The sequence below is a fragment of the Pristis pectinata genome, chromosome 1, assembly GCF_009764475.1.
Source record: "Pristis pectinata isolate sPriPec2 chromosome 1, sPriPec2.1.pri, whole genome shotgun sequence".
Classification (NCBI taxonomy): Eukaryota; Metazoa; Chordata; class Chondrichthyes; order Rhinopristiformes; family Pristidae; genus Pristis; species Pristis pectinata.
The window spans coordinates 106216839-106288927 of record NC_067405.1 but is presented as its reverse complement, the minus strand read 5'-3'; the positions used below and the strand labels follow the sequence as shown (position 1 = coordinate 106288927).

Genomic DNA, 72089 nt, shown 5'->3' with positions numbered 1-72089 from the left:
TATCACTCTCTAGAGGGTCAAATATTTTGTTGAGCCATGGATCCCCAAAGAAGAGGCATAATTGTGGCCTAAATGGAGCTGTTCTGACTAGGCTTGAAACTCACAACCTGTACTGAGGCTACCTTCCAGAAAAAGCACTGGAGTGGGCAGTCTTTGTAGATGTGTCATAAACCTGTTTAGTTTGGAATAACAGGCCTGAGTTTGAAATTTGAAAGGAGCTTTCCCTGCCTTTATGCATTACGCCTAATATGGACAGTGATCAGTAGAGTGACCAAGGCACCTCAGTCTGGTTGTTTAACAATGGACTGCCACAGGCACAATGGCCACACTACTACTTTTCATTGCACTAAATCTGTAACTGGGAATGACTTCACTTTAGTTATGTTAGCAACCATCGTTAATGATATTAAATCCAATCTGATCAGGGAATTATGGATAATGGTGGAATATTACTGGAATTCACAAGCCAGAAAAGAATAGGCACTTTTTATAATGATGATAGAAACGGCAACAAAATGTGAGAAGTGACCCCATTTTGACGAAATGCTAAGAAATCATTGAGTGCTGGTAGCTGAGGCACCTTTCTATTTCTCTTCACCAAGGAGACGTAAGTGTTTCGTTCTGTCAGGAGTCATGAGGCAGATGCATCTAGAATGTCCAGAGTGAGGGCAATGCAAATTTACCGCAAGTAGCCTCTGCAGCAAATTCCCTCACACTATTCGGAGGAACTGCATGTTGATTGCCTAAACCCTGGCCTGATTTCTTTGCTGAAGGGGGCTATCTTATGAAGAAAGATTAAGCGGCTTGTTTCTCTCCGGAGTAAAAAAAATGATAGGGTTGATGCGAAGAGGAATTTTATGTTTTTGTGGAATCTATAACAAGAGGCAAAGCCTCGGGATAAAGGGCTGCCATTTAAGATTATGATGAGGAAGAATTTCTTCTCTCAAAGAGTTGCAAATTAAAAACTTTAAAACTTTGTTTATACAGCACGATAACCGGCCCTTCCGGCCCAACAAGACCACGCTGCCCAATTACACCCATGTTAACCTACTAACCCATACGTCTTTGGAATGTGGGAGGAAACTGAAGCACCCAGAGGAAACCCACAGTCATGGGGAGAACGTACAAACTCCTTGCAGGCAGCGGTGGGAATTGAACCCTGATCGCTAGCGCTGTAATATTGTTATGCTAAACGCTACGCTACCATGCCGCCCTTGAAGATATGCCCTTGCAAATCTTTGGAATTCTGCACCCCATAGAGTTAAGTACATTCACGAGTGAGGTGGAAAGTTTTTTTTAAGACTTTGAGAGAATTAACGTTTACAGAGAGCAGACAGGAAAGTGTTGAAGTAAACATCAGCTCAGCCATGAACTTACCAAATGACTACTTGAGAGGCTGTACAGCCCACTCCTCCCCTATTTCTTATGTTTTTATGATTTACTGCTGATGAATCAATTTAAAGTCAGAGGTGGATACTCATTGCATGGACGTGAATAGAAAAAATCAAAGTCAGTGTTAACTCTAAATTGTCACAGCCAGCAATTAATAAATGGCTTAGTGTGAATACTTAATACATCTATAAGGATAGCTCTATCATTGAGAACTCCTGCCCACTTATAGATCTGTTCATTTTGAACAAATAGGGAGGCGAAAGGTCATAATACCTCCAGTCCTATGTGAAATGGTCTACTGCAATGTATTTTCCTTTCTTGTTTGTCTCCTCAAGACTTTGCAATGTGATAATGAGGAAAGCCTCCAAAATCTGTCTGTGATATTGCACTGGCAGGATTGCCTGCAATAATGAATAAGTATTTCCAGAGACCTTGATGCCTATAATTTCTGAATTGTTTGCAATGCATTTGTATGATATTCATGTCACTAGTTCCATCTTGCTGCAACAGCTATCCTAAAATCTCTCAGTAGCTCAAAGTCCTTCAATTCAGTGGTCCGTCAGATGAGTGCATCAATTGTATGGCTAATCAGCTGAAAAGTATTTAAGCAGAGGCTGTCATTGAAACAAGACAAAAACAATTCTCATGTGGATCATTACTGCCACTTACATTGAGGCTATGAAAACTGCAAGATACATGAAATACTGCAGGTGCCTTAACGGATTTGCATAAATATGTGTAATTGAAATCTGTAAGTATCCTTAATTGAATCAAATGCTTACCAAGAATGAATCCTCTTTATTTGCTGATGAGCCACTTGAACCACAGTTGTGATTGATGACTAGAAACATAGTCATCATTAAGTATGATAAACTGATCAGTCTCCTGAGGCACCCAAAACTTTGAGGATAATGAAGTTCCGCATGGATCCCTCCATTCTTGCATCTTGCTCATTGGGGGCATGGTAAGGCTATGTTCCTCATTCGAAAATTGCTTAACTCATATCCAGCTGTGTATGATCTTTCTGAACTTTTCTCTGGAGGGACAATTGAAGATGTTCTGTAGTGTTTGTATGTGAGGTCCATTGGAGTTGAAGAAAAGAATGGCTATGTTATATGGTCTCTTGACATGATCCGGAATGGCTATTTTCGTGTGCATGTCACTTGGCTCCACACTCGAAAATCAACATTCCTAGGTGTGTGGATCCATGGAAAAAGATTTGAGGGGAATCTGCAGGCAAGTCCCAAGAGGCATTGTGTAGGAAGCAACATGTGCAGCACTTTAAGCCATGCTGCAGCACTGCAGCATTACAGATATAAGCTTAAGTTGTCACTGACCAAAAAACTGCTCTAACTTGAAATATCATGACACAATTCCACTTGGCAATGCCTGAAGTGATTCAATCAGAAAATCCATGCTATTGTTTTCCAGTACAAGAAACATTGAAGAAGGCAGAACTATATGAAAATAAATTCCAGGCAGAAATCTTCAAATTCAGAATTCCCCAGGTAAGAATGTTTTTCATATAATTTATTTTGCATTTGCTTTAATACAGCTGTTGGAGAGGAGAAAAGGATAAATCAGAAAATGATAACATTTACATTACCTCAAATGTGGGTAAACTAAACCTGCAACCTTAAGAACTTAAATGATTTAACAGACCTCATGGGATGTGTGTTTCCAGTCAATTTTTCAAGGTTTGCCTATTGCAAAGCATCTGGTCTAGATTGAGTCTGTTGTATGGAGCATGCTTGTGGTAGGAGTAAAAAACACTTCAGAGTGGGCTAGAAATTTTCACATCTGAAAAGGTGGTTTAAAACAGTGCTATGGTCAGTGCCCCTCCTCCTGCCCCCCCCCCTTCAGTTTTGTGTAAGCCCCTGTGACTGCAGGAGGGGTGTAGAATGTATTGGGAAAGATTGTCAGAATCAGGGACAGGGAGCTTCAAGAAGTTCAGGATCGATAAATAGTGAAATGAAAGAAGATCAGGGGCTAGCAGTTGAATTAAGAGAGGATTAGAGCTGAAACAAGATCAGGCTGATAGAAGATTGTGGGTAGATATGTCAGGTAATGGGAGGGTTTGAGGAATTGATCAATGAGGTAATAGAAGAGGGTAGGTGTGGTTTGGTTCAGCTAGAGGAGTATATGAGGGCAATCAGGAACTTGAAAGTACTGGCAACAAAGTGGTGTAGGAGCGACATTTAAAGGAGAACATATGTGGCGGGTGGACACCCCAGATTCTCCAGAAACATAGTGGGTAATACTGGGTCCCTTTAATCAAAACCAATCATCAACTCTATGGCTAAGTTCTGCTTTGATGTCCAATGTATGGACTCTATATTCAAAACGCAGTTTTGTTCAGTTAACATCAAAACGCGTGTTGCAGCTTGTTTGGTATCACTGCGCATGCCTATTGGCCTTTGTACTTATATGTGCCATAAGCAATAATATAGATCTGTGATGCCTTAATAAATGTGTGGTGCACAAAAACTATTGCATTCGAGTTACTCAGCAAAATGTCTATTTCAACACAATCTCTATCAACTGTAAAAAAAGAACTCTTGACCAAAGATACATTAGTTTCCCAATAATTTCTAGCAAAAATAAAGTTACATGCAGAAAAGTAACATTATACAAATTATGGAGGCAAACCCATTTTGTATCAGTGCAGACACTAAGGAAATTCTAGGCCAAGGATGTTTCTAAGATTCAGAAAAATTCAAAAACTATTAAAAATATTCAGACTTTTACAATCCATGAAAAATATTAAAAAGTTATAACAAAAATAGAAAGCATTAAAAGACCTAAGCACATCTGAAATCATGTAAAAAAATATAAAGTAAATTAACTGTAAAAGTGTTAATTAACTGGAACTACCTTGATCCCTTGCTCCATTCCTTTAAATGAATGGACATGGTGTTGCTGTGCCAAGTCTGACACTAATCCACCAAAAACCCGATCCACTTATCATTCAACCCAACCATCAGCACCTGATCCAACTGCCCAGCTCCCTGCACCTGCTTGGCAACTGCTTGTCCCTCCTGCCACCAGTGCCTTTTGCCCTGATCATTCTTTTACCATTGGAGAGCACTCAAAAATACAGTGGCAAATTGCTGCCAGCAAATTTAGTACTTAGCCACTCACACAGACAGGCAACAGTTGCTTTCCTGGTGTTACTTGTGGGAAATGCCAGCAGTTAAACATGGAATTGTCAATGTTTCTCTGGGAAATCCAGACCAATGCACCGGGTACATTTACACTATTACTGCACTCAACACAAATAGCTCTCTCAGGTTGTATAACCTAAGCCCAACAAAAACCCTCAAGGCGTAGTTGCATGGTATTGTTTTTCAAATTCAACAAACCACATATTCTTTTCAGATTGGCCTTTTTAATAGAAGCTTTATGTTCTTCACGTACAATTAAGCATTCCAATGTTGTTTAATTATAATTTGTATCCACTCTTTGTTCTTAAATGCTTTGATTGTTGAACAACTGTAACAATCCTTTCAGTCAACTGTAAGTATAACCTTGAAAACTGTAACATTGAAGATAAAATTGAACATTCCAGTTCAAGGACCTTTTTTTTTCTCAAAATTCTTCTGAAGATAGTCAATCATTCAAAAATGCAGTCACAATTCCAGCTATCTTCCAGTACCTCATCCCTACATGGCCATTCAATTTAGCCCAATAGCAAGCATGAACAGATTAACCAGCTCTGGAGGTTTCCTATCCAAGGATAGTCCTGTGCAAAACTAATATTTGTGCCTTTCCATTCTCCAGCAGGAATCATTATCCAGTAATGCTGAGAGTAAGAACTCCCTCCCTGGACTAAATTTTTCGCTCCAATGCTGCCTTACCTCAGATCATTTAAATATATAACAGTGCTTGAACATGGAATTTTGCTTATTTTTATCATTCAGTATTAAGGTTGATTCTTCATTTATCCAAGGAACTGCTAGGTAGCCACAGCTAAAATCTTTGTGCAACCACAGAATTTTCCTTCTAAAGGAGCAGTCTAATCAAATGCATCATATTGATATTCCTGCAGGATCCTCTCTTTTTTGCCCTCTGTTGAACTTCAATTTATTTTTGTGCACTTGGTTCTTACATTTTCCATTTCTATTTTTTTTTTCTCTGCTTGCTAAGCTGATGTTTCAAAGAAAAACTGGACCAACTTAAGAGTGCTCTCTTGTGCTCCCAATTGAAAATTTTTATAACCTTGGTGTATCAAACTTCCTTCATGGGTACAAAATGCTAACATTAGGATTACATTTTATATAGAACTATTTTCCTTTTAAAAAAATTAAGTTAACTTGGATAACAGAAAAATCTTACAAGTTAAGATTCATAACCTTACGACAACAGATATGTTTTCTTGTGCTTTAATATATCACAAATCTATACTGGTTATCAGAATCATACAATATAAAAGGAAGCCACTTGGCCTATCATGCCTGTGTTGATGTTGGTAGAGTCAGTCTCCAGCTCTTTCTTTTTGTCTTTACAATTTTTCTCCCTACAAATATTTACCTGTTTCCCTTCAAAAGTTATTATTCAATCTTGATTCCACCACCCTTGAAGTACTGCATTCCAGATAACAATAAAGCACTCTATATTAAAAGCACAGTGCTTTTGATTCTTTAATCAATCATCTGAATTTCCAGTCCTATGATTATTGATCTTTCTGGAAACAGTCTCTTCTTATCCTATCAAAAGTATTTATGGTTTTGAACAGTACTACCAAATCTCCTCAGTGCTAAGGAGAACAATCCTAGTTTTTTAGAGCTCTCCATGCAAGCTCCCTATCTCTCGTACTATTGCAGTAAATTTCTTATGCACCCTTTCCAAGGCCCTGACATCAATCCTAAAATATGGTACCCAGAATTGAACATACATTCCAGTTGTGGCCTAACTGGTATTTTCTAAAGGACATCAATTAATGTTAATTTTCCTAAAATTATACTGAATTTGTAGTTATTAAAATATTTACTTTTCCTATTTTATAGTACATGAGAATACTGCTAAGAACAGTAACAATCATGTTAATTAGCAATGAGGCAAGTTGTTATGATATAACAAGTTACAAAACAACTTGCTAGAACTCTTTTGTATAACATGCAAATACCTTAAATTGGAGCATATTGTTTGGCTTACAGAGCTAGAATCAGTTCATTTGACTATTCTGATTAGCTCTTATATCAAAATGTGATCACAATCAATGAGGTCTGAGGAACCAATTGTTACAATTCTATTATTTTTCCATCTGCTTGTCCACTTTTGAGATTCTTGAGACAGATAATGGCCAAGTTTTTGCTGTAATATGGCACCTAACCAAACATATCATTAGGCAAACATACCACCACACATTTCAGATTTAATTTTTTCTGCATAGCAAGTTGTTGGAATATCAGCTGATTTTAAAAGCATTTTGGTATTGGTATTGGTTTATTATTGTCACTTGCATGAGGTACAGTGAAAAACTTGTCTTGCAAACCGATCGTACAGGTCAATTCATTACACAGTGCAGTTACATTGAGTTAGTACAAAGTGCATTGATGCAGTACAGGTAAAAACAGTAACAGTACAGAGTAAAGTGTCACAGCTACAGAGAAAGTGCAATGCAATAAGGTGCAAGGTCACAACAAAGTAGATCGTGAGGTCATAGTCCATCTTATTGTATAAGGGAACCGTTCAATAGTCTTATCGCAGTGGGGTAGAAGCTGTCCTTAAGTTTGGTGGTACGTGCCCTCAGGCACCTGTATCTTCTACCTGATGGAAGAGGAGAGAAGAGACAATGTCCTGGGTGGGTGGGGTCTTCGATTATGCTGGCTGCTACACCAAGACAGCGAGAGGTAAAGACAGAGTCCAAGGAGGGGAGGCTGGTGTCCGTGATGCGCTGGGCTGTGTCCACAACTCTCTGCAGCTTCTTGCGGTCCTGGGCAGAGCAGTTGCCGTACCAAGCCATGATACATCCAGATAAGATGCTTTCTATGGTGCATCGGTAAAAGTTGGTGAGAGTCAAAGGGGACAAACCAAATTTCTTTAGCCTCCTGAGAAAGTAGAGGCACTGGTGAGCTTTCTTGGCCATGTTATCTACGTGATTTGACCAGGACAGGCTGTTGGTGATGTTCACACTCAGGAACTTGAAGCTCTCAACCCTCTTGACCTCAGCACCATTGATGTAGACAGGTGCATGTACACCGCCCCCTTTCCTGAAGTCAATGACCAGCTCTTTTGTTTTGTTGACATTGAGGGAAAGGTTGTTGTCATGACACCATTCCACTAAGCTCTCTATCTCCTTCCTGTACTCTGACTCATCACTGTTTGAGAAATGGCCTACAACGGTGGTATCATCTGCAAACTTGTAGATGGAGTTAGAGCAGAATCTGGCCACACAGTCGTGAGTGTATAGGGAGTAGAGTAGAGGGCTGAGGACGCAGCCTTGTGGGGCACCAGTGTTGAGAATAATCGTGCCGGAGGCATTCCTGCCTATCCTCACTGATTGTGGTCTGTTTGTTAGAAAGTCAAGGATCCAGTTACAGAGGGATTTGTTGAGTCCTAGGTTTCGGAGTTTGGTGACAAGCTTGCTTGGAATTATTGTATTGAAGGCAGAGCTGTAGTCAATAAACAATAGTCTAATGTATGTGTCTTTACTGTCCAGATGCTCCAGAGCTGAGTGTAGGGCCAGGGAGATGGCATTCATTGTAGACCTGTTTCGCCGATAGGCGAATTACAATGGGTCCCGGTTGTCTGGTAGTCTGGAGTTGATGCGTGCCATGACCAACCTCTCAAAGCACTTCAGGATGGGCACTTCATTTGGGGTCTGTGTGAATATTGCAACCAATTTCCCTAAGCAAGCAGATTTAAAGATTACAGGAAAACTCTATAGAGGACCAATAGAACAAGAAATCTAAATTACAGTCTGTGAATTCAATGTTAAATCAAGGAGAGAAAGAGAAATAAAGAGAGGGAAAGAAAGTTTTGATTAAAAGAGCGAAGAAAAATGATTTTTTTTCTGCATTTAACATCCTTAAGTGATGATAATTTCAACTTTTAGTAGTTAATTTTCAAAGGCACTGAGGTTGACTGGCAGTAATTAAGTCTTCTTATTGTTAAAAGGGTAGTTGCACTCAACTACCTGTGGTGTGTTCAGTACATATTTATTTTGCATCAACTGTAACCACACCATTCAATGCATTTTCATGACGCTAATCTCAGAGTAGCAAAACTTGAGCAATAACATCTGGGCATTGCCATTTAACCACATATTTACTGCTCACTTGAAATTGCCATACCAAAAAGCAACATTAGCCTCGCTATTATTTTGACTGCAAAACCATGGCCATTCTTTTGTTTCACTACCACCAATCACTGTCACAAATGGACCCTTCTCATTGAGTTGAGACAGTCGTGTGGAATTGAAAGGTGAGACTAGATAGGCACATGCCGGGGCAATGTCAGTGAGCAGCCTGCAGAAAAGGATGGGCAGTATTGGGGTACAAATTAGAACTTGGGGAAGGGTATGACAATAGTTTTAATATGTGCTCAGTAAACATGCTGAGTTCAGCAGTGAAAATGACAGTTGAAGGAAGGACAAGATGAACTGGTGCTTACAGCCTGTATATGCTTTGTGCCTTTCGATACTAACTAAACTGAGAGCAGGCATCTCAACGGAGTATGCACAAAATGGTGAGTAAAGATGAACTCAAGCAAGTTACTGAATTACAAACTACAAACGTTTCATTGTGTAAGAAAATAAAAGATATTGAAGAAACTTTGAGGGAGTTACAGTAAAACAAAACCTTTCCTTTCCCTGCAGTAGATAAGACCCCATACCTGGCATCAATTCTACAGTTTATAAAACAACTGGTACCACAGTGAGCACGCGTAGCAGGTGCTTCTGCTGTTGGGAGAGGACACCCTGACCCATGAGGTACGGCTCTGCCGGTGGCAATGAGAGGGTTACCTCTGGCCCATTGGAACCATGACTCCCTCCTGATGAAACAGGTAACATTACAAATGTGTCACCACCAGCCAGTGTGCTCACCCATTAGCCCAGCTGTGGGTCAGCTCAAGAAGAAGCGGAGGGTTAATCACTGGCCACTTCTATCTGTGCAGAAAGGAAAGTGGAGCCACAGTTCCCCACACACCCTCTCCCTGTCAGCAGCTCAGACTCTATATTCATTGCCCCGTGACAGTCTCAACTGACCCCTTCGATCTGATACTGCAGAGCAAGTCCTTTTAAATCATACACCCAGAACTAAATGTTAGAATGTAGGGAGAATGAAAAAATGGGATTAATGTAGGATTAGGGTAAATGGGTGTGTGGCAGTCAGTGTGGTCTTCGTGGGCTGAAGGGCCTGTGTCTGTGCTGTATGGCTCTGTGACCTGGTGCACCTTCTGTGGATTTAGCAAAAGAATTGCAAGTGGATGTGTTGGCTGATGAGAAGGCAGGACGCAGAGCGGATGGCTGGTGTGAAGCCCTGTGGATGATCAGCATTGATTTACATCAGGTTTTCCTTGGTATTAAATGGACTCACCAGAAGTCCCCATGATTTTGCTTATGGACTTCATCATCTGTTACACAAACACGGGGAGAGGCTGTGACTGCTGGGTCTTATCACCATCTGCTGTGTTCTTCGCTTTTTCTGTACGGACTTCAGCCATGGATTGGAATTATGCTGGGCATGACCATTTCAAAAGACACTGATTGCACCAGGTTTGTGACTATTATGAAAACACTTGGAAATAGGTTTGTGTGAGCATCGACTCATATCTGGAAGAGCATAGACTCATTAAGGATAGTCATCGTGGCTTTGTGCAGGGGAGGTCATGCCTGACAAATCTGAGGTGATGAGAGTAGAGCAATGTGTGTTATATACATGGACATCATTAAAGCTTTTGATAAGTTCTGTCATGGTAGGCTAATCCAGAAAATTGAGGCATATGGGACCCATGAAGAATTTGTAGAAGATGGAAGGTAGTGGTCAATGGGTGTTATTCTGGTTAGAGGTTCTGCAGGGATCCGTACTGGGACCTCTGCTATTTGTGATATATATAAACAATCTGGATGGGTGGTTTTGTAAGTTTGCAGATGATACAATGATAGTGTTGTGGATAGTGTAGAAGATTGCCAAAGGATACAGTGGGATATAGATCAGTTGCAGATATGGGTGGAGAGCTGGCAATGGAGCTTAATCCAGCCCAGTGTGAGTTGCACTTTGGAAGATCAAATATACAGGGACAGTACACTGTTAATGGCAAGACCCTTAACAATGTTGATGTACAGAGGCATCTCGGGATCCAAGTTCATAGCTTCTAGAAAGTGGCTGCACAGGCTAATAGGGTGGTAAAGAAGGCATATGGCATGCTTGCCTTTATTAGTCATTGAGTTCGAGTCAGGAAGTGACGTTGCAGCTTCATAAAACCCGAGTTAGGCCTCATCTGGAGTATTGCATTCAATTCTGGTTCCACCATTATAGGAAGGATTTGGAGACTCTGGAGAGGGTGCAGAAGAGGTTTACCAGGATGCTGTCTGGATTAGAGGGCAAGTGCTATGAGGAGAGACTGGACAAACTTAAGCTGTTTGCTCTGCAGTGGCGGAGGCTGAGGATAGACCTGATAGAAGTTTATAAGATTATGAGAAACATACATAGAGTAGACAGCTGGTATCTTGTTCCCAGGGTCGAAATGTTTAATACTACAGGGCAGGCATTTAAGGTGACGGGGGAAGTTCAAAGGAGATGTGCAGGATAAGTTTTTTTTTACAGTGTGAAGGGTGCCTGGAATGTGCTGCCAGGAGTGGTAGTAGAGGCAAATACAATAGAGGGGTTTAAGAGGCTCTTAGATGGGCACACACATGTGCAGAGAGTGGGGAGAAATGGACATTGTGTAGGCAGAAGGGATTAGTTTAGTTAGGCACTTAATTAGTTTGGCACAACATTGTGGCCGAAGGGCCTGTTCCTGTGCTGTACAGTTCTATTCCAGTGTACACAGTTTGCTGCCCTATATCTAGTTAGAATGTACGTCCCTGAGTCATAATGGGGGGAAATTAGTTCAGTGTAGCAGTCAGTAAAATGTGACACAAAATGCTGGGAAATCTCACTACTTCATGAAAAGTGCAATGAAAAGGTATTTAACCTGGTTGTAATTTAAATTCAAATGATAAAATGATTTATTTATATAATCCACAGCAGAAACAGTAGACTGTTGTCAAACTGACCACAATTAATTCCCTTACACTCCTTGTTCACAGAAAACAATAAAGTTGCAAATAACTAACATTGAATATTCCTTATTTTTCTCATTAAACTGCTGAAACTAAACTGGTCCAGATATTTAAAACATGAACAGCTCCTTGCTGCTCTTTGTTGCCCTTCCTGAAAATAATTACATTTTGTCCATGAAGTGAGAATATGAGAAGGGATTTGGCTCACTGAGTGTGTCATGTTTATTGCCATGAAGATAATATCTACTTTTCAATATGCCTAAAGAATGCTCCCATATATCTGCCTTCTATAACCCAAACTACCTTAATTTATGATAACTGGGCATGTGTCTCAGTGGATCAACCTTTAAGCCCAAGATATGTGAAATTCTACATGATCATCTCTTTTTGAATCACTAAAATATTCCTCCAAATAATACTATTGGAGCTAATTCCAAACTGTTTTTTTGTGGAGATAAGTGTTGAAATCTACCATAATTGAGAAAAATAGTTCAGATAATGCAAACAAAATCTTCTGGCTGACTGAACTTACTTGGTGGCAGTAAAGAAAAAGAAACAAGATAAATTTTGCAAAGATTATATTAGAAAATAGGGAAAAGTTTAAAATCTTTCAATAATACTTGGGGCATCTGTCCTTTTTGCAGTTAACAGGAGCTGAAAATGCACAAGTGATCCTATTGCATGGCAAATGCTTTTATTGGGCTATGCAGTAATTTTGCAGTACAGAAGTTAATCACTGAAATTGATTGCTGCTTTCATAGCATACAATGGAAAAATTCTACCATGGTTTTTTGTGTGTGTGATGCATTTATGTACTGAGATTATTTAGCATGCAGAAGTGATGCCAATTAGTGAGTAGCACTTATTTAACAATGATATTGCAACATTCAAGTGCCCAACCATGCTCCAGAACATGAATGGGCCTTGAATGCAACAGCAGCTTTCAGAATGAAGAGCTGCTCTTCCATAGCAAGAGGACCTGGCCTGACCCACTAATGTTGGAGGGGTCTGCCATTGAATTTAGCCAAAGTATCCTCACTAATGATTTCAACATCTTTGATATTGCCAACAAGGCTTTCCTTTACTGCCAGGAGAGGGTGAAGGGGCCCAATGATACCAATCCTTGTTCCAGATGTCCACCTTCAACTCAAGATTTTCTGGAAATACAGTACATGGTGGCCAGTCCCATTTACAATACACTATTTGAAAACAATACTACCTCTGTTTGGCTCCACTAGCTTAACTGGTGGTTCCCATTGAAAAGTACCACTTTAAGAAATCCTGCCATGGCTTTAAACTTCACATGCAGTTATAATAGTTATTACATGGAATCATGTAGTAAGTTTGGAATTCATGACACATTGCAGAACATGCACAATTTTCACCAAAGCATCTAATCAAAAGTCATCCCACATATGAAGCCAACATTGTAGACAAGGATAATTGGTGAGATATTTCATCACTGAGAAAGCCAGTATGTTGATTGCCATATTTGTTATACATTAAAATTTATTATGTATAATTATACACTAACATTTCTTATGGGTTAATCATTCCAATGTACAAATCTGGCTTTGATATGCCAACTGCTCCAGTTAATAAAGAATGTATTGTAGACTCCATCTGAAAAACAAAACACTACTATTTTGTTCATAAAATTTATAAACTGTTCTTTAAAACTTTGTTTCTTTTCTTTCTTCTGTATTAACATGATCTGAAAATCAGTATGGATCAGAGAAAATAATTTTCAGTGTTAATAGTATTCATGTTTATTTTGTGATGCTTCTGGTTGGGATAAAATGTCTCAGGACAGGCAGGTGATAATGTCCATAGTTTATCAATAAAGCTAAGAAACAATTTTGTCTCTGAGCTAGCAAGGAAAATAATTAGTCGATGTGTGTGCATACTTGGTGAGGAAATGAACAGATTCAGGAATATTAGCCCAAAGTTAAAATTAATCTTTATTTATATAGGGTATTTCGTAACCTCCCCATGTCCTAAAGCACTCCACAACTAATGTTTTTTTGGGGGTTGTAAACATTGCTGTAATATAATGTGAGAGCCTGCCAACACACATGTTACAGATAGCATATCTATATCTGAATTATATATTTCACTGAAATTGATTGCAGCTTAGTTTTGTAATCAATTTAAATTAGCTCTGCAACAGAATCATGGGAGAATGTGGTTTCTTTGTATTCAGAAAATGGAAAAATCTACATTCCTTGTCTGGGTTTTGATGTTTCAAGTAGTATTGATCAGAGTAAACAATTTTTTGCTTATGGTGTGTGGGTGATGCAGCTAATTGCCCTTGAGAAGATGATGGTGAACTATCTTCCGGTGAAGGTGCGCTCACAGTGCAGCTGGGAAAGAGTACCAGGATTCTGAATCTTGATGATGAAGAAACAGTAATATATTTGCAAGTTAGGATACTGTATGTGATTTGAAGAGGTGTATGTGTTGACGTTCCCATGTGCTTGTTGCTTTGTCCTTCTTGGTGGTAGAGGTCACAGGTTTGGGGATGCTCTTGTTGTACATTTGGTAATTAACGATGGTGTACACAGGAACCCTAGTATGCCAGTTGTGAATGGAGTGTCAATCAATGGACAATTGACTCCCCTCAGTGAAAAATATGCAATTATCACACATGTGGATCACATATGGGGTATCATACAGTAAAACCTGCACTTTTTAAATTGATTATCAATTATCTGAAGGTTCCTTTTGGAGTCAGTTGAAACAACCCTTGTTGGAATCAGAATACTTTGAATTAAAGATTTTCAAAAGGAATGGGCAGCACTGCCTTTAGAGGTGAAGGTCACTATTGACCTGATTGTCTAGGACTCTGCATTACTCCAGGTGGCACAAGATGATAGAAATCATATGCCAATCTGTTGTAGCTCACCTGTCATCAGTAAATTCTGCTCTAATGACTGTGAGAATCTTAATCTCATTGGGATAAAAGCAACTCACTGTATTACCATGTCCAGTACCATCCTGAATTTTCAATGGAGCCCAATATTGCCAATAGTTGAATACTTCAGAAGTATCATTAATTTTGCTGTTCTTCCAGGAATCATTAGCTAGGATTAAGTAGTCAAATGGACTTTAGGGGATTTCCCTCTGAATTGTCAATTGTTTCCACTAATGTCCTCACCTCTACTGTGCCTTGAGGTAAGGAAAGCTCTATCATGCAGTGTTTGGTTTGGCATTGTCTTAGAGCTTGGGAAAAATGGTGCAAGTCAGTGCTTCTTGGAATTGTTTCATGGATCATCTATAAACTGTTTTTACAATGCCTCTTTTGATGCATGAACTGACCCTTTTAAGTCCCAATCTGAAGCTGTGTGGTAAAGAAAACAGCATTTTATTCCATTGTACTTGTTACATCATTCAAACTGGAAAAAATATAATCTGTGGACCTTTATTTGATATGGCTTCTTTGGGAAGTCGACATGTGGCAAAGATGGACCTCAACTCCCCTATTACGTACTTTGCAGAAGTACAAGACCCCACATGCTTTCCTATTAGTTGCTTTGAATAGCTGACAATAAGACATTGTCCTCTCCCTTTTCACAACAATCAATATGGACCACTGGAATTGTCTTGTTGATCACTTCAATTCCTTGGGTAATGGTTTTGGAGTTAGTGTTCTTCAGTCCTTATGTATGGAAACCTACTGGCTATGTCTTCCATTTCTTTGTTAATACTAAGCTAATGGACAACTCCTCCAGCCACTGCTTTCATATTTATTATATCCAAGTACTTTCCATGGAATTCTTTCATAATATTCCTTTGCAATTCCTTCATTCCTTTCTTGGAATGTTCACTGATTTGGTGGTCAATTCATAGTGCTTATGATGAAAAGGTTCTATGAATTCACTGTGACTGATTGTATCCATCCACTTTATGTGTATTCACACAAAAGCTCCAAAACAGGGTACTTTTGTGCAGGTTCTAGTTACTTCCATTTTGGGAAATAATTTTTTATCACCTGTAGAATATAAATTGATTGCTATACTTGTGTGGTTTCTTTGTAGAATAGTCTCAACAAAGTATCCACAGAAGCCTGTTGCTTGGAGACTTATGTATTCACTTCCATGTTAAAAGTGAGACAAAAGTATAGCCCACATCAGTATTCCAGCATTCCTAATGCAGGCATCCTGGGTTTAGCAGACTTTAGTCCAAAATGGCCAACACAAGAGTATAGTCAGTAACTAGTATGAATGGTTCTTTTTAGCAAGAATTGGTGAAATCTAATTGCCAATGGCTCCTTCTTTATATGATTGTAATTTATTTTCCAAATTTTGTCAGTGCAGTTCTCAGGGCAACTGTCCATGACATGGCAAATCACTACCTGACTTGAGACTTAGAAAGATTATAGGCAAGCTTTAGCATTCAGTTGCTGTCATAATACACTAAAAACATCTCACTATTGAGGTTCTTCATTCATAGATAATATTCTTTTTCCTGATCTTTATGTCATCATGATAGTTCAACTTCTTTATTGGCTGATGAAGTGATGTCAACCCACCTTTATCATAGTTAGAAATGACCAGAGCTTAGTAATGCTTTTGGGTTTTCTGACTCTGATGGCCTCAACTTTCTCTTAAACTGGCTGCAGGCTTTTGTCATCTACTCTTAAACCTAGGTTAATTACTTTCTTTCACACAAAAGCTTTTTCTTTCTCCTTGGCCTCCACAAGTAGAATGTCATTCTGACTGCATAAAACCATATCCCTTGCAGCATATCCTCCATTGTTGTTTGGAGTATTTTGTGTGATTCATTCGCCCAGTTTTAAAAACTTTTAAAACTTTATTTATACAGCATGGTAACAGGCCCTTCCGGCCCAATGAGCCTGGGCTGCCCAATCACACCCATATTAACCTACTACCCCATATGTCTTTGGAATGTGGGAGGAAACCAGAGCACCCAGAGGAACCCCACATAGTCACAGGGAGAACGTACAAACTCCTTACAGACAGCAGCAGGAATTGAACCCCGATCACTGGCGCTGTAATAGCATTATGCTGAGACACAAGAAATTCTGCAGATGCTGGAATCTGGAGCGATACACAAAAAGTGCTGGAGGAACTCAGCAGGTCAGGCAGCATCCAAGGATGGAAATAAATAGTTGATGTTTTGGGCCGAGACCCTTCATCAGGACTGGAAAGGAAGAGGGCAGAAGCCAGAATAAGAAGGTGGGGGAAGGGGGAGGAGTACATGCAGGCAGGGGATAGGAGTGTTATGCTAACCGCTACGCTACCTTGCCATTGTGTAAACCTTCCTACTGCTGTTGTTTTACTTTAGGTTGTTTTCCTTCTATTGGGACACCATTTGACTGCCATTGTTTAGGCAATGTGCTTTGTTTAGGTTTGCACATAGAAGCTTTGTGTCCTTCCTTCCTATCATTAAAGCATCCGGCAACTCCGAATCAACTTTTCCTGCCACTCACTCTAACATTCCCACCATCACTCCTGCCATTGACGTGTAAACGATGCTTACGCTAATGTTCTCTGCTTGCTGAAATTCCTTTGCATTTTTAGAGGCCATTTCCATACTCTGGTGTGCATGTTCAAACATTAAATCTTCAGTTTAAGTAACTTGGGATGTGCTCATCTAATAATTGACACTCAAATTTCTTGCATATTGTGCAACTTTTAAACACGTCAAACTCCTGACAGGTCATTCACAGTAATGATACAGTTGCTGTCTCCCCTGACCTCTGGGTATGGCTTCCAAACATAATTTTCCAAAATCTCTGATGGTTCTGGTTTGAAATTATTGTGATTTTTCCATCACCTTGTTAAGTAGGACATTGATCATCCCAGTAAGTTTACCAATTGCCCTATTTCAACTAACAAGATCACTTTCTTGACCTCATGCCTCCTTAACTTTCTTATTCAAAATGTTATTTGCCAGATAAAATGTTTCCCTCCTTTTGATATATGAATTGAAGAGCTCCTGTGTCTTGTCATAATCACCAAGTATAACCCTTCTGTGACTAACCTGCCATTTTGTATTGTACCCCGTTTTCAACAATTGGTAGCTTTGACCCTTTATTCACACACAATTTTGCAAGAGCTTTTATTTTGCCTTTCTTCAAGTCTGCACCTTACATCTATCACATTTAATTGCAAGCTTCTTTGACTCACCCTACCAATACAGTCATGTAATCATTCGACATCCTCGACAAATCTGTTATATTTGATGGTTATGATTCCTCATCATTCCATTCCTCATTGCCAGTGTAAAGCATGTACTCAATGGATTCTTAACCTCTAACAAAGTCCATTGTAGAATGCACAGACTTATACATAAGACATGCTGAGCTCAAAGAATATGTGTTATTTTTCAAAGGGTCTACATAAATTCCTTCTGTTGCAATCCTGGGAGCAGATAGTCACATGACACAATACTTAAAAGTGGTAAAGGCCTTAAAGTAATAAACATTGTATGTGACCACTAGCACATATATTACAGTCACATTATACTTCAAACCAAGTAACTTAGAATCCTTTGTATCAGAACTTGAATCAAGATCAATGCTTGATCAAAACAGTCTCTCACATCAAGATAAAAGATTTTTCTTCAATGAATCACTATTACTTTTTACTTGAATTTACAAACCCTCATATCAATATTTGACTATCTTGGTCATCTTACTTTGATAGGGACAGTCAAAGGCTATTTCTATAGGACAAATAAAGAGCATTCTTTACATGAGTACTCGCCATAATAATGAGAGCAATGGATTGATAGGAGTGGAGGCAGTGTCTGTCCCTCTGACGTTCCTGAGCTTAACTAATCAATATTGTCCAACTTCAACATGCTCCTTGTCATATGGTAGTGGCAATTTAGCACAAGGACAATTCCCTGCTGAACCATAAACATATACCTAATACCCAATTAGAATATACTATACATTATTATGTGCAAATTTTCACCATATGCTGGTCACTCTAAGTGTCCAGATAACAAGTGTGAAAAATCAAGACAAATGATGTACTTACAGTATCTATAATCAGGCCTTGGGTCAAAAAGTTTAATATCTTGACACTCCACAGTGTCAGGACCAACAGGCATTCTAATAATATTGAAGAAAAATAACTAGATGAGTATTTGCCAGAGCCTAAATTCTCATCGGGAATAGTGGGGGCAGGACTGCGCAGGTGCGTGATGTCAACAGGTAAAGTGCGGGCAGTTTAAAAAGCAAACTGCCATATCCAGCGGGCAGCGTCAGAGCGGGTAGCAGAGTGAGAGGGAGCAGAGTGGTTGGGCTTTGGCTCAAGGGGCTTAGGAGTAAAGGGGCGAGGAAAAGTAGGTGACTTGAGTAAGGGAAGGAGTATGAGTGCAGTTTCCTGTACTTGGTGTCAGATGTCAGAGTTCCCGGAGTCTCCCTGCCTCCAGGAAGGCTACATCTGCACCCGGTGTGTTGAGATGCAGCTCCTAAGGGACCGAGTTAGGGAAATGGAGATGCAGCTCAATGACCTTTGTCTGATCAGGGAGAATGAGGAGGTGATAGACAGGAGTTATAGGCAGGTGGTCACACCGGGGCCACAGGAGTCGGGCAAGTGGGTCACAGTCAGGAGGGGGAAGGGGAAGAGTCAGGTACTAGAGAGTACCCCTGTGGCTGTACCCCTTGACAATAAGTACTCCTGCTTGAGTACTGTTGGGGGAGACAGCCTACCTGGGGGAAGCAACAGTGGCAGTGTCTCTGGCACACAGTCTGGCTCAGAAGGGTAGGGAAGGAGAGAGGAGGGCAGTAGTGATAGCGGACTCTATAGTTAGGTGGGCAGACAGGCGATTCTGTGGATGCAGGAAAGAAACTTGGAAGGTAGTTTGCCTCCCAGGTGCCAGGGTCTGGGATGTTTCAGATCGCGTCCAAGATATCCTGCAGAGGGAGGGAGAACAGCCAGAAGTCGTGGTACATATTGGTACCAAAGACATAGGTAGGGAAAGGAATGAGGTCCTGAAAAAAGACTATAGGGAGTTAAGAAGGAAGTTAAGAAGGAGGACCTCAAAAGCAGTAATTTCAGGATTACTGCCTGTGCCAAGTGACAGTGGGTATAGGAATAGAATGAGGTGGAGGTTAAATGTGTGGCTGAGGGATTGGAGTAAGGAGCAGGGATTCAGATTTCTGGATCATTGGGGCCTCTTGGGGCAGGTATGACCTGTTCAAAGAGGACGGGTTGCACTTGAATCCCAGGGGGACCAATATCCTGGCGGGGAGGTTTGCTAAGGCCACTGGGGCGAGTTTAAACTAGAATTGTTTGGGGGGGGGGGTGGGATCCAAACTGGAGAGACTGGGGAAGGGGTGTTTGGCTCTCAAATAGAGAAAGCTAGTAGTAGGTACGAGAGGGAGGATGGGCAGGTGATAGAGAAGGGACGTGCTCAGACCGTTTTGAGATGCGTCTATTTTAACGCAAGGAGTATTGTGAACAAGGCAGATGAGCTTAGAGCTTGGATAAATACTTGGAGCTACGACGTCGTGGCCATTACAGAGACTTGGATGGCTCAGGGACTGGAATGGTTGCTTCAAGTGCCAGGTTTTAGATATTTCAGAAAGGACAGGGAGAGAGGCAAAAGAGGTGGGGGGAGTGGCACTGTTGATCAGGGATAGTGTCACGGCTGCAGAAAAGGTGGACGTCATGGATGGACTGTCTACGGAGTCTCTGTGGGTGGAGGTTAGAAACAGGAAAGGGTCAATAGCTTTACTGGGTGTTTTTTATAGGCCGCCCAATAATAACAGGGATATTGAGGAGCAGATAGGGAAGCAGATCCTAGAAAGGTGTGATAATAACAGAGTTGTTGTGATGGGAGATTTTAATTTTCCAAACATTGATTGGCATCTCCAGACAGTGTGGGGTTTAGTTGGGGTGGAGTTTGTTAAGTGTTCAGGAAGGATTCTTGACACAATATGTAGATAGGCCTGCAAGTGGAGAGGCTGTGCTTGATTGGTATTGGGAAATGAACCTGATCAGGTGTCAGATCTCTGTGGGTGAGCATTTTGGAGATAGTGATCATAATTCTATCTCCGTTACGATAGCACTGGAGAGAGATGGGAGCAGACAGTCTAGAAAGGTGTTTACTTGGAGTAAAGGGAATTATGAGGCTCTCAGGCAGGAAATTGGAAGATTAAATTGGGAACAGATGTTCTCAGGGAAAAGTATGGAGGAAATGTGGCAAATATTCAGGGGATATTTGTGTGGAATTCTGCATAGGCATGTTCCAATGAGACGGGGAGTCATGAGAGGATACAGGAACTGTGGTGTACAAAGGCTGTAATAAATCTAGTCAAAAGGAAAAGAAAAGCTTACAAAAGGTACAGAGCTAGGTAATGTTAGAGATCTGGAAGAGTATAAGGCTAACAGGAAGGAGCTTAAGAAGGAAATTAGGAAAGCCAGAAGGGGACATGAGAAGGCCTTGGCGGGCAGGATTAAGGAAAACCCCAAGGCATTCTACAAGTATGTGAAGAGCAAGAGGATAAGGTGTGAAAGAATAGGGCCTATCAAGTGCAGCAGTGGGAAAGTGTGTATGGACCTGGATGAAATAGCGGAGGTGCTTAATGAATACTTTGCATCAGTATTCACTACGGAAAAGATCTGGGGGATTGTAGTGAGGACTTGAAGCTGGCTGAAAAGCTTGAGCATGTAGACATTAGGAAAGAGGTGCTGAAACTTTTGGAAAGCATCAAGTTGGATAAGTCGCTGGGACCGGATGAGATGTACCCCAAGCTGCTGTGGGAGGTGAGGAAGGAGATTGCGGAGCCTCTGATGATGATCTTTGCATCATCGATGGAGACGGGAGAAGTTCCAGAAGGTTGGAGGGTTGCTGATGTTGTTCCCTTATTCAAGAGAGATAGCCCAGGAAATTATAGACCAGTGAGTCTTACCTCAGTGGTTGTTAAGCTGATGGAGAAGATCCTGAGAGGCAGGATTTATGAACATTTGGAGAGGTATAATATGATTAGGAATAGTCAGCATGGCTTTGTCAAGGGCAGGTCCTGCCCTACAAGCCTGATTGAATTTTTTAAGGATTTGACTGAACAAATCGATGAAGGGAGAGCAGTAGATGTAGTGTATATGGATTTCAGCAAGACATTTGATAAGGTATCCCATGCAAGGCTTATTGAGAAAGTAAGGAGGCATGGGATCCAAGGGGATATTGCAATGTGGATCCAGAACTGGCTGGCCCACAGAAGGCAAAGAGTGGTTGTTGAAGTGTCGTATTCTGCATGGAGGTCGGTGACCAGTGGTGTACCTCGGGGATCTGTTCTGGGACCCTTACTCTTTGCGATTTTTATAAATGACCTGGATGAGGAAGTGGAGGGATGGGTTAGTAAGTTTGCGGATGACACAAAGGTTGGAGGTGTTGTGGATAGTATAGAGGGCTGTCAGAGGTTACAGTGGGACATAGATAGGATGCAAAGTTGGGCTGAGAAGTGGCAGATGCAGCTCAACCCAGATAAGTGTGAAGTGGTTCATTTTGGTAGGTCAAATATGATGGCAGAATATAGTATTAATAGTAGGACTCTTGGCAGTGTGGAGGATCAGAGGGATCTTGGGGTCTGAGTCCATAGGACGCACAAAGCAGCTGCACAGGTTGACTCTGTGGTTAAGAAGGCATATGGTGTATTGTCCTTCATCAATCGTGGAATTGAATTTAGGAGCCGAGAGGTAATGTTGCAGCTATATAGAACCCTGGTCAGACCCCACTTGGAGTACTGTGCTCAGTTCTGGTCGCCTCACTACAGGAAGGATGTGGAAGCCATAGAAAGGGTGCAGAGGAGGTTTACAAGGATGCTGCCTGGAATGAGGAGCATGCCTTATGAAAGCAGGTTGAGGGAACTCGGCCTTTTCTCCTTGGAGTGATGAAGGATGGGGGGGACCTGATAGAGGTATATAAGATGATGAGAGGCATTGATCGGGTGGATAATCAGAGGCTTTTCCCCAGGGCTGAAATGGTGGCCACAAGAGGACATAGGTTTAAGGTGCTGGGGAGTAGGTATAGAGGAGATGTCAGGGGTAAGTTTTTTACTCAGAGTGGTGAGTGCGTGGAATGGGCTGCCGGCAACGGTGGTGGAGGCAGATATGGTAGGGTCTTTTAAGAGACTGTTGGATAGGTACATGGAGCTGATAAAAAGAGGGTTATGGGTAAGCCTAGTAATTTCTAAGGTAGGGACATGTTCAGCACAGCTTTGTGGGCTGAAGGGCCTGAATTGTGCTGTAGGTTTTTCTATGTTTCTATGGAGGAGAAGTGGAACTTGGCAGGCCAAGTGGCCTCCTGTTATGCTACAAATTTCCATAATTTCATGACAAATTGCTGGAATGCTATGACATCCTCAAAACCCCTGCTTATAGTGATATCCAGAACCGTAAAGCAGAAATTTGAGCTTGGATAATAGCAAACTGCACTTGGATGGCATCAGTCATAGGACCTTCTGGCACTGCAAATGGAAGCTGTGTACCCTCTCAACGAATGCTGTACCATGGCTATCCAAGAGTGTTGATATGCTGCTGACCTGCACTTTCTTATCCTCCTAGGTATCTCACACAGGTTTTCTGGCTGGGTGCGTATACCCTTTCATCCTCATCTACATGTACCACCGGGCTCAAGGACAGCTTCTATCCTGCTGTTATGAGACTGTTGAATGGTCCCCTAGTACGATAAGATGGACTCTTGAACTCACAACCCTACCTCGTTATGGCCTTGCACCTTATTGTCTGCCTGCACTGCATTTTCTCTGTAACTGTAACACTTTATTCTGCGTTCTGCCATTGTTTCCCTTGTAACAACACCACAAAAAGTGCTGGAGGAACTCAGCAGGTCAGGCAGCATCCATGGAGAGAAATAAACAGTTGACGTTTTGGGTCAAGACCCTTCATCACCCTGAAGAGTCCCAATAAAGGGTCTCAACCTGAAATGTTGACTGTTTATTTCTCTCCATAGATGCTGCCTGACCTGCTGAGTCCCTCCAGCACTTTGTGTTTGTGTTGCTCCAGATTCCAGCATCTGCAGAATCTCTTGTGTCATTGTTTCCCTTGTACTACCTCAGTGCACTGATGTGATGAAATGATCCATATGGATGGCATGCAAAACAAAGTTTTTCACTGCACCTCGTTACTTGACAATAATAAAGCAATTTACCAATTTTGAGTCTTCTAGAACTAGAACACCATGTGAGCTGGCACACGAGTTACTCTTTCCCCTGGTAATTAACTGTATGCAAATCCTTTCCCCAGTTATCCATGTAGTGAGCTGGTGGATGTGAATGTCAAATCCTCTCTTAATCATCAGCTGGGACTAAGCAAATGGTATTTCTTCTGCACTTACAATGAGGAAGCCACAAGGCCACAATCATGCTGAGGGAAGGGACAGGTGAAAGAATCATGATTCAGCCATTTAGGTATTATAAAGCAGAAGAAGGTGCAGGATGAGGGATAAATGGAAAGCAAGGAGGATTATACTTGTATGCCTTGTCATCTTCAGCTCACTCTTTGCTGGCCACAGGCTGTGTGGTGATTAGGCCCACAATTGGAACTAAACTCTCCTTAACAGGTGAGTGAAAGTACGAGTGATAAAGGAAAGAGAGCTTTAGGTACTTGAAGCTGCTAATCTTTTCCCAGTACCTTGCCAACTACCTGCACTTTGTAAAAAATTTCCTGCAGAAAAACACCTTTGACCACAAGTACATCAGGCAGTGGTCGGCACAGAACATCCTGCAGGCCCTGCGAGAGAAGGGCATAATGGATCCTGCAGGATGGTGTTCTGAGCAGACTGTCTAAATCATGTGGCAGAATGCCAGAACTCACAAACAAACACCGAGACCTCATTGGCTGGCAGTGAGAGGGGACTTCCTCAATAGATACTTCCTATAGAGTTGGAGCCTAACTCTTAATGTACACTGCCCTCGAAGGCTGCAGTACAGATGAGATGATCATCCACCTTCTTGTACACAGTGCATTTGCCAATTAGGTCTGGAAGAAGATACTATGGTCTTTGTCAAGATTTGCCCTAAGCAGCTGTGTAACAAAGAACTTGGTGATCTATGGGCTGTTCCTAGGGATGCAACAACTTATGCTGGAAGTTCGTCAACTCAGTGAAAAATGCACTCAGGCCGGCCCAAAACTTGCTGGTCTTTCAGTATAAGGAGATATCCGTAAATGATATTCCAGGGTGCACGAGTACGTGAGGGATGCACTGGAGCTTGGTACAGTCACCACAAAGGTCTTGTGGGGAAAAGCCATAGTTTAGGGTCCTGTCGCCACTGCACACTGAGCAACTAGGTCTTGTGTAACATGAATGTATTGTTTAAACACGAAGCATAAGTGGCATTAATACATTGTATGAAAATGTATTGATTTGACGACAGAATGAATATCAAGAAAGATATGCACCTGTATATGATTATGAATAAAATATATATTTGATATATAAAAAAACCTTTTCCAGTACTGGGACCAGACCCTTGCGAAATCACTCCTGGCATTCAGTTAACCAGCCTCTTCCTCCCATGGGTGTTTTATCTAGATCCTTGCGACTTCCTGGGCACTTGAGCATACAAGATCTCTCTTCAGATGCCCAAATCTTCTACAAGGATGTCAACATCCACTTCTGTGAAGTCAGATGCCTATTCCTGTGATGATATTGTTGCCTCTGCAGTGTTTCCCAAGCTGACAATGACTTTCATTGGTAGTTAGCTTCAGTAATCATCTTTCCCTTAACAGCTTCAGGCATATTGCGAATTAATGCAGGTTAATTTCTACATATGAGTGGGGGTCCTTAAAATACTTGCAGTGAATGTGTGCTTACAGTGAAAGCATTGGGATTGGCATTGTTTAAGAGCTCAAGTTTACAGAGTGGCACCATAGTGCAGGTAGTAGAGCTGTTGCTCCACACTTCCAGCAACCCGGATTCAATCATGACCTCTGATCTGTGTGGGGCGTTTGCTCATTCTCCCTGTACACATGGATTTCTTCTGGGTGCTCTGATTTCCTCCCACATCCCAAAGATGTGAGGATTAGGAAGTTAATTGATCACTGTAAATTGTCTCTAGTGTGCAGGTGAGTGATGGAATCTTACGGGAATCGATGGGTTGTGGGAAAAATAAAGATTGATGGTCAGTGTGGACTTGATGGACCAAAGGGCTTGTTTCTGTGCTGTGTGACTCCATACTCACCAGTTCTTGTGCAAGGTCAATATCCTCAAGAAAAACCACTCACTAAAGTTAAGAACAAATACATTCAGGTGCCCTTCACAATGCTATAGATTCTTCCTGTAGACTCCAGCTCTACAGGAAGAACCTGTTGAGGAAGGCCCCTCTCATACAATTGAATTTACAGGCCCATATCGTATATGAAGGTTTCAATAATGGTTATGTGGACCAAAGTTCTTAAAGGGAATTGGTTATATTGTACAAAGCACTAGCGAGAAATAATGCATTCCATTATTTTATTCATTCTGCTGATTGTAAAGACAGACAAATATCTAAAATGAAATAAAGATTTTTATTTTGCCTTTAGCTTGATTTATGTGGTTTGTTAGCATCTTGTTTTCCATTGATTTTGGAGAGGCCAGGAATTAATCAACCTACCCTGTTTCCAATGGACATAGCAACAGTGAAAAGGTTCATTGTTTACTTAGGCACACCATGTCCTGGATATTGTATGCGTAAGGTTACATTTCAGTTCACAAGGAATGGAAGCTTGCAGCTGGAAATGGACTTTTACACTAAGTTACAAATACCAACAACTTGCTATGGAAGATCACACAGAATGCATTAAGTTTAAGTGAGTAGATTAAGTGCATTTCAACACTTTAGAAATAAAATTTGACATAATTCGTATTTATGAAAACTTCCACATCATGATAAAGCAATGATCTAATCTTATTATTTCCACTCTTTGAAATACAATGGAACCCCCTAGACTATCAGCCAACAGAAACAACAACAGAGTAAATTTCTGATAATCCAGCCACTCAGGACTTTGGCGGTGCCAGACCGACAAGATTTTCCGGACTATTGGACGTTACTCATATTAATACCCCAATACATTTTTAATGGACCTTTTTAGATGTTGCACAGTATTGTAATAAATGTTCCAGTGAACCCAGAAGGTTTAAAGCATGTGCAGAACTGGGGTCCCATTGAGTTTCAAGGGAGTGTAAAAACATCATCTTTGAGCCAGCTGCCAAACCATTAGGATTTTGGAATAGTTAGATAGTATACATCCATCAGACATTTTGCTGCACATGTATTTTGCCAATGATTAAAGTCAGATTTAAGTATTTTACAATGATTTTTTTCCCCAATGCACAATTGAATATATAAGCCTAAATTTCCTGTTAAAGTTCTAATTGTGCACATGTGGTCCAGTTTGGTTAAAGGCTTGCTAAGTCTTTTTAATTTCTTTTATATACATAAATTGCACTACAACAACTTACCAAGTCCTCTCTATCAGCAGTTCCTGGACTCACAAGTTCTACCATCTAGAAAGATAAAGATAGCAAGAGTGCAGAAACACTAAAGATAATTAGATTCACAGAACTGTTACAGCATGGAAGAAAGTCATTTGGGTCATTGATTCTGTGTCTATTCTATGAAACAGTGATCTAGCTCATTGCACGCCTCTGCCCTCTCTCCACAGTCCTGCAAATATTTTCCATTCAAGTACTTATCCAGTTCCTCTTGAAAGCCTTGAATGAATCTCTCTCCTCTACCACCCCTTGCCACACCACACCCAGCATTCCAAATTTCAGACTCAATGCAATCCAAGTCTAACCCTGATTTTCATTTCCAAAAATGTCCCCATGCCCAAGGTTAAACTGACAGACTTATTTTAGCTGGCTTTATCCTTGAAAAACACTTTTTTATACAAAGATGTAACCTTTGCAATTCTCCAGTCCTCAGGCACCACTCCTTTTTTTTATATAAACGTTTGGCAGATGATGGCCAGTATCACTGCAATTTCTATCCATGTTTCTCTCAGCAACCTAGGATGCATGCTATCTGGACAGGGCAATTTAAGCTCTTTAGATACAGTTAACCTTTCTAGAACCCCCTCTTTATCAATTCATACCTTTTCATAAAATATTTACTTAGTACTTTGCCATTCCCTCTACCTTCTTGAATAGATTGTTTGGTCTTGATCAGCCCCTCTTCTCCTCTTACTGCTTACCTGCCTATAGAAGACTTCTGTTTTCACTTTTTGCGTTTACCATTTTTTCCCCAAAGTCTCTCTTTGCCATTTTTATTTCCTTTTACGCTTCCCCTCAGAACTTTCTATAATCAGACTGGTTGCCTCTGCCATACTGCTGCACGTTCATATCAACCTGACATACTTCCCTTTTTCTGCTTTACTCTCTATCTCTTTGGTCATCCAGGCAGATCTCTATTTATTTGCCTTACCTTTCTTTCTAGTGGGAACAACATAGATCTTGACCTGAACCAGCTCCTTAAAGTCCTGCCATTGTTTGATTACAGTTTTGCCTGCCAGTTTTTGATTCCATTTTATCTGGGTCATATCAGTTCTTACCCGAATGCAATTGATCTTTCTTCAATTGACTATTATTCCCATAAAGTGGTTCTCTTACTACTACAGGCCGCTCCCTGATAACAAATGGCTTCCATTTTTATAGATGCCCATAAGTCAGAAAATACACAAAAATCAATCGATATGGTAACCATATTGTAATGAATGGTATCAAAAGCACACAAGACTGATAAGGAAGAACAATTACAAAAAACTGAGAGAAGAAACTAGTTCTGCCATTTGTTGGAATGAACATATTTATGTACATCAGACTTTTGAGTTTAATAATATTATGGGAGCTTATTCATATGGAGGGATGTCCATAAGTTGGGCATTCTTAACCCGGGATGGCCTATATATAGCTATTCTAAACACTTTGATACCATGATCACTACTCTCCACATTTCCCCACTCACATACATAATGCTCTACTTGGCTCATCTCAATCCACCAAACCAAGTTCAGCGATGCTTTCTTTCCCATTTGGCCTTAAATATACTGGTTAAGAAGATTCTCCTGAACATGCCTCAAAAATATCTCCCCATCTTTGACCTTATGTTATTACTATGCCAGTCTATGTTAGGATTGCTATTGCCTTTGCACATATCTGTACTTTTCCTGCAGATTTGTTCCAATATATCCTTCCTACAACTTGGCAACCTATCAAATACTTCCATTAGTGCAATGTCATTCCTGCTTCTTAACTGAGTAGATTCTGTCCTTGATCACGCCAGGACACTTTCACTATCACTGTAATATTCTCCTTATCAATACTGTCACCACCCTTTCTTTCTACCCTTCCTATGTTTCCTGAGAACCTTGTATTCTGAAACATTTAGTATCAAATCGTTGCCTTTTTAACCAAGTCTCTAATACCATCACAATGTCAAATTTCCAAATGACTAATTGCATATCTGCCTCTCCCATCTTGTTTAATACGGTTTGTATGTTTACATAATGCATAAATGGCCAACCTTGGCCCAGACTAAAAGAGAATACAAGGTCTTAACTAAAACAATATTACTTCTTGCTCCTTTTGACTGTCAATCCGATGTGAATCTTTTTTGCTCTTTTTCACATCTACTGCCTGATGTCCACCCCAGTCAAATTATACACCTCCACAACACTAGTGAGGACATTGGTGCCAGCTCTCTTTATTAAATACAAGCAACTGTTTCCCCCCACCTTCACCAAATTCCCTTCCTTACCAAGGCCCTGTTCTTTGCACTTGGCAGAAACCACATTCAATGTTTTTCACTAAGTCACATGCCATTCTGATTTCAATATCCATCACTATGCCCTCCTCATGCCAAGATCTAAATCCAGGAAATCTCAGCCTAAAAACATTGAGTAGCTTCATCCTAAGGCTATAGTCGTTTAAGATTATGATTGCTCATCACCTTTGCGAGACAATCAGGGATGGACAATAAATATTAGCCTTGCCAGTGACGCCCACATCCCGTACACGAGTTTAAAAAAGTACAACTATTCATTTCCCAAAATAAATTGGTCACATGGCCAAGAGTATAAATAAGAACAGCTTGGTGTAAATCCAGCCCAGTAATGTACTGTCTGATGCGTACACACAAAGCTTTTATTTCCCAATAAGTTTGATAACTTCATGGGCTCGTTTTCTGTAGCGGGATGGCAGAGATCGTTTTAAAGGTTCGAACCCATGAAAAAGCGCGTGCACGTATTGTGAAGAGACGGTTGCCTCAACCGCATAATTTGCTGAACTTTACAACCAGTCCCTGGCAATAGTTGAATATGATGACACGGTTTGAGGAGTGTAAAAAGCAACACCGGCAGCAGCCGCAGCAGCAGCAGCAGGGCGGACGCGTGCAGGCGCGGCTGCGACCCGAGAGCAGCTCGCGGCTCCTCGACCGCCCCGAGCAAGAGCCGGCCGCGTGCACGCGCGCCAGTTTCGAGGAAGAGCAGCCGGCGCAAGGTCGGGATTGCTTGAAGACCAACGCGAATCCGGTCGACTTTGGCGCGTCGGACTCTTTGCTCCCTTGGCTGGACGAGGGAAACGGAACTGCACCATGCAAGCGAGTAAGCGATAGGGAGCAAGCGAGTTTACCCGAGACTTGTTATCATGCTTCAGGAGTGAAAAACATGGAAAACGAACCCGACACCGGGGCTCCCGACGCTGGCACCACGCGCCGGCTGAAGCCGGTCGCTGCGGAACCTCACGGCGGCACGAGTGGGATTCAACAGCTCGTGCAAGGTGACAGCGCGGGCGGGTCGGTTATGGAACCTGACCGCGCGACTGAGCTCCAACGGCTGCTTGTGCGACCTGGCGGCGCGAGCGGGCTGCCGGCGGGACGCCTGGGGGCTCCTGACAGTTCTGGAGGCTGCTGCGCGAAGCCGCTTGGGGAGCTTGACAACTGCGAGGGCGGGAGCGCGCCCCCGGCGGAGTGGGACTGCGCGGAACCACCGCGCAAACGCCCGTGTTCCCAAGCAGTCAATAAACACGCGGACATGTCGTTTGACACGTACAGCACGAACTCTCCACATGCCAACACGGTTCGCAGTATTCCACTGGTGCCAACCCAAATGCCAACACTGCATGGAGATCCTTCTTTGGACCCCGTGAATAAACTTTTCACTGAGAGTTCAAATAGTTTAGAAAGTGACAGACTGAAAAGAAATGCAAATTCCGAGGATGAAGTACCAAAATGCTCTAAGGAAATTTCGAATAAACAAGTAAAATGTGATTCATGGGTGGTATCTGAAACCCTGAATAAACATCGTTGCCCTAAAACAACAACCAATAAGAGAATCAATTTATCCAGGCTGGTGTTAGAGCATATAGTACCTTGTATGAATCAATACGGCTTATGCTTTGTGGATGACTTCTTGGGGCACAAAATTGGTGACAAAATTTTGCAAGAAGTCATTGCTCTTCATCAGAGTGGCAATTTTGAGGATGGAGCGCTTGCAGGTCAGAGTACTAGTTCAGATAAAGAATTAACTGCTTCAACCAATAAAACTATTCGTGGAGACAAAATAATGTGGGTGCAGGGGACTGAACCCGGCTGTGCATCTATAGGACAACTTCTACAGAGAATGGATAAACTTATATTGCATGCCGATGGGAAACTTGGGCACTACAAAATTAGAGGGAGACACAAGGTTAGTAGCTAAAATTATATAATCCAACATGAATACATATTTTCCAAAATTAATATGTTTGGTTTCAATAATGCTATAGTTATAATGTAATAATAGTGAAATTATTTTGTTCTTTTGATTGCATTATTAAGTGCTCTATACAAACTTTTACAGTACACTTCTGCCAATTAAATCCAATAAAATTACCTATTAGTTCCGATAGACAGTCAGAATCTACTGCTAAACCAGAAAGTAGAATGTGATATAAGGAGACCCAAATCATATTCACAAATGGAAACGGTGCCAGTTTCATCAACATGCATAAGGTCCATCGGACATTGACAGGGGTTAATTTGCTTTTAGCTCCTGCAACACTTATGATGTTCATGCGAAGGTTTGCCCCATGTGGATTAAAAAGGGTGGCAATTTGTGTACTCTTTTTACCTCTGCACTTTGATCTGTTAATCCAGGAATAAAACATGGTCATAGATGGGAAGTTGTGTTTTTGGTTAGAGGTCAGTTTCAGGGAGTGTTGTTGGAGAATAAGATGAGAGAGCAAGAGGTTAAGGGAGAAGGAATTCCAGAACCTAGATAGCTGAAGGCAAGCCGCAAATGGTGGGAAGAAGCAAAGATATATGAGAGATTAAGACATGAAGGAACCGTAATTCTCAGAGCAGTATCTGACTTAAGAGGTTACACAATTGTTATAGCACAGAAGAGGATTGTTCAGCTTGTCTGGTCCATGTCGGCTCCCAGCAGAGGAATCCCATTAATCATAACCCCCCTTTTATTTCCCTGTAGATCTGCAACGTATTCTCTCTCATGTGCCTACCAAATGATTTATTTTCCTCTTAGCTGCACTAAAGGGTAATTTACAGTGGCTAATTAACCCAACAAACCACACATCTTTGGGTTGTGGGAAGAAACCAGAGTACCTAGCAGAAATGTACATGCACGCATGTCGAACAAGACACAGATAACACCCGAGGTTGGGATCAAACCCAGGTTACTATAGCCATTGGGCAGCAGTGCCAACAACTGTGCCACAGTGCCATCCAAATGCAGGGTTGGGGAGTGATGTGGGTGCAAGGCAGAAGCGAGATTTGAGCAAAAAGATGAAAGATTTAAATTTGAGGTTTTGCTGAATGGGAAAGGGTAAGTAAGACCATCAATGGAGCTTTCCAATGAGCTGAAGTTTTATGGAAGTTATAAGATGAGAACATGGGACAGTACAGCACGTGAACACGTCCTTTGACCCACAATGTTTGGTGAACACGATGCTAAATAAAGGGGGCCAGGAACTATCAAAGGCAGAGGCAGAGATGGAGATGGTGAGATTAGAGAGGTGGAGATAGGTAATCCTAGTTGATAGGACGAATAGGGGGAAAATACTCAGTTTAGGGTCAAATAGGATGACAAAGTTGTGAACAATGATCCACATTCAGAGTTTTGAAAGAGGTGGTTATAGAGATAGTGGACAGTCTGGATAACATCTTTCCATAATTTCCGTGGATTGGAGGGTAGCAAATATGATCACACTATTTAGGAAGGGAGAGATAAAACAGGAAACTGATGCCTGTGGTAGAGAAAATGCTGGAATCTATAATGAAGGATGCAATAACTGAAACCTTGGAAAGAATAATAGGGTTGAACAAAGTCAGCATGAATTTATGAAAATAAGATCATGTTTGACCAATACGCTGGAGGTCTTAGAGGATATGTCTTAAGGGTGAACCAGTGAAGGTGGTGTATTTGGATTTTCAGAAGGCTTTTGATAAGATCCCACACAGAAGGCTGGTCAACAAGGTTAAAGCACGTGGAAATTGGAGTAATACACTGAAATGAATTGATATAATCAGATAAAAAGCAAAAATCATTCTCACATTGGCAATTTGTGACTAGTGGAGATTGGTGCATGAGCCGCAGCTATTCACTATCTATATATCTATATATCAATGATTTGGCTGAGGAGAGTAAATGTCATATTTTCATTTTGCATATGGTATTGTTGGCATTGAAGAGGAAGTAAAGAGGCTTGGGGTTGGGGGAGTTGTCAACATAGATAAGTGAATGGGTGAGAACATAGCAGATGGAATATAATGCAGAAAAATGCGAAGTCATGTACTTTGATACACAAGGAGAAAAACAGAGTATTTTTTTAGATGATGAGAGATTGGGTATGTTGATGTTCACAGGAACCTTGCACACAAATTACTGAAAGCCAATGCACAAATGAAACAAGCAATTAGTAAGCAAATAGTATGTTTGCCTTTATTATGAGAAGATTTGAATAAAGGAGAAAGGATGTGTGGGGCCTTGCTGAGACTGCACATGGAGTATAATGCACAGTTTTGGTATCCAATTAGTAAGCAAATAGTATGTCTGCCTTTATTATGAGAAAATTTGAATAAAGGAGAAAGGATGTGTGGGGCCTTGCACGTGTGGGGCCTTGCTGAGACTGCATATGGAGTATAATGCGCAGTTTTGGTAGTTGCCATAGAGGAAGTGCAGGAAAGATTGACTAGACTGATTCCAGGGGTGATGTGTTTGCCATATTAGTTGACATTGAGTAGACTAGCCCTGTATTCTCTAGAGTTTAGAAGAGCGAGAGGATAGCTCATTGAAACTTGTAAAATCCTCACAGGGTCAAACAGGGTGGGTGCAGGCAGGATGTTACCCTAGAACCAGTGGTTGTAGAATAAGGAGTGGACAAACTGGGATTGCAATGAAGAAACATTTCTTCACCCAGAGGGTAGTGAATCTTTGGAATTCTCTGCTCTGGAGTGGTGTAGAGGCTCAGTTGTTGAGTCATTTTCAAACAGAGATTGATAGATTTCTGGATATTAAGGGAATCAAGGAATATGCAGGAAAATTGAGCTGAGGTAATAGATCAGTCATGATCTTGATGAATAGCAGAATAGGCTTGAAGGGCCATATGGAGAACTCCTGCTCCTATTCCTTATGTTCATATATGTCTGTCACACCATTTCCACAACTATAGTGCAAATGTAACCTGAATCCAGAAGATACATTGTTTGGAGAAGGAGTCTCATTTCTACTCCAGTCTGGAGTTCTTTTGGGTGCTTTGTACCAGATTTACACCAAACAAGAACTAGAACAACAATTGATACAAGAACTTATCCCAAGCAGCTCCAAAGGTACATAATCAAATAAAGAAATGATGCCCAGCCAAGGGAAGCTGACTAAAATCATGGTCTTTTGGGATGATTTGAAGGAATGTAGAGAAGGGAGGCCTAAACATTGATGAGTTAATGCTGCTGCTAAAATTGGGGTTTAAATGCACAACTAAATAATGTTTGTGTATTATCTCATCACACAAACAAAAATTACAGATTTTGAAAAATGAGAGAGGACACATTTGAAAGTAAGTTCTTAATTTTACAAAAAAAGTACATATAATTATTCATGAAGCAAAATAACCTTTGATTAACTTTTCAGTGATAGCCCCTTGTTTTCCAGTTATCCCATATTTGCTATTTGTTCCCTTACTGGCCAAAAGTCTGTTACTTTTAGTAAGCCATTCCTCTACATAAGAACAACAGAAATGGGAATACGAGTAGGCCATCTGGCCCCATAAACTTGCTCTGTATTTCAACAAGATCATGGCTGATCTATTTAAAAATTAATTTTCCTTGCCCTATCCCAATATCCCCTGACTTGTTTAATATACAGAAAACAATCTCTATATATTGTTATAGTGTAGTCAATGTCTGAACCTTCAAAGTCCTCCACAGTAGACATTCACTGACCTCTGAGTGAAGAAATTGCTCCTCATTTCAGTCCTGAATGGTCTACCTCTAACTTTGAGACTGTGACTCCAGTTCTAAACTCCTTATTCAAAGGAAAGCACCTTCCTCATATCTACCTGGTTGAGCCCTCTAAAAATTTGTATTTCCAATGGGGTCACCTCCTGTTATTCTAAACACTAGAGAATAGAGGCCTGGCCAACTCAATGTCAAGTGACATCCCAGGAACCAGTCTGGCGACTCTATGTCACAAACCATCTATGGCATATATATCCATTTTTAGGTAAGGAGACCAAAATAGTAAACAATACTAGATGTGGTCTCACCAAGCCCTATATAATTGTGTAAGGCATCTTTATTCCTGTACTCTTTTATTGGAGGCCAACATACAATCTGCCTTCCTAATTGCCTGCATTTGCATGTTAGTTTTAAATGACTTCTGTACAAGGCCATGCAAGACATCAACATTTTCCAGTCTCTTGCAATTTAAAAAGTATACAGCATTGTGTTTTACTTCTCTGGTTTTTATTTTAACAAAAACAGTGTCAAAGCACAGAGATGTTGTGAAGGGATGTAGTGCTCTTTTGAAATGGCTGAGGATATGGGGGTGGTGGAGGAAAAAGAGTTTGAGGTATGATTGGAATATTAATTTTATTTATTATTTAAAACTCCATAACTCTTGATAGCCTTTCTAAATCTGGCCTCTTGAATAGGAATAATATTGATTATCAAATTATCCTGTTATTTCATATTATTTAACCCATTATTTAATCTGTTGTTTTTAAAACACTACCTAAGGTAAACAGAATGAATATCTTTTTTTATGCCAGTGTCCCTGTTGTAGAACCATTCGTGCCTAAATTGCTTTCTCATTTGATGTTAGTTGTTCATCCTAAATCCATCTCTGCTTTCACTCACCTAAAACATATCATTATAAATAAAAATGTGTCACACAAGTGTAAAGACAAAGCAGAGTTAGCATGTAAGAACATAAAAACATAAGAAATAGGAGCAGGAGTAGGGTGTCCAGCCCGTCAAGCCTGCTCTGCCATTCATCAGGATCATGGCCCACCTTCCACCTCAGCTCCATTTTCCTGCACCATCCCCATAACCCTTGATTCCCTTTATATCTAGAAATTTATCAGTATATTTTGAAAATGAACTCAACAACTGAGCCCCTGAAGTATACGAGGGGAGAAAATTCTGAAGATTCACCACCGTCTAAGTGAAGAAATTCACTAAGTACATCCTTTCTTAGATAAGGAAACTGAGACGTCAGGTGCAGTCTCAGCAAGGCCCTTTATATTTAATTGCAGTAATTTTACACTGCAGTAACAGTATTACACTGTAACTTTTCCGACACCAGGCACCATACTGCCCTGAGACTCATTCAAAATTTTAATAATTACATTTATATTTAATATTTCCAACACCCATCTAGTCTTCCTCTGGTAAATTCAGATTAATTATTTTGCATTTATGTATTTCTATTTTGATCTTTAGGTCCATTACATTTTATTACCATTTCCTTTCACTTTCCAGCAATCTCTATTTCATCATTTAATTTCTTCTGCTTTCCATCACATCATGAAACTTTTATTTTTTTTCCTTCTCGTTTGATTATCTTCAACGTTTTCAAGTTCTGATGAGCTGTCATCGATTTGAAACGTTATTTGTTGCTCTGTCCATCCACGCTGCCTGACCAGCTGGGTAATTCCAGCAATTTATATTTAATAGTTTTAATGTGATTGTTTGAAATCTAATTATTAATTTAATTAAACGTTGTCGTAATTATTCAGATAGGGATATTGTATCCCTGAAGCACATTTCTGCTTAGAAAACTTAAATGCTGCTTCCTTCACCTTTCAGTGCCAGTTGGAACAGCGATTTTAATAGGGCGAGTTCGTTCAGTAATTCGCTTATTTTGACTGAAGAAATGACAAATACGGGGAATTTTGGGGTCAGAGGGAGACTGAGTGAAGAGGGTATTGTTTGCATCCCCCCCGCCTGATCGCTGTGCATATTTACGAGACATTGCCTACATGCGGCGCTGGGATTCCTCAATGGCGGCGAGGGCTGGGCTTACCCACAAGATGTTCCCGGCACCTCCCACTCGCACACTCGGCACGTCGCCTCCAGTGAGTAATGGCACGTCGTCTACTTGCTTTAGTTTGAAACAGTCCGGCGCGCGGCTGCCTTTAATGCTGGTGGATAGGTCTGCACTTTAAGTGCACGTTGTTTGAGCGCTTTTGCGACTGTCTACCTGTGAGTAAGAAGTAGTTTATGAATTAATTTATCAGGCGGAATCCCGCTGGTCGAAAGGTTCTTCAAACTGGTGGCACATTCGATAGCAAGATGTTTTCAGACCTTGAGAAACTAGCGAGAGAGTGCGTTGTTCCTCGTTTAAATGAACATGGTTATTACTACATTGACAATTTTTTGGGAAGTGTAATCGGCAATTGTATCTTTGAAGAAGTTCGAAATTTGCATTTTGTTGGAGAGTTACGGGATGGACAGTTGGCTGGCCGGAGAACTGGTTACTCCAAAAGGCACTTGCGGGGTGATCAGATTGCTTGGATCAGAGGCATTAAAGACAATTGCAGTGCAATAGACTTCCTTCTTTCATCACTTGATAAACTTATAATGCTTTGTGGAGGAAAGTTGGGTCATTATAACATAAAAGACAGATCCCAGGTAAGTTATCGTCGTCATTTGGTATTAGGTATTTTCCACTCTATTCGAATTTGCTTCTCCTAGTTTGATTAAATTAATAGGTATAGGTGATATTATTGAATTAGGACAAATGTTTCACGTACTATCAGCAGATTCTTTGGCTCCAGCTTCAGAAGTTGAAGTGTTGTGCCATCTCAGACTTTAAAAGATATTTTATGTAGATAACAGAGTACTATCATTACTGTTTCTCTAAAACAGTTAGTGTCCTTGTTTATTAAAACAGTTTACTTTGAAGATAAAGATCTTTATTAGTCACATGTATTTCACTGTGTGTTTGGATGTACATCTTTTTGCGTAGAGGGTTCTAGGGGCAGCCCTCAAGTGTCGCCATGCTTCTGGTGCCAACATAGCATGCCCCCAACTTCCTAACCTGTACGTCTTTGGAACGTGGGAGGAAATCGGAGCACCCGGAGGAAACCCACACAGACACTGGGAGAATGTACAAACTCCTTACAGTGGCCGGATTTGAGCCCGGGTCGCTGGCGCTGTAAAGCGTTACGCTAACTGCTACACTTGTTGTGGGTCTTGGTTGAAAGAATGAATGTTCCATTTATATCACAGGATTACTTACTAAGTGTTATTTTGCAAACAATTTAGTTAACGTGCATTGCTTCTAAGGCACAAAGTATCTTTAGCATAATATTTCCAGATCTCGATACTGCCAACTATTTTATAGCTGCCTCTTGGTCCAAAGATTGTTGTATTCTGGTTTGCTGGTTGGTTAAGAAAAGCAAGGCAAGTTCTAGAAGAGAGATTCTGCTTTTGTGAACCAAAACAAAGTTTTGTGAATTGATCCCAAGTATTAGTAGCTAAAATTTTTTTCATACTAAAGAAGAAATAAGGTTGCTGAACCATGTTACAGTCCAGAAAAAGAATAACCAGAAAAATATGCCAATCTAAATGTGAGAGTTTGCATAAGGAAACCTGAATTCCATTGTGTAAAATACAGCAGTCTAGTAATTCATTCACTTGGCATATGATATTTTCAGTTTCAAATATAGGCTCCTATTATTGTGTGAAGATGATCATAATTCACAAATGGCATTTTATCTTTGAACAAGATAAAATAATCATGTATGCAGGTATGTATGGGTAATGCTCATACATCTAAAGTATTCATGGTGTGATATGATATTAGTTACTGTGCAATGCACGTATAGAGTGAACACTCAGTGTAGGCAATGGACAGGAAAATGAGGCTTATCAAGTATACTATGCTACTGCACGATACACATTGCTTGCATTTTTTGGGAAGTTTGGACCAGAAATCTATGTGGTCAACTAAGCTGCAGTGAGGGAACAGATTTCTGCATTTGTTTTGTGGCTTCACTAAAGATGAACCTCTCTTTCCCCTAAGATTTAAACAATTGGATTCTCCAGTGGGAAAGCATCATGGTCTTTATGAATGTTTTTATAAAATTTACAAACCCTGTGGTCACTGATCTACATTGGCTTCCTGTTGTTAAATTATCATTCTGAATTTCAAATCCTTCCACAATCTCACCCCTTCCTAAATTTTTTACAGCTCTTGCCCACAACCCATTTTGAGAGAGCTGTGGTTTTTTTTTGTTTTGCAGTTCTTGTCTTTTGCAGACCTATTACAGCTGCTCCACCATTTGGGGCCTTCATCTGCCTAAGGCCTAAATTTAGTAATCATTTCCATCAACCACAATCTCTTTTAAGGCACTTGCCTCTTTTACAGCACTTCTTAAAATCTACTTACCTGACCAAACCTTTTTAGTCACACACCCTAATAGCTTCTTTTTTGACCTGATTTCAGATTTTGCTCATGGCTTAATGTTTTTACAACATTAATTGTGCCATATAAACAATGCCTTGTTGGTTGTTTTTGGATGGGTTAAGATTGCAAAAGGCAGTTGGACTAATCTCATGATTTTTTTTTAAGTTGCAGAAGGCTGGACTTTTTTAAAAAATGCATCACTTGTTTGGATCATCCTTGAAAATCATCTTTGATATCTAGTGAATTTGAATTAAACTATACTTTAAGAGTAGAGTTGGGTGTGGTAGGTAGTTCTTCTGTGAATGGCTACATAAGCATCCTTTGATGTTTGACACGATATAATTTTGGTGGCTTTAGCATTGGTGAGTCCAGGGTGCTAATTACCAGTTTTGGTTCATCCAGAACTAATATCTCCAGTTCATTTTCAAGCAGAAAGTATATTGTGTGCTCTGAACTTGTGTTTAAGCTTCTTTTCTTCTGTTATTATCCTGTTTAGGTAACGTCTGTTACATACGTCTGTACTGGAAGTGTTCATGGGACCCCTTGTGAATTGTGTAAACCAGGTTGTAAATTGCATTGGCCTTCTTGCATGGTGACGTATTCAAGGATGTAAGATGGCCACCCGTAGATCATGTTCCTTCATTTTGTTCCCATGTCAATGTGAAATTTGGATTACTAATGCTAATTGGAAACTAACTTGTGCTAATGTTGTATGTGAGATATACATGCACGTATGATGTTTTTCAGTGGGATATTTGCAACATTCTGAATAACCAGTATGATTCAAGTCACATAGCTACAATTCCGGCATTCCAGTGTTGCTGCGGTTGACCTCGGAAAATCTCGTGACAAAAATGAAGTTTCTTCCTGGATGTTGCCTTAGCAGTCAGACAGATTTGCATTGGACTGCTTTGTTGACTAAAAATTCATAAGTGCCTGTAGAGACACATTAGCAGTTGATGCACAAGTTCATACTGTTTCTCTAAGAATTACCAGTGTTCTTGTTCATTAAAACAGGTTACTTTGAAATTTCTTGATTGTGGGTTTTGGTTGACAGGAATGAATGTTTCATTTGTATCACAGCATTACTTACTAAGTTAGTGTTATCTTGTAAACATTTTCTTTGAGGGCCCACTGCTAAGAAATCCAGTGCTTGGGGCCTAGAGTGCAGCCCAGAGTACAAAAAGTTGGGGAAAGTCTGTTGAGGGTTTCAAAAGGGTTTATATTAGGCAAACATTTAAAGAAATATTCAAGAAGTGCTAGCACAACCATTAAGTTAATATATCAGTAAACCTGAAATCTGGAGTAACAGAATGGAAACCCAAGTTTATATCATACCGTGGCAGCCGTGGAATTTAAATTCAGTTAATAATCTGGAATTTGAGGGGGGGAGAAAACAACTACTCCTAGTAAATATGATCTTAAATGAAAAACTAGAAGTTGTTTAAAAACAATCTAGTTCACTAATGGCCTTCAGGAGAGGAAATATACCATCCTTGCCTAGCCTACATGTGGTTGGCACTTAGAACACCTCTGAAATGGGCTAAGAAGTGATTCAGGTGCACCAGTACTGTTTGATTTTAAACTGAATAAAACTGGAAAGGCTACCTGGCATTGACTTACGCTAAATCACAACCAAATTCAGTGTCTATTCAACCTTTCAAGGTCCCCAAAATTGTATGGGGACTGGTGTCTAAATTGGGAGAGCTGTCCCACAGACTAGCCAAGCAATAGGCCTATGTAGATGTATTCACGGAATTGTCTCTTGCAGGCAATATGCTAGGCTCCTCCATCACAATCTCTGGGTATGTCCTGCAGGACACATCAGATGTGGCAACATGGTGGTAGACTGGTGGGAGGAGTATTTATTGGAATCCTCAACATTGCCTCTTGAAATCTCATGTCATCAGGCCAAACATGGGTAATGAAACCTCCATTGCATTACTAATTACTGTCTACCATCAGCTCATGGCTCCTGCGTGTTGAGGAACATTTGAAACAAGCACTGAAAGTAGCAAGGGTGCATAAGAGTTTTTTTTGGTGGTGGACTTCATTGTCTATCATCAAGACTGATACATTAACAGACCGAGTTGGTTGAGCCCGAGAGGACATAGCTGCCAGATTCAGTTTGCAACAAGGAAGGAGTGAACCAATAAGAAAAATAAACTTGACTTTGTCCTCATCAATCTATGGATGGGAGGTTAAACTTTCTAAGGTAGCATTGGTAGAAGTGACCACCACTTGGTCCTTGTAGAGACAAAGTCCTGTCTTTACACCTAGTACACCCTCCATTGTATTGTATGGTGCTAAATGGGAGAGATTCAACACATTGGCAGCTCAAAACTGGGAATCCAAGAGACACTGGGGACTATCAGCATCAACAGAAATATTTACTATAATGATCTGTAACCTCATGTATGTACCAAAGAAAAGGCTGAAGTAATCGTAACCACATTCAGCCAGAAGTGCCAAATAAACAATTCACCAATTCACTAGCGCATAGTGGGTGTAGTGTGTACCATTTATAAAAGGCACCAATTACTCACCTATGCTATACCTTCCAATCTCAGCCTCTCCCATCAAGAAGGATGAGGACAGCAAGCACGTGGGAATGCCAGCACATTCCCCTCCAAATCACACACCATCCTGACTTGGAAATATGTCACTGGTTCTCCATCATTGTGGGGTCTGAATCCTGGAATACTCTACCCAACAACTTTGTGGGGTACCTTCAGCAGAAAGACTACAGCAATTCAAGAAGGTGGCTCATCGCCATCTTCTCAAGGACATTTAGGGCTGGGCAGTAAATGATGGCCATGTTCATGATGCCTAAAGCTCAAAATGAATATTTTTTAAAGAACTTTTACATAAATGTAACAGGAAGTCTGGAAACCACAGAAAGGAAACTAAGAATTATTTCTGAGTGCTGCACTGCAGTTGCTCTCCAAGACTACTCTGATAGCAATTCCCAAATCCATGATTTCTATTACTAAGCAGTACAGTGGCACTAGATACATGGGGACCATACTACCTGCAGGCTCTCCTTCATGTTGCACAATATTGGAACTCAGAAAAATATCTTCATTCCTTCTATCGTCACATGTCCAAATCCTGGAAAATCTGTACACCACAAGAATATCCTTACCAAAAGGACTCCCGCAGTTTGAAATAGTGGTTTCCCACCATCTTGTCAAGAGCAGTTAGGGATAAGCATAAATACTGGCCTCGTCATAATGTGGGTGTTTCTGACAATGAATAAATAATATATATTGTGAAGATAGGTGCAAGACTGACAGTATAATTTTTGGGTTAGAATCTAACTGGGGTAAAATTATGGTGCAGAACAATTTGGCAGCACTAGCAAAGACATTTTGCACTAATCTATTTGGCACAAACTGGTGCATAAATTTACTTGGGGACCAGACCTCAATTATAAAGTGAACAAGAAATTCCATCACAGCTTGATCTCTCTAACATAGTTGAGCCCTGTCTAGGGCACTATCTAGAACCTGTTTGGTGGCTATCTTGTTACAAATCTGTTATTTTATTAAAATATCAATGAATATCTTCACAAGAAGGATGGCTTATTCAAAATGACAGAAGTCAACTCTACTATTTCATTTAACTGTAGTTCTTTCATATGGATTTCACATGGTTTAACAATTACATACTTAATTTTACTTGGTATGTTCATAAGTGTTACTTTCATTTTATAAATTATTTTTAATAAATGGATTCTTTCCTGCCTTGAAACTTGAGTTGAGTATATTGCTTTAAGTTGCAAACGGTTTTTTTTATGTGACAGTATTATCTTAAACAGGTATGAAATTGCAAAAAGATGTTGAGCAGAATTTTAATATTCTAACTTCCAAACTAAGTTCTAGTTTTCTACAAGGAAACTATTTTTGAGTTTTTTGATGGTGAAACTTTTGATGTGGAACAGCTGCAGTTTTTACATTACATGCGGGGTTGTGTTCCAAGAAAATGTCCTGTATTGTGATTTTCCATAATGCAAAGGCACGTCATCCGTGCATGTGTCAAGAAATGCAAGTTAGAACATAGAACAGTACAGCACAGGAACAGGCCCTTTGGCCTATGATGTTGTGCCAAACTAATTAAGCTAAAGACACCTAATCCTTTCTGCCTGTATATAGTCCATATCCCTCTATTCTCTGCATATTCATGAGCCTATCTAAGAGCCTCCTAAATGCCTCTATCGTATCTGCCTCTCCCCGGCAGCATGTTCCAGGAACCATGACTCTCTGTGTAAAACAAAACAAAACAAAACTTTATCCCCGCACATCTCCTTTGGACTTTCCCACTCTCACCTTAAATGCATGCCCTCTAGTATTAGACATTTCAACCCTGGGAAAAAGATCCCAGCTATCTATCTATACTTCATAAATTTATAAACTTCTATCGGGTCTCTCTTCAGCCTCCGCCGCTCTAGAGAAGACAACCCTAATTTGTCCAACCTTTCCCTATAGCACATGCCCTCTAATCCAGGCAGCATCCTAGTAAACCACTTCTGCACTCTCTCCATAGCCTCCACATTTTCCTATAATGGGGCAACCAGAATTGAATGCAATACTCCAGGTGCAGCCTAACCAGTGTTTTATAAAGCTACAACATAACTTCCTGACTCTTGAACTCAATGCCTTGACTAATAAAAACGAGCATGCCATACACCACCTTTACCACCGTTTGGACTTGTGCAGCCACTTTCAGGGAACTATGGACTTGAACCCCAAGATTCCTTTGTACATAAATGCTGTTAAGGATCCTGCCTTTAACTGTGTACTTTCCCTTTACATTTGATCTCCCAAAGTGCAACACCTCACACTTGCCTGGATTAAATTCCATCTGCCATTTCTTGACCCATATCTGCAACTGTATCCTTTGGCAACCTTCTATACTATCTATGACATCACCAATCTTTATATCATCTACAGACTTCCTAACCCACCCATCCACACTTTCATCCAAGTCACAGCAGAGGTCCCAGTGTGGATCCCTGCAGAACACCACTAGTCACTGACCTCCAGCCACAATAAGACCCATTGACCATGACCCTCTGTCTTCTTTGGGCAAGCCAATTCTGAATCCAAACGGCCAAGTCACCGTGGATCCCATGCATCCTAATCGTCTGGATGAGCCTATCATGAGGGACCTTGTTGAATACCTTATGAAAATCCATGTAGACATCATCCATTGCTCTACTTTCAATGATCAACCCGAAAAACTTGATGAAGTTAGTAAGACATGACCTGCCCTGCACAAAGTCATGCTGACTGTCTCAAATTAGGCCATGCTTTTCCAAATGCTCATAAGTCCTGTCCCTAAGGATCTTCAACAGAAGCTTCCCTAGGACTGACATGAGACTCACCGGACTATAAATTCCAATATTTTACCTATTTCCCTTCTTGAACAAAGGAACAACATTAGCTACTCACCAGTCCTCTGGGACCTTGCCTGTGGCTAGAGAGGACACAAAGATGTTGTTCAAGGCCCCAGCAATCTAATCTCTTTTCTCTCTCAATGACTTAGAGTATATCCCATCAGGCACTGGCGACTTATGCACTTTAATGTTCTTCAAGAGACCGAACACTACCCCTAGCATATTAGCATGTTCCACATTGATCTCTCTATCCTCTATGGTATCTTGGTGAATACTAACACAGTGTTTATTTAGGACCTTGCCCACATCCTCCACATCCAAGCACATGTTCCCTCCTTTATCCTTGTGGTCCTACCCTCTCATCGAGTCATACAGCAGGGAAATGGACCTTTTGGCCCAACTGGTCCATGCCAATGGAGATGACCATCTGAGCTAGTCCTATTTGCCAGCTTTTGGTCCATAACCACCTAAATCTTTCCTATCCATGTACCTGTCCAACTGTCTTTTAAAAGTTGTCATTGTACCTGCTTCAACCATTTCCTCTGGCAGCTCATTCCACATACGTACCACACTTTGGTGTCATCTGCAAACCTACTAACTACGCCTTCTATGTTCTTGTCCAAATTGTTGATATAGATAACAAACAACAATGGGTCCAGTACTGACCCCTGCAGCACACCACTAATCACTGGCCTCCAGTCCAAGAAAGAACTTTCTACCATCATCCTCTGTTTCCTACCATCAAGCCAATCGTGTATCCAATTTGCTAGCTCTCCCTGGATTCCATGCCATCTAACCTTCCAGAGCAGCCTACCATGTGGAACCTTATCGAAGGCCTTACTGAAGTCCATATAGACCATGTCCACTGCCCTGTCCTCATTGACCTTCTTGGTCACATCATCAAAAAGCAATCAAGTTTGTAAGACATGATTCCCATGCACAAAGCTGCGCTGACTACCCCTAATCAACCCCTATCTTTCCAGATGAATGTGTATATCTTATCCCTCAGAATTCTCTCCAGTAACTTATCCACTACAGATGTTAGACTTGCTGGTTTATAGTTCCCAGGTTTTTCTTTGCAGCCTTTCTGAAATAAAGGCACAACGTTCACTGCCCTCCAGTCTACTGGCACCTCACCCGTGGCTAACGATGATGCAAATATCTCAGCCAGGGCTCTCACAATTTCTTCCATAGCCTTCCACAGTGTTCTGGACATCTTAAAAGGTATGGAGGTAAACAAATCTCCTGGTCAGGCTCTGGAGGTTTGTTTACCTCCATAGCTTTTAAGATGTCCAGTAACCTATACTGTAATGCGGACTATCCCCGAAACCTCCCCATTAACTTTCCCTAGTTCCGAAGTTGTATTTCTCCATGGTAACAACAGAAGAGAAATATTCATTAAGGACCTCGCCAGTTCCCTGCGGCTCCACAAAGATGAAAACTTTGGTCTTTGAGGGTCCCTATTCTAGTTACTCTTTTTCCCTTAATATACCTTTTTGATCTCTCCTTAGTTATCCTCTTGCTCTTGATGCCTGTATAGAATGCCTTGGGATTCTCTTTGGTCTTACTTGCCATGGACTTTTCATGGCCTTTACTGGCTCTCCTAATTCCCTTTCTTAAGTTCTTTTCTGGCTTTGTATTTCTCCAGGGCCCTGTTTGATTTTTCGCTTCCAAAACCCTTTATACTGTATGCTTCCCTTTTCTTCTTGACTAAGGGTGGGGGGAGGGGGTGGTGGAGTTTTTTTTTAAATTGTGTTTATTGATTTACCTTTTTTCAGATTAAATTCTGAGAATGAATTTTATTCTGCATCTCAAATTTTTGGGCAGTGATTTGTGAATTCTGTATGGGGAAAATTTCCATTACCTGAATGGTCATAATGTGAGGTTTGCCTGTATATTACTCTATTTATATTCTGTATTCGTAGTCAATTTACAAGATCATTATCTTTCTGTTATCATACAAAGTCTTGACTTTTTCTATCAATTTAAAAAAAAACTTTTTGAGGTGATCATTCTGTTTTTCTTTGCACAGCAGCTAGCCTCAAAAATTAGGATAGGAAGTCTTAAAAAGCCATATCATTAAGAGTTAACAATTATTTTTTTTAAGAACCCAAATAGTGTAGTTTCAAGTCTGCAGATAAATTGCTGTAAATAGTGAGTCCTATCAGTTCGTCGATCCTCCTCAGATCTAATATGTTTAGAAGTTGAACTGCAAACTAAAGTAAAAAGCTTATTTTGACTTGGTGCTCATACTGAAATACTGAATTTTTTATTTTTCACTCCACTGCAGATGTTTTGGTGAAGGCACTTTCAATGTGCAATCAGGTGTTTTTAACATGAATCTAATTTTTGTGGCGGTCACATCCAGGTGATATCTGCTCCCCACCAGCCCACATGCCATTTCATCGTGTGTTGACTCCAACTTGGATTGTGCAGAAAGCTAATTCTGAGGGTAAGAGTGAAAATGGCATGGACCAGACTTGTTATTCAGAGTCTGTTAGCTGGGTCAGCTCTGGGTCTGAATGTTGAAACGATAATAGTGGAGCAAAAGTGCCAGTAGATTGTGCACCATTGCCATTCTAGACTCCAGTGGTCTACTGGTATATAGGACAGTAATGTTCCCCACAAAAGTTCATCAATTTGCCCTTGCCCCGCAGACAGGTCCTTCATGTGGCTGTGTGTCCCCAGCCAATCTAGAGCATTGAGGACATTTTCATGGACTCAAAGACAGCAGCACATGGGGGGACATGAACGTGGCACAAAGATATCAAAATCCATCCACAAGCTTGTCATTCAGGAAAGGCAGTAGGATGTGCAACTTTAAAGACAAATGCCATGAACTTCAATTTATGTGTTATTTGATCTTGCATTGTTGTAATTGATTCTTAAGACAATAGCAATATTCAAATGATAAGATATTTATTAGTCACATGTACATCGAAACACAGTGAAATGCATCTTTTTGCGTTACTGAGAGTGTGCTGAGGGGCAGCCTGCAAGTGTCGTCACTCTTCCGGCACCAACGTCGCATACCCATAGCTCCTAACCTTGCCCAGAAAGATTGATAATGTTATGTGTATCCTGTGAATGTGCTCAAGCAAAACCTTGAACCTTGATTGATGCTAGACAGAGAGTGATGCTCTCTTACGAAAAAGCAATAGTCCTACTGTAGTGGTGCATATGCTTGTGAAATAAATTGGCTGATACCATAGCTGCTATGTTATTTTGACTATGATTGCTTATGATGTGAAGTTGATTTCTATCTGCTGCTCAGCTCTAGGTGGACGATATTTTGAGAATTTCAAATCATATTTTGGAAGGAGGAACTTTTAGGCGAGTCACAGATGCTGTGTTAGCATTAAGGTTGGGAGTTTGGCCATGGTCACTTGTCTTGCATGGAGGTCTATGATTTAGCATATTCCATATAAAAAGTGTTACTCTTTTGAGGGTATCCACAATAGTCCATGTGAATGGCTCCGTGCTCTGCTCAGCTGGGAAATGAGGCAATCTTCAGCTGGTGCATCTTCCTGGCAACTTGTTCTCTAGCACCCCTTTCTCCTACAGCTCTTCATGCTCAGTGGTGCTCCGGGTCCCATGGTGCTCTTCCTCCAGCACTGCTGCTGTTTGGGGGTTAGCAGGTTACAGCATGTAACTATGAGGTCCGTATCTGCCCAAACTGATACAGGCAATAGAACCTCGTGTTGCGACCAGCAATGCCAAATCCTCATGATTCTGACACCCATGCAACTTTGATTTTGCTGATGTGGCTGAAGTCTAGACTGGTGTGAAGAATGTCAATGTAGAGGGTCTTCATTGTTTCTGTATTGCTTCAGGCAGCTAAAATGCCCAGCAGTGTGAATTCCCTCAGGATGAAAAAAATTTGGGTACTGCCAAGAAGCACGGCACCAATGTGAAGAAATTTTTCTCATTATCAAGCACAATTAAGAAAGCATTATCAAGGCTTTCCTGACTGATGGAAAAAATCCAAGTTATTAGAGTCCTTCAAGAGCATGAGTGCAGTCAATGGCTGCCTGCATTTGCGAAAATGCCGTAATGCTGGTAAACTGTATGCCTGAAATGTTACCAATTTCTTAACTGAAACTAAAAGGGATGAACGTATTTCTCCTGGAAGCAGTGAAGCTAGGTGACTTCTCTGATGCTGTGATGGGCAGAAAATTTTGAGAGATGACAGAAATTAACTGCTCCACCTGCAATGATCCTGACAGATAAGAACCACTGTTACTTTGACCTCCGCAGAAAGAACGGTCCAGGCATGAGAATATGATTTCAGGTCATCAAGCAAAATGTTGCGTGTCTCTGATATCTGACTGCCTTAGAAAACCTCTGAATGTAATGTCCATAGGATGGGTCCAGGTAGGCTGTGGTGTCTCTGAAGACTCTATAATAGGCTCTTTACAGATAGGCAGTGATTTGACCCCTACCCAGAGGTATCTGATCCTCCTTGAGTGTCCTACCAATGTCTACAGTAATGGATTACTGCTAGCAGTGACATTATTGAGGCACCTTTGAATGAGTAGCTCAACTTAAGTTCTGCAAAAAGCACTTCTTGTCAGTTTAGTACACCCTGCATTTCAGAAGATCTTTGAGCAAACTGTGGCCAGTTGTGAAGTTGCCAACTTGGTCTCCTTCTGTGAACTCGGGTTCTTTTTAAATTGCGGAGTTCATTTGGAGCTCAAAGCTGCACTTGTCATTGCAGGAAGAGCCATGTATTATTTGCATAATAATGTCATTGTGTGCTCGCCTGATGCCAGGAAAAAGTTGGGATTGCTAACTTGGATCCTAACCTGAAACATCCAGGGTGATTGTGCAATTGCTGCAATTTCATAGAGTAATACTGCATGGAAACAAGCCATTTGGCCCACCACATTTGTAGTGCATAAGTTAAGTACTAAAGGAAGTATGTTGGAATGGATTGAAAACGGGAATTCTCATAGAAAGCAAAGAGTTGCAAAAAATGGGTCCTTTTTAGACTGGGATCAGCCCTTGGACTGCAGTTGTTTGCTATTTACATTAATGACCTGGAGAAAGGAACAGTGTATAATGTTTCCAAATTTATGAACGATATGAAAATGGGATATAGATTGAGTGAGTGGACCCAAGACTGGCAAATGCAGTTTTATGTGGGGAAGTGTGAGGTCATGTACCTTATAAGAGAAATCAAAAGGCACATTGTTATCTAAATGGGGTGAGACTGCGAGCGAGTGAAGTACAGAGGCATCTAGGTGTTCTAGTGCATGAATTGCAAAAAGCTAACAGGCAGGTTCAACAGTGTATCCCCATGTTCTGGAGGGGTTGCATTTTCTAGAAAACCATCTGTATCGTGATTTTTCATAACGTGAACCCTTTTTTCCCCATTGAATTCCATATTATAAGTGGAGATGCATTCTTATGGGAAACTTTTCCATCAACAGTACCACTCACATGGCTGTGCAGTCTTTCAGCAAGGGAATTTTGGTAATATTGCAGGCAGAAGAGAAAGGGTTGTTGTTTTGATTAACTCGAAATGAATGTTACATTGTTTGATAGAGTATTGTTAAACAAATATCAATGTGAGAGGTTGCCTTGTCTTTTTCCAAAGCAAATCCTTAAGTGGCCTCCTGTTGTGAACTGGTGATCATTGTCCTTAGAAAACTAGTTGACTTCTCTGCATACACTTTGCATTTATTTATTTTTTCATATAAATTCTGCAAGAGCGAATTTTGATTCTATATCTCAAATTTTTTGTTAATGACTTGGAATTCTGTAAGGGCGAATTTGCATTACCCGAACTGCCATAACATGGGGCCACATGGCAGTTAAGAAAGCAAAGGGCATCTTGGCTTTTATTGCAAAGGGATTAGAGTTTAAAAACAGGGGAGGTTTTGTTGCATTTATATAGGGTGTTGGTGAGGCCTCGCCAGGAATACTACATACAGCTTTGGTCCCCTCACCTAAAACAAATATAGTAACGTGGAGACAGTCCAAAAGAGATTCAGCAGGCTAATTCTTGGGATGAGATGGTTGTTCTATCAAGAGACAAAATAATTTGGGCCTGTGTTCCTTGGAGTTGAAAAGAATGAGGGTGACCTTATTCAAACATATAAGATCCTAAAGGAGCTTGACAGGATTGATAACTACAAAATAAGGGGCCAGTCATTTAAAACTGAGATATCGAGACATTTCTTCTCAAAGGGTGGTGAATGACTGGAATTCTCTGCCCTGGGTGGAAGCTGGATTATTAAAGTGGAGTTGGATAAATATTTGATAGGTCAAACAATAGAGGAGAATGGAGAAATGATGCAAAGGACTAGTTGCGGCTAGCATAGATCAGCCATGGTAATGTTAAGTGGTAGGGCAGGCTTGAAGGGCCTGATGGCCTACTTCTGTTCTTATTCTTTTGTATTCAATGGGCATCCATCCATATTCATCCCACCTTCCAGCACTTGGTTCGTAGTGATCCTGTGCTCATCTATACACTTAAATGCTGTCAGCGTCTCTGCTTCCACTACTCTCTTCAGCAGTGCATTCCAGATGCTCACCACTCACTGGGTGAAAAGGTCCCTCTCAGATCCCCTCTAAATCTTTCATCCCTTACCCTAAATCTGTGTCCTCTAGTTTTAGTCACCTCTGACAAGAGGGAAAAAATTCCTGCAGTTAACCCTATATAAACCCTTCATAAATTTATATACCTAAATCATGTCCCCTCTTAAACCTTCTCTGCTCCAGGGAAAACATACTTGGTCTCCCTAGTCTGTCATAACTAAAACATTTCAGGGCAACATCCTGGTGAATCTCCTCTTGCACCCCCTCCAACACTATCATATCTTTCCTATATTGTGTGACCGAAACTCCACACAGTACTCCAGCTTGAGGTCTGACCAGTGTTTTTATAAAGTTGGAGCATGATCTCCCTGTTCTGTTCAGTGCTCTGGCTGCTGAAGGCCAGTCCCATATGTCACCTTAATCATGTTAACTATCTGTGTTACCATCGTCAAGGATCTTTGGACCTTTGGCAGGCACGGTATTTGGTATTACAGCGCCAGCGACCCGGGTTCAATTCCAGCCACTGTCTGTAAGGAGTTTGTACGTTCTCCCCGTGTCTGCGTGGGTTTCCTCCGGGTGCTCTGGTTTCCTCCCACATTCCAAAGACATACGGGTTAGGAAGTTGTGGGCATGCTATGTTGGCGCCAAAAGGGTGGCGACATTTGTGGGCTGCCCCCAGAAGACTACGCAAAAGATTTATTTCATTGTGTGTTTTGATGTACGTGTGACTAATAAAGATAGCTTAAATCTTATCTTAACTTGCATAACAAGGTCCCTCTGGAAACGATCACCAGCATGTTTAACTAAGTGTAAAAATCAAATTTTGGATTACTTGGTATGTTTTTTAAAATAAATAATTAAAATTTGTGCTACATGGTATGAACCTGTGCTTCTTTGCAATGTATTTTAAAAGTTTTCTGAATTTATTTATTCTGTTTGTAACCACTAAGTGATCATTAATTTTTACTACTGTACTTAGAATATTGACATTTGGTTTTCTCTCCCAACCTCTGTTTCCAATCTTATTAAAATACTTGTATACTTTGTATTTTAAACACTGTGGAGTTCCTAACAGATGTTGAGTGACATTTTGTTTGTTTCCAGAATTCTCAGTTTTTCATTTAAAAAAAAATTGCATAGCTTGTTACAACATTGGCACCTCGCCCAACTTCCTTTGTAGCTCATCTCTGGACATTAGAGCAACTGCTTCATTTCCAAGAGGGAGTGGTGTGTACTGGGTGTACGTGACCACTTTTTTTTAAGCTGACTCAATGTTCCTAATGCTATATGAGAAAACATGTATGGTGGTTGCCTGCAGATGCCTGATGCATCCAAACCAGAGATAGTCCTTTCTAATTAGGTATCCAATACTTCTGAGTAACTATAACATCATTCAAGAGGTTTTTGGTCAGAGTCAAGAGGCTTTTAAATAGGCACATGAATATTCAGTGAATGGATCATGTGCAGGCAGAAGGGATTAGTTTAATTTGGCATCATGCTTGGCACAGACATCATGGGCTGAAGGGCCTGTTCCTGTGCTGTACTGTTCTATGTTCTATCCATTCAGGAAGCCCATGGTGCTTCTATTATGATAAGTCTATTAATAAACTCCATTAAAGATGCATTGCATTTAGATGGTCCTCAGAACCCTTCTAATGCTCTTTTAAATGCAGTACATGCAAGTTGAAAATTCACATGGACTTCTGGTGAGCAATGTCTTCCTGCTTGTGGCATTACCAGATGTTTTCCCCCCCCCCCACACTAAGGGTCTTGTATTTGCTACAGGATACTGCATGCTTCCTCACTATCAAACTATTATGGTTTATGTCTGTATGTTGCTGTTTGGGAATGATCAAGTGAGTAAAGGCTACGTGTGCAAGGTATTAGTATCATCAAACACTGCAAGCCCTTTATCTTACTCCTACTACAGAAATCCTAGCAGGGAAGAAAGCAAGAGAACTTGTAGGAGTGGCTTGAGGCCGCCTTCCCACTCTGAACAGAAATAAATTAAAACTATATAATAGGAGAAACAAATGTGCTGACAGATCATCAGTTAGTATATAGCTGCCTACTTTCCATTTCCAGTACCTGTAATCATTCTGACTGAGATATATGGGACAGTCTTCTCTTGGGAATAATGAACTTTAGCGATCCATGTACAATCTCTTTAAAGACTTTACATTTTTTTAAAAGGAGGAAACAAGAACAAGCAGGTGCCAGCTTTTGAGTCGTAACGGAAGAAGGGCTGACTCGTGTATGCACCATGCAGATAGATTCCATGTAAGCAATCAATTTAGAAGAAGTCATTGTGAGTGGCAGATTTATTAAGTAAGTACACTTCAAGAAGGCATGGCTCTCTCCTTTTATCTTGATAAGAAACTAAATGATAAGATCATTAAGTTTCTTGCAGTGTGCAAGATAATGGAGATTGTGCTTTCATGTCATCATTGTTCCTGAATTGCTCTTATTAGTACCCTTCACTTATTTCATCGAGTACCTCCCACCGGTTCCTGTCTTCCTCCAGGAACATTTCTACAGCTGCATAATGTAACATGAGTGTAAATGTTATGCAGCAGATGTTTTGGCCAGCCTAGGCAATGGAATGGTATGTTGCCACCAAAATGCATATTAGGGATGGTGTTAAATCCTCTTAACAGCATGTCTGTTTTCTCCCAAGCTTCAGTCTTGTTTAATTTATTAAATCATGCTGTCCTTTGAATGTGTGGTGGGTTAGTACTTGTACTACACATATGTGAGGAATGAAAGGGGCCTTTTGTGATTTGGAGAGCATGTTTACACCATTGTTATATTGAAGACACTCAGCAGAAACCATCATGGGACTCCAGGGTTTAGTCATAGAGTTGTACAGGTCCTTCAGCCCACTGTGACCTTACCAACTGTTAGGTACCCATCTATACTCTTCCCATCTTGGTTTGTGCTCTTCAATGCATTGGTGAATCAGGAGCTCAAACAAAAGCCACTGCCTCCACCACCACACAGGCAATGCCTTTCAGATTCCAACCACCCTCTGGGTGGAAAAAGCTCTTTGCCAGATTTCCTTTAAACCCCTTACCCCTTGCACTAAACATATGTCTTCTTGGTACATGCTGAACACGTAGCAAGTTAGACCTAATCAGCAAGTCCTCTCCTTTAAGTGGAGAGGAACAGCTGCAAGAATAATTACTGGTTAATTTAAGTTTTTAATTGAATTTTGTTAATTAGTGTTATTAATATGTTCATTGATTTTTTTTTAATACTTTTGAATGTTTCTGAATGTCAGTGGCTTCACTGCCTGTCAAAGTTTATTCAGCTGGTTTGTGGATTAGGCTTGTACTAGCCTGCCTACTTAGTGTCATATCGTGCAAGGTTTAGGACTGGGACAGTGTGTTAATAGTGGTAGCTCCACAAAAGTAGGGAGCATGAACAGTAGTAGCGTTGTGTGTGAGCAGCTCACCACTGGAAGCAAGTTTGGGCATTTTATTTGTCAAATTGTTAATGTTCAGCACAGTGGTGAAAGGAGAGAATTGGTTTGGTGATCATTAAACATCTGGCATGACACTGCACTTCTTTGAGCCCTTGGTTGGAATATTATAGGCCCACAGTACCTGATTTTTCATTTAAATTAATCATCAAATAGTACTAAACCTCAATTTTTCTTTGTGTTTCAAAACATAGAATGTCAGGCTGCTAAAAATTAAATTTAAAGCTGTGTTCATATTACAGTATGTAGGTTGGTTTGGGAAAGGGGGGGGGAGAGACTTTCCTGATTCCACTGCTGAGGTTTTATAATTGTGTTAACTAGTCCCAGAATAAATACTTTTATTTGCAGCACTGTGCTATCAAGTTCTGCTTTGATTGAGGTGTTTACTTGTACAATAACTTACTTCACTGGAGTTTGACTATCAATGTGTCCACGTTCTGCACGTAGTACTGTCATTAAACCATCAAGCATTTGGCTGGGAGCCAAACCTTGCCGGAAACAGCTATCCAGCTCCCAAACATTTCTGTTCGTGATTACGGTGTAGATAACATGTTGCAAATTACAGTCAGATAATTATATTCCAATAACATACAAGGGCACTAAATTAATACCTCTAGATACTTCCATTCTTTTATTCAGTTGCTTACTTGTACTTTTTTTTTAGGTTTGTACCCAAGTAGTTCACCTTATTCTCGGGCTGGCTGGGCAACACCCCTCACCAGTCCCGATCCAATGCTGATTAGGTCTCATTCTTGAGCTTGTGTTGTTTATTTCTTCTAGGAAGTTTAACTTCTCTGACAGTATGGAGTTTGTAGTGAGAAGCTGTTATTTGTTAGGATTTGCATAGCTTTATGTATCATACTCTATGAGAAGAAATAGAGATGTAGTTCAGGACCTACATTGGTTGACTCTTCATTATCCTAGCTCAGTGCGCATCTATGCATTGCTCATTATGCGGAGAGCTTTTGAATGTGGAATGTTGGTTGATTTTTCTCTGACTAACGCAAGATGCTGACAGCAGTTGCAGAGCTTTTGCCACCATCCTCCAGTGAGTTTAGTTGTCTCAGCACCGGTCTGGAAATTTCCCAGTCTTTTATATTGTATTAAATTTGCTTTTTCAATTCTGCTTTACATGCTCACTTACCCATTGATTAGCTGAAAGTTGTAAAGTGAGTGAAATAGATCACATGCATGTTATTGGCTGTGAACGTTTATATTTTCCCTCAGAAACTACATGTGTTTTTCCTCCCCTCCTGTCTTCATACTATCATCCAACACTTCCAAAAGGCAAGAACAAAAGTTCACAACATGTACTTAAATAAGTAGTTAGTTGTAATGATCTGTATTGATCAGCAGTGAGCATATCAATGTTTGAAAAACTTCATATAAATTGCTATTTGACTGAAATCATCTTTACAATTCTGTGTTCTCAGGCTATTTTTCCAGATCATTAACTAAATTAGAATTGTGGAAGAAAAAAACAATTTTGTTTTAATTACGGATTTGTATAGATTGGCCTTTGGCTGTTGAATTTTTCAGTCTCAGTCATAATGAGTTCCTTGGTGAGGGGAGTGATGCAATTGGCAGGCCAATGAATAGTGACCACCAGACCTCATGCCCAGTCAAATTTTGTAAAAAGGACAGTTGCAAAACCCCCTACTTGCATATTCCATAAGCAGCTACAGAGAAACCTTTGGTAAAGTGCTACAGAATGAGCACACACAAGCTACCTATGACACTGGTATTATACCTATTTCTAAGCTCTTTGGTATTCATCCTGAAATAGGTTTTTCTAATAACATGAAATAAATGACGTTCCACCAGGGCTCTTGTGAATGTGAATAGCATGTTTTGGCATAGTCATAATGTCACAGGAGAGGCCTTTCAGCCCATTGAACCTATGTTGATTCTCTGTGGAGTAATCAAGTTGCACCCTTACTGCCACTCTATCCCTATAGATAGCCTACTCCCCTCATTTCTTCTGTTCTCTCCACCCCACTCTGTAACTTGTCACACTTGTTTTCTCACTTTTGCAGTTCTGATGCAGGGTCCTTGATCTGAAACATTGACTCTGTTTCTCTCCTCAAAGATGTCCTGATGAGTGCTTCCAATATTTTTGTTTACTTCCCTGAAGTGTCTATCTGATTTCTTTTTGAAATCCTTGCTCATCTCTGCTTCCACCACCCTCATAGGGTGCAGCGGGTCAATATCACTTGTTACATAAAGATGCTTCTTAACATTCCCCTTATATCTTTTGCCTGAAATCTTAAATCTGTGTTTTTCTGTCCTTATATAATTAGCTGATGGGAACAGATTTTCAATGTCCATTTTTTCTGAACCTGTCATATTTTGGTACACTTCAACCAAATCTCCTCTCAATCTCTTGCTCCAGGCCAGCTTCTCTCATCCCTGGGGCCATTCTGGTAAATCTCCACCATTCCCAAGGACCTTCACACCATTCTTAAAATGTTGTGACCAGAACTAGATTTTTTAAAAATTGACCACCCTGTAGTTACAAGGGATGGCCTTTTATTCCGTTTCTTGAACAAAGGTTTCTTATTTGTGATGTTCCGATCTTCTGGCATCTTCTCTGTATCTAAGGAAGACTGGAAGATCTCTTTCCCCCATTTCCCATAGCGAGCAGGGATGCAAGTCATCTGCACCAGGTAACACATCTAGGGTGGCACGGTAGTGCAGCAATTAGCGTAACGCTATTACGGCACCAGTGACCTGGGTTCAATTCTGGCTGCTGTCTGTAAGGAGTTTATACGTTCTCCCCATGTCTGTGTGGGTTTCCTCTGGGTGCTCGGGTTTCCTCTGGGTGCTCAGGTTTCCTCCCACGTTCCAAAAGACATAGCATGCCCACAACTTCTAACCTCTATGTTGGCGCCAGAAGAGTGGCGACATTGCGGGCTGCCCCCAGCACATTCTCAGTAACTCAGAATCAAAAGCCAGCATAATCAAAGACCCCACCCACCCGGGACATTCTCTCTTCTCTCCTCTTCCATCGGGTAGAACATACAGGAGCCTGAGGGCACGTACCACCAGACTTAAGGACAGCTTCTACCCCATTGTGATAAGACTATTGAACGGTTCCCTTATACAATGAGATGGACTCTGACCTCATGATCTACCTTATTGTGACCTTGCACCTTATTGCACTGCACTTTCTCTGTAGCTGTGACACTTTACTCTGTACTGTTGTTGTTTTTACCTGTACTACATCAATGCACTCTGTACTGACTCAATGTAACAGCACTGAGTAATGAATTGACCTGTACGATCAGTTTGTAAGGCATGCTTTTCAAGTGACAAGTGACAATAATAAACCAATACCAATACCAAAAAAGACACATTTCACTGTGTGTTTCAATGTACATATGACTAATAAATAAATATCTTATATCCACTCTTAAGCATGGCCAGCTTTTCTAGGATGTCCTGCCAGTGATGTTCACCCGTCCATAACCTCTACCATCTCTGCTTCAGTTACTATTTTGTCAGCATCCTTTTTCTGATCAGGTATTCTAGCCTTGCCTTGCACAAAAGGCACAAATCACCTTTTTCATCCCCAATTTATCCTAGTCTGCCTCTTACTGTATACATGCCTGTAAAAAGATTTCTGGCTCCCTTTTGTGTTAGATGCCATTTTATTCTCCTTTTTGCCAATCTCATTTTCCTCTTAACTTCCTCTCTCAAATTTACTTACCTTGTTTCTCCTCATTACCTACCTCAGTACTCACAAAATCATAGTGAAAGTAATTCATTCTTGATCCTAAGGGATTGCCTAGGATTGCATTTGATCTGGTTCTTAGCAATTTACCTAATGTGCATCATGCAACCTTTTTATTTCATCATTCTCTAAATCTGCCTTGTCCATGTTATACTTAGTTCCAGGATGAGTTGCAAGAAAATTTGTAGTTTAAGTTTAATCAAGACATTTCCTAGGAACATTAATACAACATGCAAGATGGACTCCTTGATCCACCAAATCGTTCCTGGGCCTCTTGTTTTAGTGGTAAAACTGATGCAGCATTGTTATTGCCTGTTTAATGTGGTGATGTTAGATTCTTTGGTAGGAAGTTAATACAATATAATACAACTTCTTTTTCATAGATATGATATATGGATGACATGCAAGCCAGTAATATTGCCCAATCATAGTACATGAGTTGCTTCATAAATTTGTCTGACTGGAAAAGGATGATTAGTAAATCAGGTTGTTTTTCTTTAAACAATACGACTGCCAAATGATTACATTTTATTGATAATTGGCTTTTTTTTTATTGCAAGATTGTTTGTTAAACTAAGTTCACAGTAGGATTTGGCCACTAAATTTAAAGCGCTAGGCCATTAGATTATGAAGCAAGTAACATAGCTACTATATTCTTGCACCTCCCTGGCTTAGAATCTGAATCTTGTGTTACTCTGCATTGCTAATAGTGTATATATACTAGGGATTGTCAAAATATTAAAAAAAAATCTGTAATACCTCATCTTTCATACTAAAATTATGTTAACTGAATATGTTAAAAATCTGCCATACTGAAAGGGATTAAAGTAATTTTGGCATAATTTTTTTTGGATGTAAATGTTTATGTGGAAGGATCATATTGAAATGGAATAGTGGATGAATTCTGAGTAGCTGTTTGTTGAAGCCATTGATTACAAAGTAAGTGGCAATCTGATGTATTGTCAGATCTTATCAAGCAGGTAGTTATTCCTCGAGTGCTTCTCTTGTGGCGTAGTGGTTGTTCTTGTCTTTTGAATACTAGCCACCTCAAAGAAAGATCAGTAAAATCTGAATAAAATGGTAATGTTTTGGTCCCTGAAATATGCTGTTTGTCTTTGCAAAGCAAGCTGCAATATAAATTATTGGAATGAAATCAATAGCTTGCAACTGCTGTGGCTTTCAGTTCATGACTGTTAGCACGTACTTCAAGATATACTTATGGCATGAAATATTTGCGGATCTATGCGGAGCTTAACACTAACTTCATTTTATTCAGCTTACTTGACAACAAACAGAAGCTGTTCTTTGTTAACAAAAGATTTTATTGGAACATTTGAGCTATATATAATTTTAAAATACTTTTTCTTTTGCGCAGAACTTAAATTATTTACAGGAAATACACATTTTTTCAATGATAAGTTGAGAGATTCTTACAACTCCCTTGGAACACTTAGCAAGCTATCTTGTAGAGTAGATAGCATTTTTATATGACTTTCATAACCTTGGTTTGAGTTACCAAATACTATTTAAAATTTTCTGTAATTTTTTTTGTCAATTGCTTTCTGACTCAAATGTTTTCTTAATGCATGAATACTTCTGATTAACAACTATTGATGGGCAGCTAAACCATGTAGAAAGTGGGGGGAAAAATAGAATTTTACTTTTAATGTGTGGCGTATATAATCATATTATGCCTTATCTGCCTTTACCAGGGTTAGTGATCTGTGTTAAATGGGATTTGCCTCTTTGCTTTGTCATGAAAAACAGTAATGTAATTTAAGATTGAATGTGTTCGGTTTTCTTTCAGGATAAAAAATTATAAAAATTGTGGTTACATTTTCCAATACAACTTCAACATAGCTTTATATCAACATTAGACTTGTAGTACAGTGTTCAGTGGAGGTAGAAAATTCCCCTACAAATTAATTTGAATATTTGGGTTTTTCCATTCCTGATCTTGTTACCAGAGGGTGCACAAGAATAATAAGTTGGGTAGAATTACACCTAAAACTCACAGTAGAATGCACATCTTACTTGTAAGCAAATTAAAATAAATTTAGCTGTGTAAATGTTATACCCATCTAAAAACTTGTTAAGTCAAAGAATCCAAGGCCCTTAAATATGTTTGTATTCTTGCATGAAAGCAATGGCTTTAAAGCTGCTGAACAGATTGTGCCTTCAGGGATTGTTACAGTTAGGTATGATCTGCCCAGATCTTCAGGTCTACAGCAAATGTTCAATGATTTGCCACTTCCTCTTGTACATTTTTATCACATCCTATTTAAATGATCCTGTTTTTCAATGCACGTTGGCAAGTGGATCTTAGCAGTTGCAGGAAATAAGAATTGTGTTTCAAATTATCTTTGAAACAATGTTCATTTGTTGCAAAATAAATTATTACTTGATGGTAAAGAAAATCTTTGATTCTGCCAATTTGTCAGATGACCATTATGAGACTGGTTATTTAAGTAAGGCTTGAATTGCAGTGATGACATCTATGCTGGGCACAAAAAAATATTATTTTTCATTGCTTCTAACCTCAGTAATGTCATAATGAGATTTCAGCTGTGAATATAGTAAATGTCTAAATTTTAAAATGAAGAAGCCATATTTGGGCACTACTTCAATTTCTGTTCTCTATTATCATTACTTTGACTGACTTGGTTGTTTTATCGTGATTCATTTCTGCTAAGAACACAAGACTACAGATCTCTTCCAGAATTGTCTTGCTCCTTAAAGAAAAATAATTTGTACCATTCCAAAGAGCATCTGCAGGAAGCAAGTACACGAGAAACAGTCAAGATAATTTAGGCCTAGAAATTCAACCATGAAGCACTTGTTCTTTGTGTTACAGTACTTAAAGTGTAAAATCAATTGGCACTTCCTACCATGCACTACATCAAAGCAACGTTGAATTGGCTGTTCCTGTGCATGTGTGCACACATACACACAGAGAACTGGGCACAAAATGTTGACCTCTGTTATTGTGCAATCCACATTTGATATCAGTGCTGCAACATCGGAGTTCTAATTTGCATCAAGACCATAGGTCCCAACCAGGGAAGCTTTGCTTAACAGAAGAAATAAATTCCATGAGCACTTGAGAATAAATCTTCCTAAATCATTGTGGTTAGACTATGGTGGGATAGCAGTTAGTTTGCCTGAGCACTTTCAAAGTAGTAGTTTATAACCTTGTGGCTTTTGGAAAGAGTGGGGCAGCTTTAGGTAAAGGATGCAAAGACAGGTACAGGAGCAGATCCACCACTTTTTCAATCCTCTTGGACATTGTGGCAGCAAAGGTGGACACTTGGAGTGAGAACTAGAAGCAATTGAGGCCTGCCTAAGAAAGCATCTGGCATCATGAACAACATACTGAAAAATTTGGTCTATCAGAACAGAAACCAACTTTTGTTTTTGTTCACAGAATGTTTGTATCCTGGCAAGGCCAGCATTTATTGCCTGTCCTGCTTTGAGTGGCTTGCTAGGTTGTTTGAGAGAGCAGTTAAATGACAAGTGCATGTCTTTGGCTCTGGAAAAAAAACACTAAATATCTCTAAAAGGCATCGGTAAATCCAATGGGTGTTTTATGGCAATCTAGTAGTTTATGGTACCAGCTTTTTATTATAGATTTAATTGATTGAATTTCTTCCTCTAGCTGTTCTAGTGGTATTTTAAGTCATTTCTCCAGATTATTATTCCAGGCCTCTGCATTATTGGTTCAGTAATGTAATAACTATGCTACTAAATGCTTTGCATTCTCACTGGGCATTGTTATCTGTTAAGCTAAACCTAATAATGGTTGTAATTAATATTTTCCTTTCTTTTCAGGCAATGGTGGCCTGCTACCCAGGGAATGGAACAGGATATGTTCGACATGTTGATAACCCAACTGGTGATGGACGTTGTGTGACGTGTATTTATTACCTGAATAAAAACTGGGATGCAAAGGTATGAACTTGTTTAGATCACCTTTAATGGCAGCATACTTGTGGAATTTTTTTACTTGTTCGAGATGGCCTTTCCCTTTCCCAATCACCCTATACAAAAAATATTTCTATTCTACTAATTTTATAATGCGTATCACATAATTTTGAAAGACATGAAAACTTCATTCATATATATTAATTTAAGGTGATTATATTTTGGAGCACCAACACATGTAGCCATAGATTACTGAGATTTGGGTTAAACCCTATTCATTATCTGCTTAACTTCTGGTTTCCATCATGGTGCTGTATAGAAATATGCAGCAGAAGTCTCTTGCACGTCACATTGTAGATGCTTTCAAAACAGTGAAGATGAAAAATAAGAAAACTATTATTCACCCACTGCTTCCTGGTCAATAGAAAGGATAGCACATTATGGCAATCTAAATTTTCTAGTTATTATCCCATAGGTTCAGTTCAGAGAAGTTTTGTTAAATGAAATTGCAGGAGATTTTCAAGTGCTGGCCATCCATCTCTCATTTGCTAAATGGTTGAAAGGCAGTTGAAAAATATGAGCAAATACATTCAATTGTTGACATGAATCAGTTTTCAAAATTACTTTGAATGGGTGCACAGAATAATTGGATATATTTTTAAGTTTGCAGAGTAAGGCCCTGTGCTTGTACTCAGTTACAGCTTTCAAAGTGAAATGTCTAAACTTTAGATGGGTATTAGTTCTCTTTGATCCCAAATATTTTTTCTGACCAGCTCTTCATTCTTGCTTCCACCCTCACTGCTTTTGTTCCAGCATTTGCAGTCTCTTTTGTCTTCTGTCTGCTGAATACTTTGCTAACTGATTATATGCAGTGGCCTTATCAGACCAACAGTTTAGTGTCTGCAGCTCACTAAGAAATTGTTAATGAGTTCTGAACCTGTAAGTGGTTTGAACCTTCCAATTTGTGGTGGCCAGGTACCATGGGCACATTGCACATATTATGCTTGACCCAATGTATTCCTCTGCATATTTTGAAAAACATGAAAACTTGCAAATTGGCAATGTTTCCACTATCACATTCTATCTGTACTGGATATCTGCCAGCAATTACTATGGCTGGGTACTTCTGCTGGAAGAAGCTATTCAGTGTCATTTTATGCTTTGAGTAGATTTTTAGTTTTAATATATACAGTATTGTTTTCTGCTCAATAGCATCTATTATAAGTTTAATTTGTTTACCTTTGACTTAAACTTGGTTTAGGCCATTGTTCATGTTGAAACAGTAATAATGATAAAAGTTCACACTAAAATAGGGCATAATTTTCTTTCTAGATTGCATGGTTCTTAGCAAGTCTGTTGATTGCACATTTTAGGTTGACGGCGGTATTCTTCGAATAGTTCCAGAAGGAAAGTCCTATGTAGTTGATGTTGAGCCGATTTTTGATAGATTGTTGTTGTTCTGGTCTGATCGAAGAAATCCGCATGAAGTACAACCAACATATTCTGTCAGGTATGTCCCTGGTTGGAATCCCTCAAAGATAGAGATAACTGTAACCAGCCATACAAAGATTCCTAATGTCCAAAAATACTTAACATAATTCGTCCAATTGTTGTCAGCTGGAAACTTTAACTTATTTTGTAGGCTTGAAGTAGAGCTCTAATAAGTAAACGTTACAGTTTTGACCGATAATCTAGCCTGCATGTCCGTGCCAATAATTTATATAGAGGTTCACTCAGTTTCTTAATTATGTCTAATATGTCTAATCTGTGATATCACAATTGTAGACTTTACAGTTTTGTGAAAGCCAAAATTTCTACACAGTGCAAAAACAAACTCTTGCTCAAGTTAAGGAGATCTGATTTTTATCATTTGAGTTTTGGAAGAATTTTGATACATTTGTATTCTTCAGCCCTTAATAGTATCAGATATTAGCCAGATTAAAGGAACTCTGGACAAAAGGAAGTATAAGAATGAAAGTAACATTACTCTCACATTCAGAAATGCTAATCTGCTATCTTGACATCCATCTAAACATGACATTGTCATTTCAACCAGAATCCTGGTCCTGTGTCAATCTGTATGAATTTCAGAATTTTCACGCAAAAAAAAATTAGTTGTAATCTTCAGCAATTGAAGAATGGGTTTGCTTTTACACAACCTTTTCATATAATTCATAGACAAATTATTGAAAGTGCAGCCACCGTGATATACACAAACATAGCATCTACTTTGCATGTTGCATAAACTCTGCAGACAAATTAATATTTCATCTGGTTTTGGTAATTTTGATAGATTTTTGTCCAGAAGTCTCAATTTTGTCGGTATGAATTGATGAAGGAAATTCCATTTGATATTGTAGCACTACCTCACTATTGTACATTCCCTATTTCCAGATGACTTACTTGTGCTGTGAGTAATAAATTTGAAGCACATTCTTTCCAGAGGCTATAGTCATACCCCTCACAATGGAAAAATTGGAAGAACTCCTCTTTCAAACATCTATCAGAATGCTGAAGCACATGTTCCAGGTTTATTGAAAGTTCATCATCTGAGACATTTAGTTTTGTTTCCCTCTACATAGATGCTGCCTGATCTGTTGATTGTTTCTGGCATTTTTGTTGTTTTGCCCAGGCTGATGGCTGATATTTACTTACAAAGAAATTGGCTTCCAAACAGAAAAGAAAAATACCACAACTCTAATTCTCCACAACTGATAACTCTGCTTTATCCATTATGTAATTTTATGATTTATGCTCCTGAAATGGTGTTAAGGACTGCTACACAAGTTTAATCTCCAGCTGTAAAGCAGGAACAGAAGTCTGTTGGTGACTGGTCCCTTAATAAATTAAATGCTGATAGGAAGAGAAGCAAAACACCTGCTGGGTTTTCTAGTTGAAGACCTGTTGATTCATCACCTGGTATGGAGACAAATCACCAATATTCAAAATAATTTTGTAATCTACGGAAGGGGGCACAAAAGATCTAAAAAAAATAGTTACAGAGAAATTAAAATACATTTTGAAACTAAATTCATTGTATTCTAGATATGCCATAACCGTGTGGTACTTTGATGCAGAGGAGAGGGCTGAAGCAAGAACAAGGTACCGAAATCGAGCAGGTATAATATAAATCTAATTATCTTCATTAAAATTGAAAATTTGTAGTTTTCTATAATCTTTTTTACATTATTAACTTGCACTTCTTGTACTTCAGCTTCTGAACAAGCTACAACATTTTCTTCATGACAACAACCAAGTTGAAACTTGACCAGTGATCCGAGCATCTGAATGCTGTTAATTCACATGACATTTTCAGCAGCTCCAAAGACAATTCCCTTCACAATAATCCCACTTGATGCTTTGCTTTTGAATGATCTTTTGTGCATCAACTTACATTTCTAGCTACAATAGAGATGGTACAGGCTGCTGTTTAGCCTACTTTTCAGCAAAAATAATCTGCAAACCAGAATTGCACAAAGCAGAATTCTGTATCAACTTTCTTAAACTTAGTTATAAGATCTATTCCAATGTTTCTCATAAGATTGACGTGTTTAAATATTATCATCATTAGGTCTAATAGTGCACCTTATTCAAGATTGAAATGGTATTGACTAATCCATTTAAATGCTATTTGTTTTTCCTCTATTTAAAAGCAGTTGAATGATTATTTATGGCAATTTTTTTCTGTTTCAATATTTGAAGATTTGATCATTATCTACTGATTTGTTCCACATTTTTCGTGCTATGTAAATTAAACTGGTACCTTCAGCTTTGTTTGAATTTTCTCTATTTATGTGGAAGTTAAATATCGCTAAATTTCTAGTTACAATGAATAATCTTTATTGCACTTCATTGTGATTTTATGTTAGTAAACTATCTCTATATGCTTAAACCACAAGGAATTTATTTGTTGAGAAACACTGTGGTTAATTAAATTGAATTTGTAATAATTTTGTCTGATGATGACTACAATATGATGTGAAATTCTTGCTGCTGCTGCCTCTAATAGTGAAGCATAGTTCTGTGGGAATTTCTAAAATAAATTGAATGTGAGCTTCAAAGTTACTGCATTTATAGCTGGATGCTACCTTGTTTGCTGGCCAACATTTTGGCAATCCAGCGGAGGCAGTAAACAAGTTGTGTTGGAAGGTAGCATTTAAAAAAAAATTGGAGTTTTGTCTCCAGACTCTTGTCTTCAGATACTAAAGTGGCCCCTCCAGTCAAGACAAAGATCTATTTTACACAAATATGGTTGTGTGCATTTTGTTTGTGTGCATCTTCTGCTCACGTTGTATCATTATTAAATGATTCAGTCATTAACCTTTATGCAGTTCCTGGTTTACTGTAACTATTAATTACTTTCTCAGGTTGTCACTCAACATTATGGGGGGAAAATCTTGTTTCTACTAGTTAACATTTTCAAACAGACAAGGTGCATTCTGAAATTCTTAACCAACTGAGATTCTGTGTGGTTAGGAGTAAACTTCTGCATTCAAAACAGGGGATTTATGAAATATTACCTTCAGAAAGATGGAGCCATTCTCCCACCTGCTTCATGTTTATTCCATTACTGTTGTCTTCAAAAATTACTAGACAAGATAGAAAGAATGGTAAACGATTGTTAAATACAGAAATAAAAACTAAGAGCAGGTGCAGAATTTTAGCTGCTCTTGCAAGAATACTTTATTGTAAGGAAAGTTCTCAACTTATGGTTTTTAAAATGACCAGGCTGAGCTGTGTTTTGCTAATAGTAGATCTTGTTACTGTTTTGTGTAGACACATTTAATTCTTGCTTTAGTAAAAGCTGCCCACTCTTTGTCAATGGGAAGATTGGTAGCACATTGCTGCTAACCTATAGTATGGCAGTCTAACAGTCTGTATCTGTAGGAGACAATGGTGAGTGGAAAAAAAATGTTATTCTTCAACTCCATTCTCAATATTTGATTGAACTTCTAATTATTTTTCTTTCTACTACAACAAAGATCATTTCTATTCACTGTGTCTAGACCTTTCGTGTCAAATTTCTTCCAATCTCCTTTGAAACTGTGTGTCAACTCAAATATCAGTGCTACTCAGGATGGTTTAAACCAGTGATGCAGGGGTGTAGGACCCAAAGGTATAGCAGGAGGGGAGAGAGAAGCATATGTACTAAATGGAGTGAGAAAGTCAAGTGGGCAGAGATGAGTGGGGGTGCGCAAGAAGCCTTGCAGGTAAAACAGATTACCTGAGAATATAGATCAGTGGGATTATGATATTGTGGTAATCACAGAAATGTGGCTGAGGGAATGGCAGTTCAGAGGTATAGTATTTTCAGGTGTGATGGGCCATTCCACAAGGGGAGAAGATGTTGCACTGCTGGTTAGGAAGAACATTACAGCAAATGAAGCTGTATGGGTAGAACTTGGAATTAAGGGATGATCACAGAAAACTACAGTTGGTGAGCCAAGCATAAGTAGTAGGGAAACAACTAGAAAACATTCTTATGAATAGGATTTATGATCACATGGAAAGGCAAGGAGGTTGGCCAGGCTAGGTCTTTATTCCTTGTAGTGTAGGAGATTGAGGGGTGACCTTATAGAAGTTTATAAAATCATGAGGGGCATAGATAAGGTGGATGGTAGCAGTCTTTTCCCTAGGGAGGAGGGGAGTCCAAAACTAGGGCATGTAGATTTAGGGTGAGAGGGGAAAGATTTAAAAGGGACTTGAGAGTCAACTTTTTTATGCAGAGGGTGGAGAGGTCTGCTGACAACATAAAGAAGGTGACCTTATAAAGGATTATATAATTATGGGAGGGATACATAGTGTAGATAGTTTTTTTCCACAGATAGGGGAGTCTAAAGCTAGTTCAGAAGGGACATATTTAAAGGAGATCTGAGGGGCAAGTTTCTCACAGAGAATGGTGGGTATATGATAAAAAAGCTGCCAGGGGACCTGGTGAGACAGGTACAATCACAACTTTTAAAAAAAAAAGCATTTGGTCAGGTACACCGATAGGGAAAGAGTAGGGGGGGTATAAGATTACTTTAGAAAGGCATCTCAGTTGGCATAGACGAGTCAAGCTGAAAGATCTTTTTCTGTGCTGTATGGCTCTGGATCTGGATTAATTCAATCACAAACTGATGTTTTAGGCAGTATTGATGTGACCTTACTAATGTAATCTGTGCCTCAGCCACTTTTGCCAAGTATCCCATGTGCCCTTTGCAATATCCTGCTACCTCAGGGATTTATGGACAAGAACTTTAAGACACTTAATAGCTTACCTTTATTTCATATTCTTTTTGGTTGGTTTGGCCTCTTCAAATACATTACCTCACATTTCTCCAGGTTTTTATTTTGGTCATCTAACAAATCCTTTGGTATCTTTCTGTAGCCTAGGATTTTCTTCTTTGCAATCTGCCAATTTTGGGATTGCCAGCAAACTTAATTCGTACAAATTATTTCCATTTACACCATTAAAAAGCAAGGTACTGAGTTTTACAGAACCCAACTTCAATATAGCCATCCAGTCACTGAAATCCCAGTTGACTGTTATCATTTGCTTTCTCGCACTGAGCCAATCTTTCTTAACCTGCCACTCTCCCTTTTATTTTTCTCTTTACTGATCGATCTACCATATGGGAATTTTTTTTCCAAATATCTTTCTAGAATCCAAGTCAACTACATCAACTTTGCTGCATCATTGACTAAGTTAGACTGGAAGTGTCAGCAATACATAACCTCTTAATGATAGTGACTATCCTGGAGTCATCTGTGCTAATTCATGCAGTCCATCTGAATTTTGCCTATTAGTTGCTCATCAGTAACATTATGCTAACTAGTCTGTGGTTGGTCTCTTTTTAACGATAATATCTCAGAAACCTTCCATTCTTCTGCCATCACACAAAGTCAAAGCATTGCAAAATGATTGTGTTGTAGCGGCTAGCTACACACTACAAAATGAAGACACAGAGTCGCTGGTTTGAAATCAGAAGTCGCATGAACGACGGGCGTGGTGCGCCTTTAATATCCCAAAACTTCCTGCGCTGACGTCATGCGCGGGTCCCCTGACCTTCCTGCGCGCGGGCTTTCCTAGCCCGACGATGGGGAATAAGGAGGGCCCCGTGCCGTCTTGGATCGGGGCCTCTGACGACAGTGATGATGTCAGGAGCCAGTTTGATGCCGGTTGCAGTGAGTTGCTACATAAAACCTCCCCCAACCCCCCCACCCCCAGAACCGGCAATAGCATCGTGAAAACCAGAATTAAATAAACTATGACTAGGGTGGCCTGCGCCTGTGCCACGCTTGCTGGACCACCACGGGTTGGTCCAAGTCTAAATGAGCTGGCTTCAGCCGGTCAATTGTAAACACCTCCTTGCGCTCCCCAATGTCCCGCATGAACGTAGACCCATTGTTCCTGACGACCTGGAATGGCCCTCTGTATGGCCGTTGCAGCGGTGATCGGTGCACGCCCCTCCTGACGAAGACAAACTTACAGTCTTGGAGGGAAGTTGACATATGGGTTGGGGCCTGTCTGTGTCGCGAGGTGGGAATCGGGGTCAGGTTTCCAAGCCACTCACGCAGCCAGTCGAGCACCGCGGCAGGTTCTTCCTCTGGCCCCTGAGGGGCTGGTAGGAACTCACCCGGGATGACTAAGGGCGTTCCGTAGACCATCTCCGCGGACGAGGCATGCAGGTCCTCTTTTGGCGCGGTGCGTATCCCCAGCAGGACCCAGGGGAGTTCGTCTACCCAGTTGGGCCCCTTAAGGCGTGCCACGAGTGCCGACTTCAGGTGGCGATGGAACCTTTCCACCAGCCCATTGATAGGCGGTGGTGAGGTGGATCCGGGAACCCCACAAGTCGGCAACGACAGACCACAGGCCGGAGGTGAATTGAGCTCCCCTGTCTGAAGTGATATGGGCCCGTGCGCAGGACTGGGTGGAGGTGTCTGCGAGGGGAATGGCTTCAGGCTAGTGGGTAAAATGGTTGACAACCGTGAGGAGATACCGCGCTCCTTGGGAGACTGGGAGGGGGCCGACCAAGTCAACATGGATATGGTCGAACCTCCGGTGGGTAGGTTGAAAATCCTGCAGGGGGGCCTTGACGTGCTGCTGTACTTTCGAGGTCTGGCAGTGAGTGCAGGACCGGGCCCATTCGGAAACCTGTTTACACAGGCCATGCCAGACGAACTTGTCTGACACCATCCGGACAGTAGTCCGGATGGAAGGGTGTGCAAGGCTGTGGATGGCAGCTGGGACGATGGGGCAGGGTCTACCTGTGGAGATATCGCAGAGCAGGGTGCGCTCACCGGGGCCTGCCAGTAGGTCTTGCAGTTGCAGGCCTGAGACTGCGGTGCGATAGCTGGGCATCTCCATGTCTGTTCGCTGTGCCTCTGCCAAGGCGCCGAAATCCACCCCCGGGACAAAACTTGGATGGTGGGCCGTGACAGTGCATCTGCGACCATGTTCTCTTTCTCAGACAGATGGCAGACGTCAGTGGTGAACTCTGAGATGTACGACAAATGCCGCTGCTGCCATGCTGACCAGGGATCTGAGACCTTGTTGAAGGTGAAGGTCAACGGCTTGTGGTCGGTGAAAGCTGTAAATGGCCTGCCTTCTAAGAAGTGTCTGATGGCCAGGTACAACACCAACAGCTCGCGGTCAAAGGCGCTATATTTGAGCTCTGGTGGTTGAAGGTGCCTGCTGAAGAACACCGGCGGTTGCCAACGCCCTTCGATAAGCTGTTCTAGAACGCCTCCAATCGCTGTGCTGGAGGCATCAACCGTGAGGGCAGTCGGGATGTCCGTGCGAGGATGCACCAACATGACCACGTCCGCCGAGGCCTGCTTGGTTTCGACGAACGCGGTTTGAGCCTCTTCCAACCAAACAATGTCCTTGCTTCCGCCTAACAGGAGACCAAACAACGGGCACATGATGTGGGCCGCGGATGGTATGAACCAGTGATAAAAATTTACCATACTGAGGAATTCCTGCAGGCCCTTGATGGAGGTGGGTCTGGTGACATGGCGGATGGCATCGACCTTCGCAGGCAGGGGCGTGGCGCTGTGTTTGTCAATCCGATGGCCTAGGAAATCGATTGTCTCTAGTCCGAATTGGCATTTGGCTGGGTTGATGGGCAGGCCGAAATCCCTCAGGCGAGAAAAGAGTTGGCGGAGGTGTGTGAAATGTTCCTGGCGGCTGTTGCTGGCGATCAAGATGTCGTCAAGGTATATGAAGGCGAAGTCAAGGTCGCGCCCGACCGCGTCAATCAGTCATTGAAAGGACTGAGCATCGTTCTTGAGACCAAAGGGCATCCGGACAAATTCAAAGAGGCCGAAAGGTGTGATCAGCGCCGTCTTGGGAATGTCGTCCAGATGCACCGGGATCCGGTGATACCTGCGTACGAGGTCGACCTTGGAAAAAATAGACCGCCTGTGCAGGTTGGCAGCAAAGTCCTGAATGTGCGGCATGGGGTACTGATCCGGGGTAGTAATGTCATTGAGGAGTCGGTAATCGCCACAGGGTCGCCAGC

General features: G+C 40.5%; 1 protein-coding gene across 5 annotated transcripts; it reads left to right on the top strand.

The window, feature by feature from the left end:
• The first annotated feature begins 29008 nt into the window (after positions 1–29008).
• egln3 (egl-9 family hypoxia-inducible factor 3) lies at positions 29009–66909 on the top strand. 5 transcript variants are annotated; one of them, XM_052023368.1, is made up of 6 exons: positions 29592–31287; positions 53642–53728; positions 62491–62610; positions 63957–64093; positions 65629–65702; positions 65798–66909. In XM_052023368.1, exons 1-6 carry the CDS (start codon positions 29920–29922, stop codon positions 65827–65829), a joined length of 1818 nt encoding a protein of 605 aa, XP_051879328.1. In that variant the 5' UTR covers positions 29592–29919; the 3' UTR covers positions 65830–66909. The 5 variants fall into 5 exon arrangements, 4 of the variants coding, with proteins under 4 accessions (XP_051879328.1, XP_051879338.1, XP_051879350.1 ...); XM_052023390.1 differs by lacking the exon at positions 29592–31287 and adding an exon at positions 37165–37727; XM_052023378.1 differs by lacking the exon at positions 53642–53728 and having other exon boundaries at positions 29692–31287.
• The last annotated feature ends 5180 nt before the right edge of the window (positions 66910–72089 follow it).

Excerpts from the sequence above, each read along its gene's own strand:
- egln3 (XM_052023368.1), top strand. The coding sequence starts at position 29,920 with ATGATGACACGGTTTGAGGAGTGTAAAAAGCAACACCGGCAGCAGCCG. Across the intron at positions 53,729-62,490 it reads ACCATGCAGATAGATTCCAT|GCAATGGTGGCCTGCTACCC; the intron begins GTAAGCAATCAA and ends CTTTCTTTTCAG. Across the intron at positions 64,094-65,628 it reads CAACCAACATATTCTGTCAG|ATATGCCATAACCGTGTGGT; the intron begins GTATGTCCCTGG and ends ATTGTATTCTAG.